This window comes from Athene noctua, chromosome Z (assembly GCF_965140245.1).
Source record: "Athene noctua chromosome Z, bAthNoc1.hap1.1, whole genome shotgun sequence".
NCBI lineage: Eukaryota > Metazoa > Chordata > Aves > Strigiformes > Strigidae > Athene > Athene noctua.
In genome coordinates, this window is record NC_134077.1 from 35,064,638 (window position 1) to 35,136,726 (window position 72,089).

Below are 72,089 nucleotides of genomic sequence, written 5' to 3' on the forward strand. Positions count from 1 at the left end.
TTCATATCTTCTCCATAGTCACATGGGCAATGCCACAGCTTCCCCAGTGGTGTGTACCAATTCTCTCAAGTAGAGAAACAATTGCTCCTAATAGCCGAAATTCTGGTCCATGCAGGTGGGGAGTAGGACATGTCCTCTTTAAATTGCTGGAATTCTTGAGATAATTGTTTCACAGCCGTGATGATGAGGGAAGAGACACTTTCTTCATATTGTCATAGTCGGTGAACCAGTTCATTCACTGTTGGTCCCTCTTTGTTTCTCCACTCCATTACTGCTAATGCACTGGCATATGATGAGGGTGTGCTCTGTACAGAAGTCCTCCACATGGGCCGGGTGCATCAGACTTCATCTGGATCTGTGGGTAGCTGTGCATTATCTGGTTCATAGTAAACTACCTTCCGCACAGCTAGCTCCCTCAAGTATTGAATGCCTCTCTCCATAGCGGTTCCCTTACTTGGTCGACATGTCAAGTCATCCTTGAAGGGATACCTCTCCCTCACACTTGACAGAAGTCACTTCCAGAGACTAAGATTCTGTGTCTCCTTTCTAATGGCTTTGTCAATGCCCCTTTCCTTAGACAGGGATCCCAGCTGCCTCGCCTCCCTGACCTCTAGTTCCATGCCATTGGCCCCGCTATCCCAACACCGCAGCAGCCAGGTACTGAGTTGCTCAGCTGGCTGGTGGCTGAAATCTTTTCTTATGTCTCGCAATTCACGCAAGGACAAGCATTGGGTGACTATCACTGGCTCTGCCTCCTCCTGTTCTTGTGATGGGCCTGGTTCATCATCTCTCTGTACACTGTGAGGGGATTTTCTTGTGTATTTCTTCTTCTGTATGGGAGCAACTGATACTGTCATGGTTTGGTTCTCTGGTTCAGCTGGAGCTCCTGTGGTCAGGGTTGTAGTGGCTGCAGTTTCTGTACTTGGTTACAAGATCCAGAGCCCTTCTCTTGCTATTGAGGGTGCTGAACAGAGTTTAATTGCACTCGGTAGGCATGGGCTATACCCCAGCATATTGCAGTGAGCTGTGCCTCTCTGGAATTACCCAGGTGACAACATACTTTTTTCAAATATTTTACTAGTTCTTCAAGATTCTGCACCTGTGCAGAAGTGAAGTTCCAATACACTGGAGGTGCCCACTGTTCTAGGTATTTGCCCATGCTAATACACTCCCTCAGCCACTCATCATTCTCCAACCTTGGAGTAGGTTTCCAGGTGGTACTCTTAAATAGTTGCTTAACCCTGAACAAAACCTGAACCACATTCAGGTACACACTAGCTCCTAGCAATAAGATGACCATGTTAATGTCAACATTCCAAAGATATCTGAAATTCCTGAATTTCATAAACACAATTGTAAATAGCCCCAGGGCCAATGACTGCACCCTATCATAGATGACCATCACATAGTACTGCAAAAACAAAATCTTAACCCAACTCTCACAGACTCACAGCAACAGAATGGGAAATACATATTTCAAATGAGGTGATAAAATCTTAAGGAGCCAAGCAATCAATATTATTACCCCTTCTGTCCTTATCTCAAACCTCAGGCCCCAGGTTGGGTGCCAAAAACTTGTGGTTTGAACTCAGCTAGTAGCCAATCACCACATGGTCAGCTGTTTACTTCCCCACCCCATCCCACCCCACCCCACCCCCCTCCCCGGTGAAATAGGTGAGGAACAAAAGAAGAAATGTATAGGTTGAATAAAAATATTTAGTAATAAAAACAACAGTAACAGTAGTAAGTCCAAAATGCAGCAGTGGCTTACTGAGCACGGTGACAGGTACACAGCCCGTCCCCAGCAGTGATCCAACTGCACCAGAAAATCCCATCACACCCATCCAGAAAAACAAAATGAGGCATGAGGTAGCACATGTCCACCTATATACTGAGCATGACATCACATAATACGGGATACTCCAATGACGGATCTGGACCTGGCCCTCTAGCTGTGCTCCCTCTCAGCCCAAGAAAAGTTAATTCTGTCCTGGCCAAAACCAGGACATTGGAAAAAACAGAGAAAGTATTTCAGAGGAAGTATCAGGTATGCTTGCTCTGTTTCACTTTTCCTTGGCATCTGTTTTTTCCACTTCTGTCAGATCTAACAGAGCCATTACTATTGTTACATAAAAGTCTCACATTTGTTAGCATAAAGCAAAACTTAGACAGCAAGTCAGATAGAAATATGATCTTACTGAAGTGATTTTTCTATAGGTTATTTTCCTAAATAACTTTTCATCACAACAGAGGAAACCTTTGGCCAAGAAAATCTGTGCGCACTTCTGAAGACTGATGGGTTTGATTCATAACACAGGTGTTTGCACAGTTAATTAGGTAGTTAGTAATTGTTTATGTATATATCCTGAAGCTCACCAAGTTTGGAACTCCATATGGTCTCAGTATGGCCTAAGTCTTGCAAAGAACTCTGACATGGATTTTCTGATGCCATGCAGGACATTTGTGATTGAAGTTATATGCAACTAAAACCAGAAACTTAGGGGAAATGTTAGGCCATTTTAATAATGGATCAAAGTACTAGATCCACATATCATGAATATCATGAAAACTAAGCACACTAGAAAGTCAGGCATATGAAAAAAAGTTTATTGCCTTTTTGTTGCTCCTCCATGTACCTTTACAAACTTTCATTATATGAACTTCAGGGATATAATTTTTGGGCTCTAAAGCAAATAGCCATGGCCCCATAGAACAGGAAGGGAAGTAAATGCATAGCTGCACTTCATCTTCAGCTCTTTGTCCCCATTGTTTAAATGTAACCAGGGTCTCCACTCACATCAAAACCATCGCCAGAAAGAACGTGGCGACCCAGACGGCGCTGCCACGCAAACATGCAGCGGCCCAGGTCCCGGGTGCAGGGAGTGCCTGGGCCTGTCGGTCCTGCCGGAGGGCAGCAGGGACAGCACCCGTGTGTGCTGTGATCAGCTGGGTGACCTGCTCACATGGTGCAGGGACTCAAAGGAGAGGTCACAAGATTAAGAAGTGTTAGCGAGAGTGAAAGGGAGATTGATTGGTGGAGTGGCACCTTGGCACCCCTGAAGCAACAGGAGCAAATGGAGGCTCCAAAAGAGCCAGGCGATCCCTCACCCTCTTGCTACCAGGCAGAAGGAGGGGACTTAAGAGGTGGGGGAGACTGGAAACAGGTCCCTGCTCAGGGAGGCAGCAAAATCCTCTCCTCACCTCCCTCACCCTCCATGGTGCCCGTTCACAATAGATTCGATGCCCTGGAACTTTTGAATGAAGAAGAGAAGGAGGAAGAAAATGAGACAAATGAGAAAGACCAAGGTCCACCAAGGCCGAGTCATTCCAGACCAGGTATTAAAACCAGCTCTGAAAAGAACCCCAGAAGACTCATTTGTGGGTGACTCCATTCTGAGGGGTGTTGAAGGGGCCCCATATGCAGACCGGACCCATTTCATAGGGAAGTCTGCTGCCTCCCTGGGGCACAGGTCAAGGACCTCACGGCAAAACTCCCCAGTCTAGTGAGACCCAAGGACTACTACCCACTCCTGGTTTTTCAGGTAGGTAGTGATGACATCACCAGGTGAAGGCCTAAATCAGTGAAGACAGATTTCAGGTCCTTGGGAAAACTGATTAAGGGGTTGGCGGCACAAACTGTGTTCTCCTCCATCGCTTCAGTTGGAGGGAATGGATGAGGAAGATTACAGGAGAATTCAGCAGATGAACGGGTGGCTCCAAGACTGGTGTTACCATCAGGGCTTTGGATTCTTCAACCAAGGGTTGGTATACAGGGCACCTGATCTTTTGACATTAGACGGGATGCACCTGTCCCGGAGAGGGAAGGGGATTTTGGGGCAGGAGTTAGCTGGGCTCATAGACAGAGCTTTAAACTAGATTTGAAGGGGGAAGGGGGAAAAACATCGGCCCATCTGAAGTGCATGTATACCAATGCACACAGCATGGGTAACAAACAGGAGGGGCTTGTAGCCGTATTGAAATAGGAAAATTATGATGTAGTGGCTATTACAGAAACATGGTGGGATGTCTCCCATGACTGCAGTGTGCCAACTGATGGCTACAAGCTCTTTAGGAGGGACAGACAGGGAAGGAGAGGTGGTGGGGTGGTGCTGTATCTTACGGATTGTTGTGATGACTTGGAACACAAGTGTAGTGATGACAGGGTTGAGTGTCTTTGCATTAGAATCAGGGAGAAGGCCAACAGGGCAGATGTTGTAGTAGGAGTCTACTTACAGGCCACCTAACCAGGACAGAGAGGTGGATGAGATATTTTATAGGCATTTAGATGAAATCTCATGATCACTTGCCCTTGTTCTTGTGGGAGACTTTAAATTCCCAGACATCTGCTGGAAATACAACACAGCAAAGAGAGGTCAGACCCGGAGATTCCTGGAATGTGTGGGAGATAACTTCCTGACACAGCTGGTGAGTGAACCAACAAGAGAAGGTGCCCTGCTGGATCTCCTCTTTGTGAACAGAGAAGATCTGGTGGAAGATGTGGTGGTTGGAGGCTGACTAGGGCACAGCCATCATGAAATAGGAGACTTCTCTATTCTTAGAGAGGCCAGGAGGAGCTAAGCAGGACTGACATCCTGGACTTCAGAAGGGCTGACTTTGTCTTCTTTAGGCACCTGCTTGAAAGGATCCCCTGGGAGACTCTCCTGAAGGGTATAGGGGCCCAGGAAGGCTGGGCACTCTCTAAGAAGGAAGTGTTAATGGCTCAGGAGCAGGCGGCCCCCAGGTGCTCTACGAGAAGCCAGCAACAGAGAAGACCACCCTGGCTAAACAGGGAGCTTTGGCTGTAACTCAGGGAGAAAAGGAGAGTTTACAGCCTTTGGAAGAAGGGGCTAGACACTCACAATTATTACAAAGATCCTTTGAGGCTATGCGGAGTGGAAATCAGGAGGTCTAAAGCCCAACTGGAAATTAATTTGGCCTCAGCAGTCAAGGACAACAAGAAATGTTTCTATGAGTATGTCAATAGCAAAAGAAAGTCCAGGGAGAGTCTCCATCCCCTGCTAGAGACAGGAGGAAACATGGCAACAAGTGATGAGGAGAATGCTGAGGTGCTTAATGCCTTCTTTGCCTCAGTCTTTAATAGCAAGACTAGTTGTACTGAAGGAATCCAGCTTCCTCAGCCAGATGACAGAGACTGGCAGAACGACCTCCCCACAGTCAGTGACCGGCTGCATCACACAGACACACACAAGTCTATGGGACCAGACGGGATACACCCGAGGGTGCTGAAGGAGCTGGCTGGGGTGCTCGCCAGGCAACTTTCTATCATTTACCAGCAGTCCTGGCTGACTGTGGAGGTCCCAACAGACTGGAAATTGGCCAATGTGATGCCCATATATAAGAAGGGCCAGAAGGATGATCCGGGAAATTACAGGCCTGTCAGCTTGACTTCAGTGCCCAGGAAGCTGATGGAGCAGCTCATCCTGAGTACCATCACACGACACATGCAGGACAACCAGATGCTCAGGCCCAGTCAGCATGGGTTTATGAAAGGCAGGTCCTGCTTGACAAACCTGATCTCCTTCTGTGACAGAGCAACCTGCTTATTGGATGAGGGAAAGGCTGTGGATGTAATTTACCTGGACTTTAGCAAGGATTTTGACACCATTTCCCAAAGCATTCTCCTGGCAAAAATGGCTGCTCGAGGCTTGGATGGGCACACACTTCGCTGGGTAAAAACCTGTCTGGATGGCCGGGCCCAAAGAGTTGTGGTGAACGGAGTTAAATCCAGTTGGCGGCCGGTCACGAGTGGTGTCCCCCAGGGCTCGGTTTTGGGGCCACTCCTGTTTAACATCTTTATTGATGATCTGGACAAGGGGATTGAGTGCACCCTCAGTCAGTTTGCAGATGACCCCAAGTTGGGTGGGAGTGTTGATGTGCTCGAGGGTAGGGAGGCTCTGCAGAGAGACCTGGACAGGCTGGAGCCATGGGCTGAGGCCAACTGGAGGAGTTTCCATAAGGCCAAATGCCGGGGGCTGCCCTTGGGCCACAACAACCCCCAGCAGCGCTACAGGCTTGGGGAGGAGTGGCTGGAGAGCTGCCAGTCAGAGAGGGACCTGGGGCTGTTGATTGACAGCCGGCTGAACAGGAGCCAGCAGTGTGCCCAGGGGGCCAAGAAGGCCAATGGCATCCTGGCTTGTGTCAGCAATAGCGTGGCCAGCAGGGACAGGGAAGGGATCTGACCCCTGTACTCGGCACTGCTGAGGCCGCACCTCGATTCCTGTGTTCAGTTTTGGGCCCCTCACTACACAAAGGACATTGAATGACTCGAGCGTGTCCAGAGAAGGGCAACGGAGCTGGTGCAGGGTCTGGAGCACAGGTCGTACGAGGAGCAGCTGAGGGAAATGGGGGTGTTTAGTCTGGAGAAGAGGAGGCTGAGGAGAGACCTCATCGCCCTCTACAGCTCCCTGAAAGGAGGGTGCAGAGAGCTGGGGATACTCATGGGGAGTATGGGGATACTAACCAAGTAGTAAGCGACAGGACAAGAGGGAATGGCCTCAAGTTGCACCAGGGAAGGTTTAGACTGGGTATTAGGAAACATTTCTTTCCAGAAGGGGTTGTTAGGTGTTGGAATGTGCTGCCCAGGAAGGTGGTGGATTCCCCATCCCTGGAGGTGTTTAAGAGTCGGGTTGACATAGCGCTGAGGGATATGGTGTGGTTGGGAACTGTCAGTGCTTGGTGAATGGTTGGACTAGATGATCTTTAAGGTCCTTTCCAACTTAGATGATTCTGTAAACTTCCTTTCATGATATGTAGAAAGAGTGAAATGGCTGAGGGACAGCAACACATTCTTTACTATCACTTTGGCTATCCATATGGTAGTCTTCATAGGGGGAAATGAGAAAGAGAGGACAGTTTTTGTAATAACATTATGACATGACTACCTTTTTCAGCACTCACATGACAACACCATGACTCACATGAAATGGTTTGAATTCACTGAGCAATTCCTCATTCTTTGCATTTCTGGATAGAATGAAAACCAGAGGTTGCTGTCTATTCCTCTATGAATATGAACTGGTCTTACTAGGAGTCAGACTTGACCATTTAATAATCTTGCTAGAAAGAAATTGGCTTGAGTTGAAGTAGTATAAGGCTGTAAGCATTTGACTGGGTAGGTAACTTATTTTGCATAATGGTGACATATCACTCTATTTTCCCTATAAACCTAGAAGTGCTGTTTGGAGTTAATACAGGCAAGCACTGCATGATGAATAAAGCAAGAGATAGCAAGCTAGCACCAAACTAGGCCTGGAAGCCACAACTGGGAAGCCAACCTCTAGATAACAGTTCTGCATGACAACATACAGGTATTTCTACATGGTGCTGTGCTACATGGTCCATTTCCCTACACGTCACACAGTTCTGATAACACCTATATTCATGGGTTGCTGTCAAGCTAAATTTATTCAAGCCAAGCACTTTAAGTCTTTGGATGAAAAGACCTCCCACTGAGCAAGCGGAAATTACTACCAACATTGTAAAATGGCAGGTGCTGCTTATGCTGAGAATTACCTCTTCAGAACGTGGTTGCTAATGAAATAACAATGGGAAAAGAAGCATTTGCCTTTCAAGTTAGTTTCTAACAGGAATAGAAGCAGATTGTAACAAAGGGTAATTGTTACAGTTTGAATACTAGAGTAGAAATTAAAGAGATTAATGGAACAAATAAGCTTTTTCCTTTATCTTAGTACAATCTGAGGAACAATACTGTCATTTTAGTAAGACATGCTCCCTTTTGGTTACAGGAGAAAAGCATAAGCAATGTAGAGTCTTGTTTACAAATATGGAACATAAATGAGAAAATGCTGAATTGACCAGATGTGTCCACAATGTTTTACTCAGCTATTGAAATTTCTGTAGATGATACATGGAAGCAGTGGGGTGAATACTGCAAGGACAATTTCACAGAAACGGAGAGGTGATTGACAGAAAAAATAGGGAAGGTCATCCAGTAATGCTAGTAAACCTTTGCTTTTCTGATTTGGGGAGGATGATATAGCTAAGAAGATCTTTAGTTTCTTTTGGGCTAAAAAGTAAAAGCTGATTGGAAAAGGAAGAAAATGATACAATTCTCAAGCACAGTTTTATATCCTATTAGATTTATAATCTGTTTTCATTTGTCTGTTGTTATCTATACATATTTCCAATAACTAGTTAGATTAATATTTGTGAGAGGCATTTTTGCCTCTCACATTTTGCCACATGCCTGTGGCCATGTAGATTTCATTTCAACAGAACAACAGGGATTGGAATATAATTCAAAACTGTCAGTTGTCCTATTTAAAAGCAATGGATTATTACACTTAATATTCTCCAATGCACATATAACAGTTACTTAGCTTTTCTGATTGTGGTTCTCAGTCCTGACTAATTAAGATTCAAGGGCTTTATTTAGTAATCTTGTCTTCATAAGCTTTGCAAAACTCTCTCTTATTTAATGCTTTTAGCCCAATCCCTTTAAAATTAACATACTATTATGGAAAGACAGTAGAAAATTCATTTATGACTTATTATAATTCTTTTTTTTGTGTTACTACAGCAGGCTACCTAATAGCATGGAAGCCTGTTTCTTGTCAGTGGCTAGAGATTCATTGTAGGTATCTCTGATCAACAGGAATTTGTCCTTTTAATTGACAGTTCACTTAGGGCTGTCAGTAAGTGGAGTTGGGGTGATAAATGTTTAAGATTATGGGTAACATCTGTAATGATATGGGGCTCCAGGATTTCCTCCTTCAACATATCAAGATGATAAATAAGCTGAGGAATGAGTATCTGAGCTGTACTATGTTCTGCTTGAAAAAATTTACGAGATCTTTCAAAGCCTCTCCTTTCAGCGTGAAAGGAAATTGCATGTGCCAGAAGAACAGCACCACCTCAGTCATGCTGAAATAGTCTGTTTTATACATGTATACTATAACCAAGATTTATTCTTTAACTGCCAGGCACTAGGCTTAAGAAATATTCTCATAGGCATGGACCAGAGAATTTAACGCTGTCAAACTTTGATTAGCACGTACTGTTTTCAGTATCATTATACCTTAGGATTAAAGTTTACTTCATTATTTTACATCTAGTATTTCACATTTTTTCTTTCATTTTGACAATTTCAGTATTTTCTTTCTTTACAAAGTAGATTAATTCTTTGAAAGTAGGTTACCAAATTTTCCAAACACAGAAATAGATATTTTCATGAAAAAAATACATCTTACCTTAACCTCCTACTTTGTAAAGACAAATCTGTTCAGGTCTTGATGACCCTTAGAAACATTCAGTATTACCTCACTAATAGGTTTCTGTCGGAAAAAAATCAGTACATTTCCACATAATTTTATCAAGGAAATGCTTTGGCAATACCTCTGTATTTGCCCACTACATCATTTCTTTCTATTGCCCTTTAGGATCTTGACATTGGCAATGACAATACACAGGCACGAATTCAATTTATATAGAAAACTAGCTACAGTTCTCTGAGAGGATAAATTCCAGCTTTAGTTCTTCTGTTCATGAGGAAATCATTGCTGTCTGGTACCCCGAAGAAGGCAGCAGACATCTTGCAACTTGGGTACTATCACACATATGATATCCTCAATGTTTATTAGCCACTTTTGGACTTGGTGACCCTATCTAAATAGAATTGCCCATAGGCACTCTGTAAGGCATAAAGGCAAGATCCAGCAGTCATCTTGCTGTAAAGGAAAAGAGGGCTTCTACAGCATGGCCACAATGCTCCCACTGCTAGGCAGGGAAGAGAAGGAACATGTGGATGCCCATCTCTACCCACTATGGGCTCTTCTCAGCAATGAGATCCTTATTTCCCTGCAGGATCACTGCTACCTACTTCACCGCTCTCCCATTTCTCCTTCTGTAAAAAGAGGCTCTCTGTTCCTCTCTTTCAAGCATTTTTTTGTTGCAACTCCTGCTCTGGTATTTGCATATCCGCTCTGATATCTTCATTATTGAGGGAGATGCTGCAGAGGACAGCATCACCAGAGACACATCCTCTTCTGGGCCCAGTACTGCTGTACTGGGGTCCATACACTTCCTACGGACTGACAATCTTTCATACTTCTGACTGCACAGGTTCTTTACACCACCTCGGGCGCTCTCCTTGCTGAAGTGAGATTTAATTGCAGTAAGTCTCTAGCTCCAGTAAAGATACATCCCAGTCTACTATTTTGAGATTCCTACTGTCTCCAAGCTTAAGCAGCAGTCTTTGCTCCATAAATACACTTCTAGACGCTACTTTTGCCCTAAGAGAACAGCAATTTGTGTCTCTTTCTCAGCTGACTACATGCTCTTATTCTCTCTTAACAGTGTTTCTTGAACCTCTCACCATTCCCAGGCTAAGAGCCTTGTTGTACCCTAGAAAGACGGTCTTCGCTCAAGCACAAATTGTGTTACCAAATATTTATAAAAGTCAGGCTATAGAAACTATTATAAAAAGAATAATATATCTATAGTTGCAGCAGGGGACATAAATGATGGTGACAAACGAGAACGAAACCTCCACGGACAAAAGGCAAGAACTTGTAAAACAGTCAAATGTGTTGTGGCAGCCATCAATTTTCAAATAATTTTTCTCATCAGACATTCACTTGAAATACTTTCAACTCATTTGGCAGTCTAATTCTTCTACGCCTCATTGCCAATCTCTCAAATGCCAGTAGCATAATTCAACATTGTGGCAGCTAATTTATTAAGCTTCTTTGCTATGGGATATTTAACAAAATAATAATGTATTAGGCATAATTAGAATGTGACTAAATTAATTTCTGTAATGCCAATTATACTGGATTACTGCAAAAGTAATTCACACCTCTACACTATAGACCCTGTATCACAGTATAAAAGGTACATGGCACACAGAATGCAATGAACAAGCACCAAAATGTGCAAAATCTTAACTGACAGCATGTTGACTTTAATGGTAGCAATTTTCAATTTTAATAACAGACTATTAAATAATTCCATACTGTTATACTTGCATCAAATTTTATCCTTTGTCCACCTAATTAGTCATTGCATCCTAGAAGGCCAACCAGCTTGGTCACACACGATTTACCCTTATGACTCTCTGCTGTTTGTTCATCATCTTGCCCTTTGTGTACTGGAATATGGATTCCAAAAGCACATGCAGAACATGCTCCATGGTTGTTTTGGAGACTGAGGTAAGTTTGATAAACCAATAGTTCCCTGGATACTCCACTTCACTTTTAAAAATGGGCACAACAGTCTCAATCCAGTTGTCAGGGACCTCCTCAATCACAATGCTTTCTGACAGATAGGCAATGCTATTACATTGAACAGCATTTGTGCAGTCCCATGGTTATAAGGTGACTGCAAAAGCACTGCACTCTAAACCATTGCTCCCCAGTTGTTTGCAGTTCCTCTCCTTCAGAAAGCATGCTGGTACACACAGAAAATGGAAGCAGGCTTTGCCTGTGAAGTCTGAAGGAAAAAACCGGCATCAAGTTCACATGAAGTGCATTTCATTTGCAGCAGTAGGAGGTCATCTTCAGTCATAAACATGAAGGGCGCTGCAGGGATTTCTGTACAGCTGATACTGTTTATTCTAGCACAATGGATAAACCAGCCCAAATAGGCAGGTGCAAACCCTGCTGAAATAATTTACATTTATCCTGATTTTGTTGAAATGGAAATCTTCAGAGAGAATTAGGCAGTCATCCCTCACCCTTTCATCGACCCCAAACAATGAACAAATACAAAGGTTAATCTCAAACATGAACAACAACCAACAGCACAACCCTGTGCGATCACACCTTATGTTCAATACAAAATGTGACCTGGTACACTCTGGGAACACATTTACTTGGGCTTTAAACCTTGCCCTGCCTGACAGGAAGAGACGTGTTGCATTACAACAGGCTGATGACTTTTCAGTTCCAGCCATGCCAAAGAGATGTTAACATTTCCAAAGCAGTAAGTAGCGGACATCACTGGTTTTAGGAGAAGAATGTCCTAGCACTTTTTTAGTGGGATAAGTTTACAGGTTTCTAAGTTTACAAAATCCTTTTGAGACATGTAAGTCTGAACAACTCTCAAGGAGTTTGGGGTGCTAATGGATGGGACAAATTGCTAAATTCATGTCTTACACTGAGACCAACATCAGGAAACTCAAGAGACAGAAAGTGCTAGACCTTCAGCTAGGTATCTGGTAAGGCAACTAGAAACTTGGCTAACAGGATGAATCCTCTGGACCTAATTTAAGGAGGCAAGTTTCTTTCTATTTCCATAGCCTTTACAAACATAGCAACTGAGGTTTCTATAAACACATTCTTTTATTCTCCCTTATTCTGATTTATTCTATGGGTAATTTCAGGTAACTGCCAATCACCAAAGTCACCCTTCAGGGGGATGACCCTTAACACTGGCATACTCTAAAACTCACAGAGCCACCACACCTCAGTCATTTTAACGCACAGTGAAGCATGATGAAAGATGATGAGATGTGCTTGAAAAAGGATCACTTCATATATGACCTTTTCGTTAGACCCCTTGCATCTGTTTCTTGCTCCACCTGAATACAGGACCCTAGGCTTGACAGAACCTTACTCTGATCCAAGAGGAAAGTTCTTTATCCACTGTGTTCCTTCTTACTGAGGCAGGTCTGTAACGACTTACTAATCTTTTAATATTCTAATGTCTTGGTCCAAAAAATGATTCTTTGAAATCTTCTAACTTAGGTTTTACTGTATCTGTAAGATCAGAGGTTTATTATATATTACATTGAAGTTTGAGGGATTTGGGAGTGCTTCAGATCCATTCAAGAAAGTAGGAGTAATGGGTTCTTGAGAACTGTATCCCCAGAAGATACTCATTCTATGGTACAAAGGATTTTCTTAAATCTCAGTAGTGAACTTCATAAAAAAACCTCAGGTGTATATATCATTCCCATGGACTCCACATTCTCAATCCTAATTTGCTAGAATACCAGACTGTAAACTGTCGTAGTACCTGCTCTCTTCAAGATTTAACATGAGCCAGTTACGGATAAAGAACAGTCAGAACAACAGAGAAGCTGTAAAAGGTGACTTCCCATCACCTCTGCACTCCTTTGATAACCCTGATGACTTTTATTGCAGATTTGAGCAGCCAACAGGATGCTGATCACATGATGCATGTGGAATTGTTGCTTGTTTCAGGCAGTATTCCATACTCTACACTCCATGTACATGTTTGCAGATAATCTGTCCCAGGATACACAACTAAAAAGAGTTGCATAAATAATGGGATTTTAAAAAGTATCACATGCATCGAACAATAAACTCACGTTACCATTCCAGTCTTCTGCCAAATGCAACGAACCCATCTTTCAGGTTTTCTCACCAAAATTGCATACATTTGTATTAGTTACTCTGTTAGACTGTGTCTGTAGCTGGAGCATGTGAAATGGAGCAAAGACCTTGTTCAGAAGATTCTTCTACTGTGTGAGGCAGTACTCTCAAGCAGCAAAGTTTAAGTTTCAAGGTAATCCGATTCAAGAGTTCCCAAACTGTCCAAACCTTACTATTTGAAACCTAAATATCAATTCATAAAAATAACACCTGATTCAATTAAAAATTCCCCACAACTCAAAGCTTTTATTCTGGTAACCTTTATTTCCTTCAGAAAATAGTATCAATTTTTGTAAGAAATTGAGACTCCAAAATTAGAGCAAGAAAGCTTGTTATAAAAAATGCATGGGGTTTTTTTGGTTTAAGTTTTTTTTTCGAGCTCCATAATTTGTAATGCAGCTAGAAATCTTTACCTTCAGAAATAGGTGCCTGAGGCAAAATAGTGAACACAGCTTGCCAAAGTGAGAAGAAAACTTTGTAAGAAAAGCATTCTGAATGCAAAGGAACGCAATTTCTAAATTCATCTGCACACTTTTTTATTTTTGCTTCAACAATAACTATTTATTAAGCATAATATAAGTTTTGGTCTTCTGCACAGAAATTACATTTTCACTTTTTTTTCCCCCCAAGTAATTTCTTCATTCTGATTTACATTTTCAGTCAGGAAAGTATAAGGTAACTAATTAGCTACATTACCTATAGCCATTCTACTGTTTGTTCACCAACAACACAAACTAAAACAACATGAATATTTAAGCTGCACATATTAATTTTTGCTCCAACTGAACACTCAGTTATGCACATTCTAAAATACTTTGCCATACACAGATGTATAAAATACAGCACCAGAAGTCCCAGTATAATTCTTGGAATCCAGTATTTTTAGTAATAAATTGTACTATTATTCCAAGCGAATTTTATGCAGACAAGACCCTTTTTTACAGCAAAGCACTTTTCACATATGTTAACACACAGAGACTCTGATTGAAGAGAGTCTGCAAATGAATCCAAGTTTCCTCGAGTTGCACTGACAATCTGGATACTTCTTCCAATAGGTTTGGCTCTGACGAGAGAACCTTAAGATGTAACTGAAAATGAAAATAGTTAGTGAAATAAATACAAATAACGAAAAAATTTTAAAAATTGGTTTCCTCATTCAATTCCAATGCTTTGCTTTCAGAAATGTCCCAAGTAAAGGAAGGACTCTTTTCCTTCAATTAATTCCCTCCATTTAATGCTGCCTCTTTTTGCTGATCTTTTACAAGTCATTTTACTCCCACTTATATATTAGATGGAATAAGGTGGCAAAATGTCTTAAATATGTTATTGCTTTACTACATCATCTTCTGCCACTGCTGCTGAATCCATCCTAATCAGGCACTTCTCTAGAGGGTACCTTTCTTCTCTTTCCAACCTGCCTCACAAATTCCCCTTTAGGTTAGAAAGGCTTAACAGATGCCCTGAGGTCAATCAGGACTATTATTTTAATTATCCATGTTACATAAAGCAAGAATAATGATGCCAGGACACTCTATACTGATACAGGGAGATTATGTCTCTTATATGTAATAAACAGTAACAGTGGTAATGCATAAAGAAAAGAAATCTCTCAATCTTGTAGAGAAGAAAAACATTATTCTCACTTAGTGGATGTAATGGTTATTTTCCTGACTACAACTTAAATCTACAAGTCTTGCTAACCTCAGAGCTGTTTTACCCATAACCTACAAAAAATGGTATCAGTGTTCATGTGTCACAGGGTGAGCTTGTATTATTCTGCTGTAGTTCAGATCAGGAGTACATTTCTCAGGCAATCACCTAGCTGTCCCTAATCTGCTCTGCAAGAGCTACATTTCTTTTGTATGAAGCTAAGCAGAGAGATGAATTCTAACATCTAACATTGCAACTATTAATCATACCATGGGACCAGACTGATAAAACCCAGACTAATAATAAAGACATGATAAAAAGCCACTGGAGAATGAAGATCAAGACCTCAATCCTAAGTGTTTCACTCTACAGATCTACTCCTATTCATTTGCACTACTTGTTCTGATGGAAGCTGCCCCATGATTATATTTAACACTAACAAAAGCAAAAGAGCAAGTCATATTTGTTCAGCATTACACTTTATCTTTAAAACCAATTCCTGCAATATTGCTATTAAGAAATATGCAGTTAAATAAACAGTGTTACATGTGTCTGAATGTTTATAACAACTTTTTCGTAGTCAACTGTAATTAGTTGCTTTCCCACAGTTTCATAAACCAGAGTATCCCGACACCAATTTGTACATCAGAAGGGCTTCAATCTTCTGCAGAACCACCTTCTCTCCCAGAGTAACTGTATTTTATCACAGTAACTTTCTAACTTCCACACATCTGGGAATAATTTCACTATCTCTGTGATGCCTAACAGGTAACACAATAAATAAAGCCAACTAAGATGGAAAGTGTATGTCAGGCTTGCAATGTCTAGTCTTAGTCCAACAAAATGCCTATTTTACTTGCCCAAACACTGCACAATGAATTCTTTTCTTACATAAGACACAGTGTATCTTCACTTAGCAATTAACAACCAGTAAGAAGTCAGGCGTGTTACAAAAAATAAACAGTTCTAAGTAATGAATACTAGAAGTAAAACCGGTCTGGCATGGTCCTCCTCACAATATGTGGGTTTTGTGTTTTTCTTGACTGTGACCATATGAGTTGTCAAATTATCCAATATATTTAGTCATTTAAAACCACCACCCCCCAAAAAAATAAGATAATTCTTTTGAGCACATAATTTACATCTTTTATGGACAACCATCATTTTAAACAGGACTAACATAAAATTCCATAAGAAAATTGTTACCTTTAAAAATAGTGCAAGGTATGCTTGAGCAAGTTCGAAGTTGTACTTCTTGTTCAGCATCATCTCAATCATTCTCAAAAAGCTTAGCATCACCTCCATTGATCCACCACCTTCAGGGGCTAAACCCCTTAGTTCTATCTCAATATTAGATGGTCCCAAACTTTTCAGTAACCTCAGTGGAGCTGTATCTGTGTTAAAGCATTGACAGATACATTATTAGTAACATTTGCAGAAAATCTTACAAATCCTTCATGTGGACAGATTCATTCCAAAATTCATAAGCAGTGATTGTATGTTTCCTTACTTTTTTGTTTTCCATGAAATGCCACCCTGCCTTTAACTTACTGTCCCATCACATACTACAGAGAAGTACATCTCTAATAAGACAGTTGTATTTTATTTGTAAGTTCACCTTGAAAAATACAATTAACATTTTTGTATTTCTATCATTTTTTCTCCATTTCTGTCTTTTAAGCTGAACAAAATTTCTTATTAATCACATAACGTGATTTTATATCTCTGGGTAGAAAGAACATATATACCTGGGACTTCCAAAATATATTTCCAGTAACAGTTTGAAGACACAGGGTACTACTTTTACTAGAAATCTTTACCATATTTGTTCTTGTTGACATTAAGCTAAATAGAGGATCATATGGTGCCTTTAAGGTAATTATTACTTTTGTTAAGTGAATTCCTCCTGCTTTTCCTGGGATCTCAGGGGTGGTAAGCTGGGGGAAATACATGCAATTTACCAACTCTTTCCTCCTCCTTATAAATGTCCTTCCTCAGGATTTCTACAATCCTACCTGATCTTTGAGAATTCCAAGCACTCATTTTAAAAATGCAGAAATAAAAATACATACGGTTATAAACACAGCTGCTGATAAGAACTGTTTTAAAATGACTTCTAATTAACATTGCTTCTGTTAAGAAGAGCAACTCTTATAACATGGTAACTAATGGTATCAGGCATTAGCAAATACACCCTAAGTGGTATAAATCTGTTTCCATCTGTATTTGATTCTCTAATCTCAGTATTTGATGAAAATCATGAGCTAGTTTTAAACGTAATTGTGATACTAACAGTACTAAACAGATGCAATCACTCATTTTTCTTCTGTGATGTTAAAAAACCAAGCACTGAACATACTATGAAGTTGGTACACATACAATACAGAGAAGGTGCCCAGCTCAATCTTTGTTTGACAGTCCTGATCTGAGGTACAAAACTCTGTCTCCATCCCAGTGGTAAGCCAGGATGGCTTCTAGTATACTACTATTTCTTTGCATAGCCTACTCACCTTTACAAGAGATGCTTGTAAAATAGGAAGCACCGAGCCATGTTACACATCAGCAGTGTCCTGAGACAGGATCAAAAGGCTGCCTGGATTGGATCACAGCACAGATCCTGAAGTACACCTGCCTTACAGCAGAGGTGGCCTGAGGGAGGCCCACAGGACTGCAACTGCAATACATCAAGGAGTGTACTTGCTCCCAGTATAGCCAGCTTCTAGGTTTCTAAATATTTACCTGCTGTTTCACTCTTCTCTGAGCAGCTCTGGAGCAGCTTAACAGAATTGACAAGAAGCTCAACATGAACCAGCAACATGTGCTTGCAGCCCAGAAAGCCAACTATACCCTGGGTTGCATCAAGAGAATTGTGGCCAGCAGGTCGAAGGAGGTCATTCTCCCCTTCTACTCTGATCTCATGAGATCCCACCGACAGTACAGTGTCCAGCTCTGGGGCCCCCAACACAAGGACATGGACCTGCTTGAGCAGGTCCAGAGGAGGCCACAAAGATGATCAGGGGCTGGAGCACCTCCCTTATGAGGACAGACTGAGTGAGGTGGGTTTGTCCGGCCTGGAGAAGAGAAGGCTTCAGGGAGACCTTGTAGGAGCCTTCCAGTACTTAAAGGGGGCCTACAGGAAACTTTGGGAGGTACTCTTTTATCAGGGAGTGTAGCAAGAGGACAAGGGCTAACAGTTTTAAACTGGAAGAGGGTAGATTTAGATTAGCTGTGAGGAAGAAATTTTTTACTGTGAGGGTGGTGAGACACTGGAACAGGTTGCCCAGAGAAGTTGTGGACGCCCCCTTCCTGGAAGTGTTGAAGGCCAGGTTGGACGGGGCTTTGAGCAACCTGATCTAGTGGAAGGTGTCCCTGCCTGTGGAAGGGGGGTTGGAACTACATGATATTTCAGATTACTTCCAACCAAACCATTCTATCATTCTATGAATACTATCAATTGAAATACTAAAAACACACCATAAAAAACACACCTTCGTTGTGATAAAGTTCTGTGCACAAAATGTTTTAAGTGCAGTTGAGTAAGCTGGTCCTATCTCAGAAGAGTTTAAGAAGGGGTAGAAAAAGTTCCCAGAAGAACTGCTTTGTGGACAAGGTACCAGTGATACTCCATTTACATTTCCAAGCCAGTTATATTAGCAATCATTTCCAAAAATCTAAATTTCAATGATTCTGTAGTAGCACAAGTTGAACAGGGAAAACAGCAGGCGAATTCCACAGGCAATTTAACTGAATAAATTTCAAAATTAATTGAATGTTAAAAAAACCCCAACAGCTTATTTTTACATCAATTATTTATTCTTAGGCTTTAAATTATAAAGCAATGAATTAAAGCTCTAAGTTTGCTGAATGCTTAGTGAAGTAGCCCTTGAAAACAGAATTTGCTAGACAAATTATGATTTTAATGTTTCAATGACTCACCAGACTATTTCTTAAAAGATCATTCCTTTCCTACCTTAGCATCTTTTCTGGGTGAGATCATCACAATCTCCAAAAAAGCCTAATAATCTTAAGAACATTACCTTCTCTCTATGGGTTTTAGCCAGAACTGATCTCCATGCTGTAGGTAAGGATCTTTGATCTAGATGGGCTATCTATATCTCAGACAGCTTTATATGTAACAGGTCATTTTCTTTGCCTTTGCTACTGTACTATGCATATTTTTTTCCTTGCACATGTTACAATTCTGGTATTAGAAATCACATGTATATATAAAAATATTATTAGCATCTACATTTTCGGTGAAATGTCTTGTTAACTTACATTCATTAGTGCTCAGGGCTTCTTCAAGATGAATGTAGAAATCAGACTTCTGCGCCAGTACTCCAAGGTTTACTACCTTTGACTAGACCATGAAAGTATAAGAGAGTGTACATGAATATAGAAACATATTTTTACATCTCAATTAGATTTTTTTTCCTTCTGACAGAATAAAAGACTTCAAGAAAGAAAGTATTAATATGTTAGAACTGGTACTTTAAAGTCTTTAGCAAGATTTCACTCAGCACTAAAAAGCATTTAAGAATTTTCTTTTAAAATACACAAAATAAACACTGTTATATTGATTCTTGTTTTTACCTGTGTAACATTTCCTTCCTCTGGAGCAATGTATCGGGGTATAAGACCAGGAACTGTTGGGATGAAGAAAGGGGCTGACTTGGGAACTTTTGGTGGCTCTCTTGGTTTGTTTCTTTTCTGTTATTTAGATATTTGAATTAAAATCATCATCATATTAATAACATGTGGAAATTTTTGTCCAGAATTTTATTTTTAAAATACTATGAAAACTGTAAGGACCAACTGATAACTAAAAACATAGGTAAAATGTTTTACCACTAAATATGAAGCTACTATTTAGAAGAAAAACAGCCCCTCTCCCAAATATCAGAAATTGTGAAAAGCACCATATAGCTGTCTACTGCTAAAACTTGAAAAATTATCAAATTTTGTGATTAGGTGAATGCAGCTCATAGAATAAAGGCAAATATATCTGGCTGTATACTAACATTTTTTGCGCATTCCCTCTTTTTGCAGTTATGGGAATGTCCAACAGTGACTTGGAGGCAGAACCTACAAGAGCTTTAAAGACACTTACTATCTGCATTGATATGGAAATATCTGCCTTCAGACAGCTATTCTGCACATTGCAGAAATAGTCATGGCAACAGTTATGAAAAAGTTCCTCCTTCTCAAGAATTCTTGAGCATCCAAGAGAATAGTTAAGATATCTGTCTGTTTTACATTACAGGAGGAACAGCCCTCATTTTACCTCCTTCTTAAAAAATACAGTCCAAATACTACAGTAGTTAAGAAATGGTGTGCCTATTATCATTACCTTGATAATATCAAGACTGAGAAGATTTTTCCACCTTGATTCTGGTAATGAGGAGAGGGTCACCAGCTGCTCTCCCAATTGCTCCGGTGAGACATATTCTATCATTTCATCCCATGTTTCTTCATCTCCTGCGACATCCACATCTTTCAAGAACACATATATTTTATGTACATACGTCACACTTATTTTTTTAAAAATCAAAACAACATGATTATTTCTTTTTTAATTTATGAAAAACATACTTAACAGCTGTATATAGGGGTGCTGAAAAGCTACTGAAGCAATCCTTATTAACCCTATGAAATATTAAATTTAAATTGTGAACAATCCAGAATTGGATTTTAGCAAGATTTTGAAGATTTAACCACTTAGGCAGATGATATAAAAGCAATTTATAGAAGTCCTAAAAGAATAACAATGGATTATTTTAAAAAAAATTATTAACTGTTTTAAAATATATACACAGCAATTTTAGTTCTAAGTTATAAATGTGTAAAATCTTTGCAACCTGTTCATAGGTATGACTGAAGTGGCACATGAAGATAATATCAACATTAAAGGACAGCATCACACAACAAAAGCTATGCAGTCTGTCATTAGTTTTCGCTAGATATCCTATGTGGTCTTGACCAAACACCTCTACTTCCTCTTCCTTTTTGCAAAATACTACATAGCTGAAACCATGAATGTGATAGAAATGCCTAAAACAACAAGGAAATGCAAACCATTAAACGCTCTAAATATCTAAACAGGAACTTTGCATTTGCTGAAGACAGAAAGTGAATTTAAATGTTCAGACAGAATTCGTTTATAGGATTAAGACATTCAAACTTTTGGGATTAAATCCTGTCTCCCTAAAAATAATTATGTGTCTAATAAAGCCATCATCAAGTATGTGCCTTCCTCTGTTACGTGGTCAATAGCTAGGTGTGTTTCTCCTCCAGATGGAGATCTAAATGCAGGCACTGATAAACTTGAGTAGACAAGACCTCCATCTAGAGGCCTTGAGAAGAACAACTACTTCTATCAAACGTATCAAAAATGCTATTTAGGCCTTTCTAGCACAGGTACATCGCAGGTCAGCTGAACCCAATTCTCTTGCCAACAAGACAATACACAACAGTGAAACTACCATGGCATACAGGCAGACAAAAAAGTTAGAGGAAAGTGGAACAAAGAACAATCCCCTTCCCTCCACCAAACAGTAACATTAGTTTCAAACTGGCCTCACAGGTGTCAAAACAGAAGGTATTATAAAAGTCTGGGATTAAATAAAGTCAGCAAACAGCACAGATGTTTTTATTACCTACAAAATCTCATTGAAGATGTGGAGAACACAGAAATGTAATTCTTTAGATCATAACATAGAAACATGACTAGATTATAGTAAGTAATATTAACATACGAGTAAGTATGCCAAAAATGGTAGAAACAACAGTTCAGACAAAGAATGCTAAAACCCAATGAGTTTTTACCAAGGAAGCAAACCATATTCTATTTGAAATATAATACCAAACTGAAAATAATACTCTTTCATCTGAAGATTACCTTGCACCGGGCAAGTGCTAGGGCGTGTCACCACAGATGGTTCATAATCTGCTGGAAGGGGCCGTAAAGAGACAACTGAATATAGAGAACGATTTGACCTGAAAAATAAGAACAGGCATTTTAAACACAATTTTCAGGTGACTGGAAACAAGATTTTAGACTTAATTTTCACTCCAGTCTAATGCTACTACACTATGGCAATTCACCAGGTTCTATTCCAGATTAATTTCCCTAATCTAGCAGATAAACAAGAAACGGAACATAGTGATACACATAAGCTGAAAGTCTGAAATATAAAAGCTATGCCCAAGTATTATTGCCAAGAATATTTAATACACACATATAAGAACATTTAACACATACAGCAGTATGATTACTTCAATCATTATCAGTTACTGTAAATTGTCTATCTAAAAAGCTTGCTTTGTACTAAATATGTACGATACATTATGCAAATATAAATGATTCATCCTGCTTTCACAGAATTTCAGAGTAGCACTATTAGCAAATTTTCTTCAGGTTTGGAACATACATACAATTTTTTCTGTCAATATAAACCAGGTCTAGGTAAACACACGTCATTATTCACAATGAAGCACTTTTACTTAAGCATAGAAAGGTCTAACAATTGAACACCCCTTGGACAAAACTACAGGCGACAAATGTAACCTGAAAGGTATAAAAAGATGTAAAAATCAGGAGGAAACAGAACTGAAACTTCTTACATCTTTGCTGATCTATCATTAATAAACAGAAATAATTGCAGCTTCCAAATTCTACTCAGAAGTCTCAGAGAACATTGTATAGAAAAAACCTTCAGAAAGTAACACTACATGAGCACTGAAATGTCAAAAGTGGTAAAAATTAGTAATACTAAGAGTTAAAGAAAACCTAAAAATTATAGAACATGATTTTTTTTAGAAACATTCAGAGAAGAGAGATAATTTAATTACCAGAATATGTATCTTAACTGCAAGAGATGTAAAGATCTACAAACCACAATATAAAATACCTGTTTTAACTAGAACCAGAGAAGACAAAACCATGGAGACAATACTTTGCAGAACCATTTTCTATTTGCAATAAAGGTCATTAAAAGAATTCTTGCTCATCTGAAATTCTGTGTAGAAATAGATATATTACATACTTACCACAAATAAATTCCAAGATCATCCACATGTGTTGAAGCTAGAAAATCTCCTGTAGGAGACATAGTAAGGCTCACAGCTGCTGAGTCTACCAAAAAACAATCTATGAGGCTAAGGTGAGAAAACACAACAGAGAAATTCTCAGCAAGATGAACTTGTTTATCTATGTGTATCTGAATTACAGCACAAATATGATTGAATGCAAGCAAGACACTGAAATTATGCATACATATTAGCGTATTAGAAGTATTCAAATACGACACACAAGCTTAGCCAATGAACAGCACTGTGTAATAAACCACTCACCTCTATAAAAGTCTCTAAAATCAGCTAAAGGTCATACATTTATGCTCCCTTCTTAGACACCTACATTCTGTAGAAAATATGATGAACCATTCATCCACATTCAACTCCTTATGCCTAAACACTAACCTTCTTAGTGGCCATAAATTTCATACCTCCAATCAGGCTTGTGCTGCTCTGACCTCATCTTTTAATGCTCTGACATTAATTGTCAACTCCCTCTCTCAAGATACTTCATAAACCTGGTTAACATTAGGACCTAATGTTCCTAAAGAATGAATGGTACACTGCAAAATTTGATTATCTGCCACAGTTTGACATTACCAGATCTTCAGTCTGATATACCATGCCTTGATTATTCCTTTCACTATTGCAGAAAACTGAAAAAATGCTACATAAAAAGAAAGTTAAAATATTCAGTAGTATGTGACTATTTTAACAATAAACCACTTTTCACTTCTGGATGATGCTGCAGATCCTGCATGATGCACACCCTAGTAGTTTTCCACTCAAGCCTGTATTCACAGCACTGCTTGTCACTTGTTGAGGTATAAATTTCAGTTACTTCCAACTGTAAGAAGCAGTTGAGTTTGACAACTAACAGTTCACTGAGAGAAAAAAAAAAACCACCAGAAGTAGAGCTTTGTTCTTGTTTAGAGTGCAAAATAAAAAGCAAAGTGAGAAGTGGTAAGAGCAGCCAGGTTCCACACCCCTGTTCTGTTCATTAAGCACAGAGAAAATATTGATGTAACACAGCAGTTTAAAATATAGAATCTTGTAGGCATGTGTTTTCTTGGGTACTGAGCACTGCTGTGATGATCTGACAAACCATGTTAAAAATAAAAGCCATTTTTTAACTTCAACAGAACGTTTCATTCTTTTTGCGTGCTCTTAGACCACATTACAAGTAAGAAGTAATCAGGCAAGAGCCACATCATTCACAGAATCACAGAATCATCTAGGTTGGAAAAGACCTTTCAACATAAAATATAACATGTACAATAATTATACATTAGCCTTTCAACATAAAATATAACCTGCTTTCAACATAAAATATACAAACACTAAATCCATAAATGCCAGAACATGTAACAGTTACACTAATATATTTTGCACACACTGCATAATAACTAGAAAATTTACCATAAATACTGTTTTTAGTTCAAATCCATCTTTTTACCACTATCTTTATCAGTAACTGAGAAATAAAGCAACTGTAAGGAACAACTGCAAAACAAAGTTAACATTAAATTAAATTTTTCTACTCACAGAATTTAAATCACAACTAAAATTACAGATTTGGGGCAGGGGGAGATCAATCCAGTATAGGAGAATGAGAGACATGCTTGTAATTTTTACACAAAATGTACAGTAATTGCCAAATGAATCCTACTGAGGTACTGAAGGCATTCACCTTTACACTTCCTACCTAACTACAAAAGTGGGACAATTGGCAGTATAAAACTGCTGAGCTCACAATATCAGTATATTTCTTACACAATTCTGTCTCAAGTACTCCATCCAAACTATAAAGAGTCAGCTGGTAACCTAATCTTGATTCCTTAATTTGTCTATGTAAGCTGTGCTGCAGAAAGAAAAATTTGCATAATGCCAAGGCTCCTGCTTGTAATTTTCTCAACACAAATTGGTAATTTTTTTCCCCAATTGTCAAAAAAGCCCTACATAAAAAACTTGCACTAGGAATACTTACTTTATGTAAGAATAGTTAAGCAGCATTCCCAAGTAAAAAAAAAAAGTTGTTCAATAAGTAAATGATATGACATCTATTGAAAGTCACTCAGTAGTTTTTGTAACCTAAGATTTAGTAATCTAAAAACATGTTTCCTATCCTTTTATAAGGACAATATCAAAGCTGAGTCTTTAGAATGTACAGTTTATAATCTGGTTCTATTTATAAGCAAACATACCACAGTAGAAATAAACCAAACATCTAGCTTTTTATTAAATATTATTCTTTTTAATACACTCCTCTGCCTACAGTTATGGGAAAACTTTTCCTTTAAATTCTGGAAGAACAATTTCACCTAACTACTTTCAAAAACAGGGTTTGTCATGTACCTGTCTAGATTTCAGCTTGACCAGAATTTCTTGTAGTTACTCAGAGAGAAGAGGCAAAATATTTACTTAGGTGTCACATGCAAACAGGAACTACTTTTAGATTACTTTAACACCCCCCCACTCCCACCCCCCGTATTAATGGATTCTTATTGCAAAGTGTTATGCTGTTAAAGAAATGAAAGATACAAGTAACATTTCTGAAGTTTTATAATTAATATCACAATTTTTTGTAGGCATATCATTTTGGAAAGGAAAGAGGGTTAGAAAGGTCAAACAGTGTTAATTTCCCTCCCATTTATACCGGAAAGAAGACAGTTACTGGCCATCTTGTCCCATTTTAGACTAGTGTCATTCATCATGCAAGAACGGGTCAATTGTTTGTTGAGATTGAACACACTTTTCACAGTAAAATGAAAACTTTTACAGTGTACAAGATTATTTACCAAATCACTCAAAAGAAGTAATCAATCCAAATGAAACCATTCAGTCTCAGGTATGACCAGAGCTGCACACTGCATAACACTACTTTAAATTACTAAAAATCTATCTGACATAACGCTAAAAGAATACACTGGCAGAATTCAGTTACTTTACAGCCTGTTTTTTTCTAGGCTCCTCCTGAGCTTCTTATGTATACTTGTGTACTTCTTGGCCGAATTTCGTTCTGGGAGAATATTAATCACAGTGGATCATAAAAGAGTATTTTTGGCAATTGCAAGCATGCACAAATGAAAATTATAAATGAAGTAAATCTTTAGTGTGTTGCTAAAACAAATGGAACTGAGAACAGGCTTCTATTTACAAAACAACTGGAGTACTGCATCCAACTCTGGGTGTCCCAGCACAAGACAGACATGAAGTTAGAAAAGATCCAGGAAAACAATCAGAAGGCTGAAACACGTTTCCTATGCAGAAAGGCTGGGACAATTATGGTTGCCCACCCTGGAGAACAGAAGGTTCCAAGGAGACCTTCTTGTGGCCTTTCAATACTGAAAGGGGGCTTTATAAGAAAGACTAAGAGAGACATTTTAGCAGGGCCTGTAGTGACAATACAAGAAGCACTGTTTTTGAACTGAAAGAAGGTAGGTTTAGACTGATATAAGGAAGAATTTTTCTATGATGAGGGTGCTGAGACACTGGAACAGGTCACCCAGAGAACATGTGGATGCCCCCTCTCTGGAAGCATTCAAGATCAGGTTGAATGAGGCACTTTGAGCAAACTGCTCTAGTGAAAGACATCCCTCACCAACTCCAGGGGAGTTGGACTAGACCTCTGAAGGTTGTGTCTAACTCAAACCATTCTATGACTCTATGAAAATCTCAGCATATCACAAAACAATCTACCTTAAGCAATCTCTTGCCATTTAGATTACAGTGCTGCTTCCAGACAAAGAAAAAATTCACACTCATTTACACTACATGAAAACTCTACGTTTCAACATTAGATCTTCAGGACAGTTTTCTTCTGTATACACAGTAAAAGGCACATATTGGTAGCATGACACGCAACTAAAATACTGGGTACTGAGTTGATACTCTATGGACAACTTTGAAGATCAGTCAGTACAGACTGGTGACAGATATTGTAGCCAGGAGGCTTTTTGCCACAACAGACAGAAGAGGGATTATAATAAATTTCTGCTCCATGTTTAGCTGACTCACCATCCAGAGGGAAGGTCCCAAGTCTTAATGGTACAGTCCATTGATGAAGTTACTAGCCAACGACCATCAGGACTGAAAGTCTAAAATAAAATAGTCAATTTAATGGCACAACTGTCAAGTCAGGAGGTCCTGTTTTACACAATTCAAGATTAGACTGCAACGTAACAGCAGGATGAAATGGTCTGTCCATAAAACGTAACTGACATCACCATACTGAAAACAAGACAAGGACAGAAATGGAAATTATTTCAGAGCAGGTTTAAATACATGACACAGGATACATCTGGCTGTTAATAAAAGCATTTTGGTCATCACTTTTACATTAAATGATGAAAACCACTGATCATAAAACTAAAAAACTCAAATAAATACTTACTAGCATTTAGAATTAAATCAGAAGCTAAAATGAGCACTACAAAGCACTACTACACAAGATATAAAATAAGGAATTATCAGTGCATTGCACAATCACAGACCCATTTACGCATTTTATTTACCCGGCTCAGCTTTTCCACATATGCAGTTAAAACTGTTGCACAATTTTGCTCCTCAATACTCTTTTCATTACTCTTAATGCTTTATTTTCTTAAACCCAAAATTAGCTTGTTGCAAAGTGTCCTAGTTCAGCTAGGATAGGGTTAAGTTTCCCCAGCAGAGAGAGGGAAGGGATCTCCAACCTCAGGTCCAGGCATGGTAACACAGGAACTTTTTCCTTTGTGGCTTTGGTGGCGGGGAGCATCATGAGCGAGCTCTCTGTAACCACTGCGGTATTTCTCTGTATATTTATTGTCTTGTTTACTGTTATTGCTGTTTATTGTTGTTATCATTGTTACTGTTGTTGTTCAGATTGTTTATTACACTGTTGTATTAAATTTCTTCTTATTTTAACCCGGGGTTTGTGCCTCACTGCCAGCCTGAACGGCTGAGGGTGGGGGAGGGGCAACGGCAACGTGATCTCCGGTCCTGGCAGGGCCTAAACCAACACAGCCTTTTTGGCGCACCAACGTGGGGCACAAATTGGGTTGAAATAAGATTCAAAAACAGACAGACCCTGACCAGAGTGTGTTAGAGCAATCTGTTGGGTGTAATTTCTTTTTCTGTTTGTATTTGTTTGATAAGAAAATGTTTGCAATGCTGGCCCACTTGCTTGCGTGGTGGGGCTAGATTAACCCTTATATCCAGTGTATGATGCCAGTGCTGGCGTTTGTTATCGGTGGAAAATGTATAAAGGGTCTTATGCTGAGGTACTGGCTACTGACTGCTTATAATGCCTTTGTATCGCTGGGGAGGCGGGGGGAGGGCCGGCACCTGTTTGCTGCCTGGGCTTTTGTTAAGGGTCTCATCCCCTCTATGGATGAGCCAGGGGAAGAGACCCTCTCAGTTTCCAAGAGTTTCAGTTATCCTTGGAGCCTGCAGGCCAGTGTGATTGTGGCACAATGCTTTCTGAATGTCTGCCTGATTTTGGTGTTGGCCATGCGGCACTTCTCTAACAATAGAAGTGCCCGGAAACCTGCCCCGAGGTCAGATAACAGTGAGTGGCAAGGGGTGTGGGAAAAGATGGGCAAAGGCCTGAGACGGTGGGCACCCCCAATGCTTTGGAATTTCACTCCCGAACAAATGCAGAGCCCTGAGAAGCTGATGGAGTGCTTAGAAAGGGTGTGTTACCAAGGTGGCAAAACCCAGAAGACACAATTTGCTGCAATGTGTTCGGGACTTGCCCATGCCTACCGTGTCCTCTTTAATACCACTCACTGCCCTCAGGGGAAAGAAAAGGCTGCACAATGTGAGAGTGAAGTTACTGGTACAGTATCTAGGCCCGGGGAACAGGCAGAGCCAGTATCAGTCATCTCCACCAGCACAGCGACTGAGCCAGAGAGCCAGCCAGTGCCCGTGCCAGTTGCCCCGATACAGAAAACAAAATATACCAGAAAGTCAGCCACAAAGTAGGGGATGGGGATGAGCCACGCCCAGCACGGAACAGGAGGAAGGGCCAGAGGTGATCATCTGATCTCTATCCCTGACTGAGCTGCGAGATATGCGGAGAGATTTCGGCCGCCTGGGAGGCGAGCAGATTTGCACCTGGCTGCTCCGATGCTGGGACAATGGAGCCAGTGCTTTTGAGATGGAGGGGAGAGAGGCCAAGCAGCTGGGATCTTTGGCCAAGGAGGCTGGCATTGATAGGGAAATAGGGAAACAGACTCAAACCCTCAGCCTTTGGAAGCGACTCCTGCTCAGTGTAAGGGAGAGGCACCCCTACAAGGATGATATCCTATGTCAGCTAGGCAAATGGACCAGCACTGAGAAAGGCATCCAGAACCTCAGGGAACTGGCTGTGTTTGAGATGATCTATGGTGATCTGAATGATGAGCAGTCACCCATGGACCCAGATCAGGCCCCCTGCACACACCTGATGTGGCGAAAGTTCCTGAAGAGTGCACCAGAAGCACACTCGAAAGCATTGGCAATAGTGTCCTGGTGGACAGACACCCACACTCTGACAGTGGATGGAGTGGTTGGCAAGCTCCGGCAATAAGAGGGAAATCTCCCTTCATCTCAACATTCCTGGGTCTCAGCTGTGGAGGAACTGTCTCAGAGGGTCCAGAAAATGGAAGAGGACATGTCCCACATTCTACCTGCACGGGCTGATGTCTCAGCCATTAGAAGTAAACGTTTCCCCACCCAAGAGAAAGGCAGCAGAAGGTACACAACACGAGGCACCCTGTAGTTTTTTCTCCACGACCATGGAGAAAACGCGAGGAGGTGGGATGGACAGCCCACTGCCGCACCAGCTGCATGAGTAGAGCAGCTGAAAGGGAAGACCATAACGAAAAGGGGAGTCCTTCAAGAAAAGAGCAGCTCCAGTGTCCAGTCAGAAATCTCCCAGACAGAACAGAATGGCCAACGTTATGTCTGACCCTCTTGAGGGGACCAGTGAATCATTCTTGCAAGAAGGGAGTGATGATGAGCAGGATTAGAGGGGCCCTGCCTCCAGCCAGGTGGAGGAAAGGGATAATCGGATTTACTGGACAGTGTGGATCCGATGGCCTGGCACGTCAGACCCACAAGAGTATAAGGCTTTGGTGGACACTGGCGCACAGTGCACCCTGATGCCATCGAGCTACAGTGGGGATGAATACATTTGCATCTCCGGAGTGACAGGACATGCTGTCCTGACCCTACTGGAAGCTGAAGTGAGCCTGACTGGGAAGGACTGGCATAAGCACCCCGTTGTGACTGTCCCAGATGCCCCGTGCATCCTGGGCATAGACTATCTCAGGAGAGGGTACTTCAAAGACCCAAAGGGTACCGGTGGGCTTTTGGTGTGGCTGCCCTGGAGGAGGTTGAACATTGCTAACGCGTTCTTCTCCATTCCGATAGCGCCAGAGTGCAGGCCACAGTTTGCGTTCACTTGGAGAGGCATCCAGTACACCTGGAATCGATTGCCCCAGGGGTGGAACCACAGCTCCACCATTTGCCATGGACTGGTCCATACTGCACTGGAGAAATGTGGGGCTCCAGAACACCTGCAGTACATTGATGACATCATTGTATGGGGGGACACAGCCGAGGAATTCTTTGAGAAAGGGAAGAAGATAATTGAAATCCTCCTGAAGGCCGGCTTTGCCATTAAGCAAAAGAAAGTTAAGGGGCCTACAAGGGAAATTCAGTTCCTAGGAATAAAATGGCAAGATGGGCGTTGCCACATCCCAAGGGAGGTGATAAACAAGATAACAGCCATGGCCCCACCAACCTCTAAAAAGGAGACTCAGTCTTTCCTGGGCGCTGTGGGGTTCTGGAGGATGCACATCCCGAACTACAGCCTGATTGTGAGCCCTCTCTACCACGTAACCCGTAAGAAGAACGATTCTGAATGGGGCCCTGAGCAACAACAATCCTTTGAACAAATTAAGCGGGAGATTGCCCAAGCAGTAGCCCTTGGGCCAGTCCGGGAAGGGCAGGAGATTAAGAACATGCTCTACACCGCAGCCGGGGAGAATGGCCCTACCTGGAGCCTCTGGCAGAGAGCACCTGGGGAAACCCGAGGCCGACCTCTAGGCTTTTGGAGCCGGGGATACAAAGGCTCTGAAGCTAATTATACACCAACTGAGAAGGAGATCCTGGCAGCGTACGAAGGAGTTCGGGCTGCCTCAGAAGTGGTCGGCACTGAAACACAGCTCCTCCTGGCACCCCGACTGCCGGTGCTGGGGTGGATGTTCAAAGGAAAGGCCTCCTCCACACATCATGCAACAGATGCCACGTGGAGTAAATGGGTTGCATCGATAACACAACAGGCTCGAATAGGGAACCCCAGCTGCCCAGGGATACTAGAGGTGATTACGAACTGGTCAGAGAGCAAAGATTCCGGGATGTCACCAGAACAGGAGGTGACACATGCTAAGGAAGCCCCACCATATAACGAGCTGCCGGATGAGGAGAAGCGCTATGCCCTGTTCACTGATGGGTCTTGTCGCATTGTGGGAAAACATCGACGATGGAAGGCTGCTGTATGGAGTCCCACACGACGGGTCACTGAAGCTGCTGAGGGTGAATCGAGCCAGTTTGCAGAGGTGAAAGCCGTCCAGCTGTCTTTGGATATTGCTGAGCGGGAAAAGTGGCCAAGGCTCTACCTCTACACCGACTCGTGGGCGGTTGCGAATACCCTGTGGAAATGGCTGCAGCAATGGAAGCAGAACAACTGGCAACGTAAGGGTAAAACCGCCTGGGCTGCTGAAGTATGGCAGGACATTGCAGCCCGTGTGGAAAACCTCGTGGTGAAGGTGCTCCATGTGGATGCCCATGTACCCTAGAGTCGGGCCACTGATGAACATCGACACAACCAGCAGGCAGACCAAGCTGCTAAGATCAGAGTGGCTCAGGTGGACTTGGACTGGCAGCGCAAAGGTGAACTGTTCATAGCCCGGTGGGCCCACGAGACCTCGGGCCACCGAGGTAGAGATGCAACATACAGGTGGGGTCGAGATCGAGGGGTGGACCTCACCACTGACACCATTGCAGAGATCATCCACAGATGTGAGACGTGTGCTGCAATCAAACATGCCAAGCGGGTGAAGCCCCAGCGAAATGGAGAGCGATGGCTGAAATATAGATATGGAGAGGCCTGGCAGATCGACTACATCACACTGCCACAGACCCGCCACAGGAAGCGCCACGTGCTCACAATGGTGGAAGTAACCACTGGATGGCTGGAAGCTTACCCAGCGCCCCACGCCACTGCCCGGAACACCATCCTGGGCCTTGAAACCCAAGTCCTGTGGCCACACGGCACCCCAGAGAGAATTGAGTCAGACAACGGGACCCACTTCCGAAACAACCTCATAAATGCCTGGGCAGAAGAACACGGCATCGAGTGGGTCTACCATATCCCCTACCACGCACCAGCCCCTGGGAAGATCGAGCGCTACAATGGACTGTTAAAAACCACATTGAAAGCACTGGGAGGTGGGACCTTCAGAGACTGGGACATGCTTCTAGCAAAGGCCACCTGGCTAGTCAACACGAGAGGATCTGCCAGTCGAGCTGGCCCGGCTCAGTCAAAACCTCCACGTGCTGTAGATGGGGATAAAGTCCCTGTGGTGTGCATGAGGAATATACTGGGAAAAATGGTCTGGTTTAGTCCTGCGCCAGGCAAAGGTAAAGGCAAACCCATCCACGGGATTGCTTTTGCCCAAGGACCTGGGTGTACCTGGTGGGTGATGCAGGACAATGGAGAGGTCCGATGTGTACCACAGGGGGACTTGATTCTGGGTGAGAACATGCCGTGAATTATGCTGTGCCTTTGTAAATTGTTCTTTTGTTATTGTTAACTGCTAAATGGCAGCTGGACCTGACGCAGATGGTATAGAATAAAGGGGTGGATTATGTCCTGGTTCAGCTAGGATAGGGTTAAGTTTCCCCAGCAGAGAAGGGGGAGGGATCTCCAGCCGGGTTATTCATACCATGCTGAGGTCAGGTCTGGGCATGGGAGCGGGGGAACTTTTTCCTTTGTGGCTTTGGTGGCGGGGAGCATTGCGAGCAAGCTGTCTGTAACCATTTGCAGTATTTCTCTGTATATCTTCTGTCTTGTTTACTGTTATTACTGTTTATCACTGTTATCATTGCTACTGTTGTTGTTCAGATTGCTTATTACACTGTTGTATTAAATTTCTTCTTATTTTAACCCGGGGTTTGTGCCTCACTTCCAGCCTGAACGTCTGAGTGTGGGGGAGGGGCAACGGCAACGTGGTCTCCGGTCCTGTCAGGGCTTAAACCACCACACAAAGTTACAGTAAAATCCCAAAGCACACTGAAAATACATGGCCATTTGAACATTATACATTTTCACTTGAAAGCTAACATGGCCAAAACTACTGTAGAACTACAACTTTACTATTCACAGCTGAACATAATGCTCAGTAAATTACACAGAGAAATTCGCCATCGTTAAAATGAATTAGGTATTTGTCTATGTCATCTGTTACAGAAAATGAGTTAACAATTACCATGTCATTAATCCGTCCATGGTGTCCTGTGAATGTCCTGACAATCTTCCTGGTTTCTATATCCAAAACCTTAATACTGAAGTCATCCAAGGCAATTCCCAGAATACCACTGCCAAGAATCATTAACATGTATGATAATGATTAGAGACAAGAAATAAAACCAACACTCTAACGTTGCTCCAAAAATCTTTTATCCCGAGATAATCTCAGATAAACAGCATTACATTCCTTCAGTCTAATGAAATGTCTGGTAGTCGTTTTGTCAACTAGAAGTCAGTTGTATTTCAAAGCATCAGAAATTTACATTTTATTAGAATATCTGGTTGCCATCCTAGACTTACATACTTCCAGCAAAACAACATGCACATGAAATAGCTTCAGTTTCTTACCTGTCTCTGTGAAGCAGGAGTTCACTTGGAGAAGAAGAAAGCTCAGTGGAGTAAACAAGATGTTTAGTTTTGAATTTCCAAAATTTAATTAATCCTTCACTACCAGCTGTGATTACCAGCTGGTTTAATCCATCCACTGCTACCCCCCTAATGGCCCCCTCATGTGCTGCAAATCAAGGGAAAAGAAAGTTGTGTTTCAGAACTTAAACATAGCATAGAAATCAGCAGAATGTCAAGCACTATTCTCTATGTATTTGCCTAACTATACTAAATGAGAAGTAAGCATGTGACAAAATTCTAAAGCCACCTGACAAGACTGCTCAAATATTAGAAGTTTCTTGAACAGTACAGAAACCAAATTGTTTTGAAGTAAGCACCTATAATACAATAAAGAGCTATGAGTAACTGAAGCAAATACTAGCTTTTATTTCTGTTTTCAGTTTGGGGGGATTTTTCTAAATGTGAGATTTGAGGGACTTTTTGAAATCACTTACGGAATTCCTCCAGGGGGCCTGACCACTCCAAACAAAATTTAAAGCTTCAGTTCTGGCATGATGTCTGGGAGTTTCCTATGTTACTTTACATTGCAATCTAAAGATAAGGCATAGCTCCTCTGGTTTTGGATCAATTTTATTTCTTAACCTACACCTAGGGCTACTGGCCAGTAACCAAACTTAAAAAATTCATCCCACTATCAAGCAATTATGTTATTAGGGGACCTTGTGGCTTTTAAAAGCCCAGTAAGATTTAAGGATTCATGTGGACTCTCTCCTTGTTTCTACAACAAAAAAAATTCAGATCGCAAGGGTATTAAAAATTGCAGACTTACAAAGCAGCAGCAAACACACGTGACAAAACATGACACGAAATATGTATGCATTTACTGTCACTTACATTAAGTACTAAGTTTGCAGCTGGGTAATCGAAAATAATAGCATATGCAAAGAACTACGCTTGCTTATGATTTCCATTTCCCAGGCATGTAAAGTATTATTTCATTATTAAGCAGGGAGCACAAAACAGATGGTAAAATTTATCTCAGACATAGAACCCTGTAACAAGAAGCCAAGTACTACAAATGTGATTATTTCAAAAGGAGCTGAGACCAGAGGATCTCATTTTAGTGCTAAACATTTTGGTTACTGACAGTTTTGTGTTAATTAAAACAAACATATGCTAACATCAGAGCTGTTAAAACTAGTAGGGATCCTGTTCTTCACAGTAGGTTTAAGATTATTTCTGATTACAGTGCAAGATAAGACAATTAGAGTAATTAGAAAAACTTTAAAAATTCCCAAATTCTATGTTGAATTTCCTAGATGACAGAACACCAGGTAGTTACTGCTCTGTTAAGAGTTAGTATTTTAAAAGTGTAGCAATTCTTACCTCTTTCTTTGCCGTAAAGACCTCTGTGAATGCCAGACTGCATGTTATACACATCTACCCGTCCAGTTGACAGCCCAATTACAGCAAAGTTCCCACATGAGGTCATGTCAACTGCCTTTCAAGGGGGGAAAAAAAAAAAACAAAACCAAAACCTATGAAAACAACTTTTAAGTGTATATCTAATTAGCAAAGTTCTTAGCAGATATGTAACGTGAATACAAAAAACTAATATGTTTTTATTAGATTTCTTCACAGAAAACCGCACAGAACAAACAACAGAATATCTCAAAAAAGTAGAAGGGAGCTTTTAAAATAAGCAAATAGTCAACAAGTAACAATACGGCAGTGCATGCTTATGAAGGGTAAGGAAATACACTTAGTGACATCCATCATAAGTTGTATCTAATAATATCAATACTGTAACCTAAAAGACTAACCTATACAATCAAAACATCCACAAATTCCATCTCTAAGATAAAGTCCAAGCATGACAAATTAAAGCAAGAGTTTAAATAGCAAGAAACAAAGAAACAATGGTCTAGATGTCACTGTAAAGATACAGTCCTAAGAATCTACTAGTTAAAAGAAAACCAGAGATTTTTAACTCCACTGACCTCAGTCTACCACTAAGCATAAGGTCTGAAAACAATTTATCACAAGGTACAGCAGCAGTATGAATGCCTAGCACATGAAGTATGCTACAGTAATTACTTGTCTTGAAAGTCTGTAAGCCTCAATAAACATTTATATCTCTTTTATTGAGTGTTTGACTTTCATTGCATCCAGCTCAAGTTGTAAAACATTTTAGAGGGAATATCCTGCCTGCAATTTGGAAATACATTTTTCCATATTGCCCAAAAATAAAGTATCTTCAGCAATTTGTATTCACAGAGTTAAGTTTATCATCACAGGCATATAGTCAACTCTACATCACTATGACAGATTACAGGCAAACACCAACTATCTGAATCATAAAATAAAATCTGCACTTAACCTAGGTGTTTAAGGAAAAAAATGAATGTGGCATTTTTCTTAAAACCATATGCATTACAAAACAGATAGTAGGACACACTGAGCTGGCAGAAAGCCTTTTCAAAGCAACTAAAACTCATCTAAATAATGTAGTAGCATATACTGTAATGTTGAAAAAGCATTATCCAAAATAAACTTACTGTTGCATATATATCAATAGGTTTGTGCTTGCTAAATTCTTCTGGCCTCAGTTTATGAGCACCCATGGAAGTTTTCTGATAGTTCCAGGTTGTACAGGTTATGTACCCTTGATGGCAGGCAACAATATTATCCCAGTCACTCTGATGTGCCACCTCTGCAATGTAACACTTGCATTTTAGAAACAATAATTCTAAAGTCAAGTAACTTCTGATATCACAAGAAAGAGTACTTTGAAATACCTTTAGGCAGAACTGTTCATAGTTAGCGTTCTTGTTGGAGAGTCAAAAGGCTACTATTCAGAAAAAAACACACAGCAAACCCTTGTGCACACGCTAGTGTAACTAAAATGCTAACAAAACCACAAACATTTTTTGGGTGTATTTCATGTCTTTGTATATTTGAGTCTATGCAGTTTGAAAAGCGTATTTATAGCTGAATAGCTTAAATTTCTCAACCTGTATACATTTCCAGCTAACTCTCTAAACTGTTTCTTCAGCTGCTGAAACAGCAGAAGTCACTAGATTAACAATTTAAATAAGTGTTGAAGAGTTAAATCTGCTTCACATAATAAAAGACTTCTGCATTTGCAGGAAAATCATTCTTCAAAAGCTCAGTATCCAAACTTTGTAGTCAAATATGGTATGTGAGGATGTAAATAATGAGTAGGTTTGAGTTCTTTTCTGGAATTAATACATTAAAAAAGATTGAGAGCTTGAAACTGAAATTAAAAAACAGTCAGGTACAAACTGGTTCACTTCACCAAAGACAATTTACCTACCACACACACCCCAACCCACCCCCAATTAAATAAACTGTACTTAAATAAATGTTTTCTTACGTTTCTAAACACATTTAAGGTAGTTCTACCTTAAATCAACCAGGAAGGTCTAATATTAATTTTAAAAGTGCACATATACACACACACACACATATTTGCAACATGTACAGATAGTCTGTATCACTGAAATCTGCTATATAAATGCCACGCTGCCAAACAGCTACAAATGTTTCAACATATGAAACAATTAACCATCCTCAGAAGACAAAGCAATAGCTACATTTACAACAAAACAGACTTCAAGTCTGAAAAGGACGTCATTGATTTAAAGAAACACATTTTGATGAAGTAAAGGTAACTGCAATTCTGCTTCAAAAAGTTAGGCTCACTATCTGCTCACTACATTACAAATGAACAGAGTAACTGAAATTTGACTTTGAACAGTGACTCAAATAAAAGAACTAAGGAACCAAAATCAAGAAGTGTAACTACGATTTCCTCGGGTGACAAAGATTTTCATCTCACTCTTTAATTCCTGGTTCTCCAGCCTGGAATATGTACACGAGAAGACTCTGGCTCCCATGCTGGAGATTTTCAGGCCAAGAGGCCATTATACAGAAATACATATGAAATAAAATGCTCTCTTTTGAAATAATACAAAAGTTTAAGAAGTCATTTGAAACTGTCACTCAACAGCTCATGAAGGGCCACAGAATCTCAATAGTCTGATCCTGATACAGCATGGGCTTTCAAAACAGTACTGTCTTGAGGGTTAAAAGACACAATAAAAACATGATGAGCTCTGTAAAGTATCTCAAAGACTACTTACCTGAAGCAAAGACTGTAATTGGTGGAAGAACCATCGTATCAAGCTTAAGACCTTTCTTTTTTGATTTCTTTTTGTTAATTGAACCTTAAAAAAAAAAAGTGTTTCAGTCTCATGGCTAGATCTGAGAATAATGGTTTAAAAAGGATTGTTTACTACATGTAAAGTTCCTATTAAACTTTTAAAAAATTGGCTTACGTTAGCACTGTCATTACCTAGGATTTGAAGGGCTAAGAACGATAGAGTCCCTATCAAAATTCATGTGATGCTGAGCAAATCACTAGCCTACTACATTCACTGATACACTAGTTAACCCATTTGTTCCAGGATCTTGTGCTGACATCCTGGGGCAGAGATCTCCTCATCACAGCTAAAACCATGGTCATACGGACATGAGTATATAAAGCAATATGACACCCTGCCCTTTCAATAACCAAAGAATCAGGAATTTCAAATTTATGCCCAAAGGATATATATAATCAATTAATCTACGTCTGTCTAGTCAAACCTATCTAAATACATGTATACTAATATATATATAGATATTTAAAACTAAGAATTATTTTAGTCTTTCTGAGCCTTGTTCTCTTGAACTGTACAAGTGCCCCTTAACCATGGCACTGTGTGGAAGGTATGTTTAAATTAAACCACATTAAATCAAAGGAACTACAGTCAAGAAATATGAACTAACTAATAATTTAGTCAATTGAATAGAAGCAGAATGAGGTAAAAGGTTGTAATTATGCACGCTGAAATGTCAGCTACTGCTTCACACATTTTTAATACAAAAGTCATGCCCAAAATTTCTCATGGGGAAATAACATACACTGCCAGACTACAGAAATTACTTAAGTACAAACAAATCTGAGAGTACACTTTATACACAGCAAGAAGGACTGAGTCTGCAGAACAACTACAGCAAATAGCTTTCATACAACAGTTACAGTGAAAATAAGGCCTACCTAATGTTTTAGCTCCTGTTTACATAAATACTTTTCAGGGCTTTTTTCACCAGTACTTGTATTTTCACTGAAACACTTACCACGTCCTAAACTTTTATTGAACTTTTCATGAACTGTTGAAAAAGACTGCAGTGTCCCATCTTGACCTGACAAAATATTAGCAGAGAGAAGAACAAAAATCAACTTTCTGTTTACTCACAAGCTATCTGAACAAGAAAAGCAGAAAATAAGCAGTAAGAAACCTCAAATACCATAACCAATTCTTTACTAAAGGTTTTGGTTCAAGAAAAATTACAGACACACTATAAGCAGCAGAACTAATGGAGCCTAATTTTCTATGGCCTATATTCCATTCCTACTATTTTGCCCCACACATCATCAGAATGACACCTCCTTTATGGACATCTTCTCCATGCTCAATTCCTCTGTCCCCTCTCCTTTTTTCACCACAATATCCAGCTGTTCACAGCTTTCCATGATTAAAACCTTAAATAAACTGTTACATTCTCAGGTACCTCCATAATACTTCCAAAGTTTTCCAATGACCTTATATACTCCCTCACCAACTATAATAATTCCTTTCTTTATCCTTTGTCTAATCAACACACCCTGTGGCTGTTTAAGAACTACATCTAGATAGGCCAGTAAACTAACACAAACAAGAATGACAAAGGCTGAATTGTCCATCTTTCCTGTAAACCAGGACACTAATGAGTCTTCCCTCCTCTACCCAGTGAGCAATATTCACAGAACTGATAGGAATTTAGTTTAATGGATGGAGAGAAAGCTCAAATTTGAAACTAGTAAAACTTTGTGGGGGACATGGACAAGGCAGAACCAGAAACGAACAGAAAATTAATTGCACAATGCAAGTAAAATTAAAGGCACTGAGATGATTTTTAAAAATCAGAAGAATCACAAAACATTTTTACTAGGCCAAGCAAGTAAGGAAGCAGAAAATTAGTCGAAGCAAACTTAAAGAATCTGAAAGACATTGGAACAATTTTAGTATTCAAGCAACCTTTACATGCTGCTATGATACAGAAGTAAGGATGTATATACTGGGAACTGGGAGAAATGTTAAGCAGGATGAAAGCCAGTGACATTAGTGAAATTTTACGAAGTTAATATGTGGAGATGCCTGTTTCTGCCTCTGTACCCTCTCCATATGTTTTAGTACAGTTAACAAAGCAGTAAACCGCAAAAGCAAATGTGAGAATTTGTTAAGCTGTCCTCGATTGTTACTGTGGTTCATCTGGTGTGAGCTGAATTACTGTCAAGTAACTAGTTACTTGAATCCAAGTTACAAGTTGGACAACCAGCAAGAGATCTTACTTAGCCCAGGTGGTTTTAGTGCAGTGTATCACTGTGCCATATTAAGTGTAACATTCTTCAAACTGTGGTGTAATGTTTCCAAATGTTGTCTGTGTAGACGGTTTCATTACTTCAGAGCAGTTAAAGATTAGGTGAAGAGTCTTTATCATTCCAGTACTGAAGTGTTCTGGGCCACAGAACAGTCTGACCCCTTCACTTCCTAAGGGGTCTATTTATCGATTTTTAAATTTGCTAGTTCCTAATGAAGAGTACTCATTTATGCATTTTTACACTTTTAGATGAGTATCTTGGTAACAAGCAACCTTGGGAATATGTATTACAGACACCATTAAGCTGTAACAAATTACAAAGACACTGCAAAGCCTGTTCAAACCAGTGGGAAAAGCAGAGTGGATGATTTTTTTCCCCTCTCACAACAGGATTTCCCTAGTTGTCAGAGGTTTTCATTTTGATCAGCTCATAGTTCCTTAGCAAATAATGAAATAAATTTTATTCATCATGCATATAAATGCGGGTGACAAAAACAGCTCCTAAGCTTTTCTGCTTGTAACTACTTTTCAGCTTACCTGCTGATATATGTACCTCTGGAAACTACGAAACAATTTGATACAGTAACGATACTGTCTACACTAATCACTTACTCTGTTTAATAAATATACATACCTAACACATGAAATATAATCTATTGTATTAATAAAGCAAAACCACTTAGCCCTGCATGTTGTCTTTATCACAGCAGGAAATTAGACTGAAGAGTAAGAATGAGAATTCATACCTGCACTAAGAATTTGCTCTCCATTTTGCCCATGGTATCTGATTTTTGTTGGTGGTGCACTATGTCCCATTCGGCTTCTCAGTATACGTCCTGTACCACCAGGTCCATCAAAAATCCACACCTGCCTCCCCGAAAAGAGCAGAAAAACAAAGCTGATAAAACATGTGCTCTGTCAGTAATTACATCTCTTGACAGTGGAAAAGGCTTAGCTGGGCGCTGGTGCAGCAAACTTCACACACTGGCTTTCATCCCCACTCCTAAAACTGTGAAGTTTCCACCACAGCAGTTGATTGTTTCCCACTGTTCATTCTGCCCCTTCAACTGACATCAGAGGACAAGCAGCACAAGGGACTTTCATCAGCAGTAACTGCCCATGACCCAGAACATTCTAGAAACAGATCAAGATTTAAGATAGTGCACCAGGATCTAGAAAAGTGGATCTGAAACTTTGTTCTTCACGGCTATCAGGAAGCAATATATGAAGCAATGACATCCTGGTATTAAACCCTTAAACTGCCCCACTACAGATCAACCGAGAGTTCAAATTCAGTAAACTGAGTTTTGTTGTATTTGTTTCATTTGAGAACTGCTACTTCAATCCAAACTAAACATTTATACTTTGGAGGTCAAGAGAAAAAAAACATAACAACAGATAGCAGCAATTATTGTAACTCACCCGTATAGCATTATCAGCACCATTAGTAATAAGAAGTGGCTCTCCAGGGACAAATGACATACCAGCTATTGCTGTGGAATGGGCATCTTGCATTTGACACATGAGCTTCTTCTCTTCTAAATCCCACAAAGCAATATGCCCAACTGGGCTACCAGCTGCCATTACGGGGTGTCCATCTGCTCAAAACAAAAAAGTTTAAAAGGTTTGTTTACCGATATTCAGCTCATCCCTGTTGACTTCTCACATCTTAAAACCGATGCAAGAAAAGGCTACAATTCTCAAGCTGATTCTGAAAATAGGATATGTTTTAACTGAAATATTCTAGTATTTCAAAATAGAAAAGAAACAAAGCTCACTGATAATAAAACCAGTATTTTTTTTTCCTATCTGGTAATATATCTAAATCCAGCAGCCGATGTCAGAGGTTTTGCTTGAAAGCACAGGATATATTGTACCTGTATCATTTTCAAAAGTTACTCTATACATCAGATTCTACCCCAAACTTATTAGCCTTCACACTTCAGGATGAGAGCTGCTGTATTACCACTCTAGAGGTTATCAGTCCTTTTTTAAAATCCTCTCAAGTTTTTGGCTTGCAACAGCTTACAAAAAATAAATTCCAGAAGTTGATTACATTTTATCTTATCATTCTAAGAAATAATTACAATTCAGAGAATTCCTGATTTTGTTCTATTTGCTCTACCCTGTCTAATATCAAGGAGATAAACACATCATACTAACTTCTAAAAACATACAATTATTCAAGTAAGTTTTAAAACTCATCATATCAAAATAACATTCCAAATATCTTGCATAATTGGTAACTAATCTTTTTGCTCCAATAAGAGAAAAAGACAGTTTCCAATTTGTAATTACACACACCATAGACAACTAAAACCAGACAGGTGTAGGGTTTTATTTTTCAGTACAGCTTCACACATACGAAAAGTTGCTAAGTTCATTCTAATTTAAATAAAGAGCAGTATACTCAGACTAAAATACATGAGTTCAAAACAACCGTTGTTATATTTACACCAAACTTCCTAACTATAAAGACAGGAATACAGAGACATTAGAGAACATCTTAAAGCCACACATTCAAGCAGTCAGTGGAAGCTATTTAACTTTATTGAGTTAAATGGCTAACACAAAAAGGGCACACTTTCCACTTCTCCCAAGTCTCCCCACAAGTCTCTCCAGTGGCATTCTTCCTCAACAGGGTCTGCATCAATCTATACTATGTTAAGATTCATAAATTTGTCTCTTCAAATGAGCGATTAGATTCAGTATCAAAAGCTCTGTAGGCATCATCAACATTAAAGAACTAGCTTTCATCATCAGTACATTCTTGTTAGGCAAAAAAACCCAAAACCTGTGAATATAAACGGTGTTCCCCCAGTACCATCCAATCAGTACTCACCCAACTATTATCATTCTAACTTTGTTTTGGAGGGGAAAGATGCTACTGAGAAGTAGGTTTGGATACTAATTTACAATGTACTGACTACTCTGCACTAACTCTGATAATTCTGAACTGCATTAGCTCCTGGCACATTGTAAACATAAACTCTTATTTTTCCTTGAAAAAGAAGTATTGTATGTCACAATTCCTGTGCACTGAGTCAGTACACAAGAAGATGCTATAAAACAGCCAGTATGATGAAGATGCATAATCTCCCTTAGTTACTGGTAACTTTTCTGTATTACCTGCAGCATTTGAAAACTAAATCTCAACTCAAGTTTTGATTCCAAAATGCTTTATCAAAACATTTTTTCCTATCTTCCACTTCGTTTTAGTGATCTTATACATATCTTCACTAACAATGCTAAGATTTACCTGTACGAAAAGATATTGCTGTGATGGGACCCCAGTCTTGATGAAATTTCATCAGAGTTTCATCAAACTTAATATTATGTACAATGATATGACCAGATACAAGACCAACTGCAACAACATCCACTGCTGGAGCCTGCAAAAAAAAGGAAAAGCTTGCTACACTACTAATACCAATACATACAAAACAATGTATCTAAGCCCAGAATAAATAGTAAGTAAGTCATCTCACACAAAATCTATCTGTATTACCTTAAATGCACAACTGAACATCCGATAAATCTAAACAAAAAATGAGATGCAAGATTCTGTGCTTAGTCTTCCTTGGATGAAACAACTCTGTTTCCAGCAAAACACCTCACTTTAGATGTTCAGTAGTTGTGATAGGCCATTATACATCCTACCACACTCCCCCATATTTACAAGTTTTATCCAGGACAGCTGCAGACCATTTTCAATGCTGTTATCAATGCTACCAATAAGTTTTAATTAATTTTTATATCTACAAAAATGCAGCAAATACAATTACAAAATCTTTTCTTTAATAAGCAAAATCTACATTTTATTAATCTCCAAAGCAAAATAAATTTAGCAAAAAGCTACTAGTGTAAGATACATGATACGCATGCATCTTGCAAACAAACTCTTTCTGTGAATTCATTACATCACTCAGTGAATAAATACTATGGACATGACGAACACAGAACACCTAAGACACTAAATACAACAGAACTAGGACTGTGGAAGGGCAGATTATAAGCCTTCAAGTCTACCTCTTTTCAATGTCTAAAATGGTCAAGAGAGGATTATTAAAACTACCTGAGAGAATACAAGTCATCCTTATTGCTGAAATTTTAAACAACAATATTTTGCCTGCTATTCGTGACGAGTTATATAAGAAAATAAGATAAAAATACTAACTTGTTCAAGAGTTGTGACTGCAAAGTGCCATCCTGGAAATGAGTATAACAGTTTGCTGAAAAACAAACAAAAAACCCCATAAATCAATTAACTCTTGGGAACTTTCTACAACAAAATGGATGCTTTATATGCACTTAGACAGAAAAGTACATCAGCTCTCTGGCCCTATAAATCAGTTAAAAGAAAAACAAAGCTGTGATACCAATAAAGTTAAGAATAAGACATGGTTAATTTTTACTGAAAAAGATAGCGTCATGCATTAATAACTCAAAAGTGACATAATTACATCACATGAACAGGGATGAAGACTCCTTCTGTGCCAGCTTCTCCCCATGCATTTCTGCTCTGAACACATCTCTTCAGAATTCTCTAACACCAACAGAAAAGCCAGTTTTTGTCCAACTGCCAATTAAGAACAAATCCTTCATTTGCAGAGTAAATGAAAACACTAACACATATTACAAGCACACCCCATCTTGTTTCTTTCAGAAATGGTAACAGCCAAAATGTGAGGCAGGACAAGGCAGTCACACAGTACTTATTAAAGGTGAAATTATTAAGACAGTATTTAAGAACAGACATGATTAAAAATTATTCCGTCATCACAGCTGTAAGTTGTCATTTGTAAAAGACTGCTTGCAGCCATGTGTTACCACCTCTCACTTTGCTTTCTTGTCAGAGACCATCAAATTTTCCCCTCAGTTCTTCCAATTTAGTTTTTGTCTAATTGTGCCAATACATATCTACAAAATATTCCATGTAGGGAACAATCAAAAATGAAAATTGCTTAACTCAGCAACACTGCTAAAAGAGCAGTAACAGCCCCACCAGTTTTTACACAATGAAAAGACAAAATAAAAGACTAAATCATCTAAGAACTGTTTGTCACCTAGGATGCACTGCATCTCTGTTGCTGAGACAGGCATTGAAGAGACGTCAAGAGTACTCTAAGTAGAGACATTCACTTTTTTGTATTTTTAGGTTATTCCTATTTCCCGATTTATATGGTGTATACAGTATCTCCAAAAGAATGCAATATGAAACAAAAAAATTAGCAGTGATATCGCTGAAAGTATACAGTAGTTATGAGAATAAAACACTGAACTATGCAAGCTGAGTTAAAATGTATTTGAAGTATGTACATTAACATGTAGGGAAGTTCATGTAGCTGTAACTTTCATGAGTTAGAAAAGTAGCTGATCATGGTAGGCATGAAATACTGCCATTGCATACAGTGCTCTACTGGGACATGCTCAGAGACAGCTATATGTTTACACATCTCTTATTTGAGTATAAGGATTAAATGCTAGTATCTACCTTCACACTACCTGCCAGAACTTCCTTGGACCCACAACAACTAAAAAATTAAGCTTGGAAGAAGGGAGGCAGAAGGCCTGAACATGCATTTACTATTATTTTAATTATTTTCATAGGAAAGCTATGTGATTCCAAGAAATTTAAAAAAAACCCTAAACAAATGCGTTATTAAAAAAAAAAATCCTGAACAATCTCTGCCATTTTGCAAGGAGAGTAAACAACACGCAACTTGAAAGGCATCAGCATACAGGGAGCAGCAGCATTCTTTCTTCCTGGAGATAGACCAACTGAAAACTTGTGCCAAAGGATTCAGTAAAAGATTCCATGTTCAAAACCTACTGTACTTAGAAGTATTATTAGTTGCATATGAAACTACTTGGAGCATGAAGTATATCCAAGTTATTAAGAATCTTACTTGGATCTTATATTCCATAGTTGCAAGCTCCCTTGTTCACTCCCAAGAAGAATTTTATTCAAATAGGTGCTGGGATGCAGAACTGCAGAAACTGCAAAAGTGGTCTTATCAAAATTCACTTGAAGATACTCCTCTGCAAAAAAGTAAGAAACAACATTAGGGTGGCTACCCCTACAAATCTGCAGGCTTGTCATTCCTTGGCAAATGTAAAGCTAGAACTGATGTTTACTCTGTACAAATCCCATAACTGGTGTTTCTTGCATTAAAGGATTACATTTAGCGTAACAGGACAGACCAAACTTGTTTACATTATAACATCTGTTGGCTTGAAGGTATATTTTTTCCCTATAAGCCTACCTAGCACAACAATGCTGGCAAAACTGCAGTGATTTATATCTTTCTGAAGGATTCTTGCTCCTGCCTGAGCAAAACACCTCATCTGATTAGCATGCCTTTTGTTTGTTATAGCAACTTCAAATCTCTAAAGCCTGCCTGTGGCCACTTTCGAGACCCAGCATCCAGGGTATGACACTAGTCACACCAATAAGAATGCTTTCTAAAGAAAAAACTTCAGTGCACTGAAGCAGGATTTCATTAGCCACTTTACACTATAGAGAAGATGCTGACACAATCAGAAGATTACTCATAAGAATTCAGTCTTACCCAGACTGATAAATATACCAAGGAACTACAGGATTTCAGGGATAGTGCCAAAGCTGCTGTACCATAGTTTCTACCAGAAAATGGAACACTAAAATGCAATTTCCATATAAGCGTATCTCTTTACACCTATGTGGAACCTTACTGGGTCACTGCATATGATGCAGGATCCAGTGATAAAAAATTACTGCAGGATCAGAACTCCAGATTACCATTTAAGTAGCAGTGCCATTTAAGCACTTTTTTCTTTTTTAAATATAAACTAATTCTGAACATGTGCATTAAAAAAAACCTTTTTAAAAAATTACTGAATGTTTAACAATGCTGTCTTATAAAGCAGTAACAAAAAAAAAAGTGTCTTACCTTCTGATTGGATATTCCAAACAATAAGAACGTTGTCAACATCCACCGAGATGACATGATCACCAAAAGGCTGCAGAAGGTGTATCCTTGCCTTGTGACCTCCATATGTATGAACCACCTATAATTTCAAAATAGAAATGTTCTCAATATAAGCAATTCAAATATCATATAATGTTAATGTAACACTTGAGGACAGCTACCACATCAGCAACAAGTTTAAATAAAATACATGGAAAGGCCACACAACTTTTAAGTGGAAGATACATCATTTTCTCTGATATTTAAAAGTGTTAGCAAAGATATTTTAAGTAAATATTTTTAATTATTTGGCTTAATTTTACTTCATTTAATTTATATGAATTAAATTTTTTCTCTTTAACTATTTAATTATTAATACATAAACCACAAGTCAGCCATTACAGAGTTTGCACTTATTCTCTTATTTTAAGCTTTTTATTCCTCCTTCTACATTTTTTTTTCTTTAAAAATGAAGGTACTAAACATCTACGGAAACAGACATTTTAGAAAATTAACAGTCTTGAAAACACAAACACTACACAAATGTTTTGTATTACTAAGCAATAAGTAAACTAATAAAAACCTCTTTGTTCCTGGCAAAAGCATGGAGAATATTGTCGTATGAAGCAAATATCAACATGCGATCTGCTGCCAAACATGTAATGTCTTGTGGCAAAGCATTACCTGTTAATCAAACAGAAGAAAAGTTCAACAACTTTCAAATTCATAACAAAAGAGAAAGCCTATTTATTTAGCATGGTGCCCCTCAAGAAGGCTCTCCTGTTGAACGTTCTGTTGAATTTCTTAGAGAAATGCACACATTTTATATGAATGCAAATATTAATATAAGTAACAGCGCACCAGTAACAGTAACGTAAGTAACATCAGATTAATAGACTACAAGGTGGTTCTTTTTGAAAAAACCTAATAATACATTATTGAATTATCACGGTAAGTTAAGGCACACACTAGCTTCATGAAGGCTTATAAAGAAGTTACCTCAACATAAGACTTCTGTAGATTGCCAGAGTCCCACAGCCCACTGGACAGGAAATGCAGATGATAAATGATGATAAATCAGTCTCAGTATTAGCAGTGCCTATTAGGTTAAGCCATTCTACAGATCTGGAAGCTAGTGACCCACTCCCGCACTCATTTCCTGATTACAGCTAAAGATACCAGGAATTTACCACTCTAAGAATACATCTCATTCCCCACCTTGTGACTGGGTCAGAGAGAGTATTTACTATTGTGACCTGCTACTTTACTAGCTCCAATTGTAAAAGAGTGAAAGGTCCAGACCACACTGAGAAGCTGCTGGTGTGGTCCCAAATGGCAGAAAACTAAAAAAGTACTTTAGGGAAAAATACTCTCAGCCTAGGGAAAAATAAAAATGCAAATCACAGCGCTTAATGGTACAGAGAAACATCAGATCAAAAATCAGTCACTGTGGGAGTGTGCCTACGATACAAACTTAAATGACCAGACAACAGCCTTCTCCACTACATTGCTTTGTGTTCTGAATTATCAGACACAAATAATCCTGTACTCTTTGCTGTACCACAAGGAACTAAGCTAAGAAATAAAAAAAGTCGCACTTCATGAGGTTTCATTTGTTTGTACCCATTAGACATCTTCCCATACCACCTCTGAAGTGACTTAGGCCTACAATCAGGTTACAGATACCTAGTACTCCACATGAGCTGTATGTGAGTCTGCTTTTAGGCCAGGACAGTTGTAGGCACACCACAATTAAAAAAGTTCAGAGCACCAAACGCATAACATCAATAAACCAGTGACACTGCACAGAGGCACATTGTTTACCTTTTTCAATCCCAACTTTGTATGTAAACACCCCAACAAAAAGCTTAAATTATTATGTCTGTAAGAAGATGTAGCTCACTGAAAAGGATTTCACAGAATATGCAATGTTTTTCAATTTTGTAAGCTGAAAACATGTTACATGGGTTTTTTTTACTGCACTGATGATCTTTGAAATCTAGTCCCATTTGTGTTGAGCTACTTATTCTTAGATTTGTAAGTGCTCTGTTAATGAGAAATATTTTGCTTAGGAAGTCTGTGTAAAAACTTTGCAGTATACAGAAGCAAAAAACCTACTTTTCAAGACAGTGTGCATCTCACTGCATCATCTAAATGCTGACCTTCGGAAATCACAGGATCAGAATGGTTTGGGTTGGAAGGGACTTTAAAGATCATCTAGTTCCAACCTCCCTCCTTAGGCAGGGACACCTTCCACTAGATCAGGTTGCTCAAAGCCCCGTCCAGCCTGGCCTTCAACACTTCCAGGGAGGGGGCATTCACAACCTCTCTCAGCAACCTGTGCCAGTGTGTCACCACCCTCACAATAAAGAATTTCTTCCTTATAGCTAATGTAAATCTACCCTCTTCCAGTTCAAAACCATGTCCTATCACTACGCTCCCTGATAGGGAGTCCCTCCCCATCTTTCCTGTAGGCCCCATTTAAGTACTGTAAGGCTGCTATAAGGTCTCCCCAGAGCCTCCTCTTCTCTAGGGTGAATATCCCAACTCTCTCAGTCTGTCCTCATAAGAGAGGTGCTCCAGCCCCCTGATCATCTTTGACCTACTTGAGCAGGTGTGTGTCCTTGTGTTGGGGGCCCCAGAGCTGGACACAGTACTGCAGGTGGGATCTCATGGGATCAGAGTAGAAGGGGATATTTACCTCCCTTGACCTGCTGGCCACACTTCTTTTGGTGCAGCCCAGGACACAGTTGGCTTTCTGAGCTACGAGCACACACTGCTGGCTCATAGTCAGTTTTCCATCCACTACTACTCCCAAGTCCATCTTCACAGGGCTGCTCTCAATCCACTCTGCACCCAGCCTGTATTTGTGCTTGGGATTGCCCCAACCCATGTGCAGGACCTTGCACTTCGCCTTGCTGATTTTTATGAGGTTTGCATGGACTCGGCTCTCAGGCTTGTCAAGGTCCCTCTGGATGACATCATTTAGTTCAGCCCCTCCACTCAGCAACTCCCAAAGGTGGAGTATCACCAGTACTAGATTGGGTTAACTGCAGCTATGCCCAGCTGAGTCTTATAAACTTCTGGGGAAGGAGATCACTCAATTTCTACACTGAACTACAATCTCCTCTTAGTCAGGGCCATCTTTCCTAACCTCCACTGTAACCCCTTCGTGCTGTAACCTGTGACTTTTTCCCCCTGTTACTCTTGTTTACCAATACCACCACAAATTCAGCTCTGCCATCTTTGTAACTGCCCTTCAGGTAACAGGCTGCCTCTAGATCGCCCTGTATTTTTCCCTTTGCAAGACCAAACAAATTCATTTACTTCAGTGTCTCTTCTCATACTGTGTGCTGTTGGCCCCTGATACTCTCCAGTTCCTTAGCATCCCTCCTGAAAGGGGAGCAGTGGAGCAGGGAGGGGAAGAACCACACTGAGTAGTATCACAGTCCAGGTATGACCTCATCAGCATGAAGTATGAGAGAATAACAGCCTTCCCTGATCCAATGGCCATGTTCCTAATGTGGCTCAGTACACAGCCTGTCTTATTCAGTTCCCGCATTGTTGGTCCATGTTCAACCTGGCACCAGCACAGCCCCGGCTCCTTTTCAGCAGGATGCTATGCAGTCAGTCAGTTCCCAGCTTGTTCTGTCCCAGGTGCAGGATTCTGAACTTGCCCTCACTGAACTTGGCAAGGTTCCTTTAGGCCCACACCTAGCATTTTGCAACACCTCCCTGGACTGAAGCTCTGCCATTCTGGGTGTCAGCAACTACTCCTAACACAGTATTGTCTGCAAATTTTTACTAAGAGTGCACACCGCCTCATCACCCAAGCTGTTGGTGAAGATGCTGAACAACATTGGCCTTGCTGTCAACACCTAGGGTGCTACACTTTGTTACCAACTGCCAACTGGATGTCAAGCCTCCGATTCATATCCAGCAGTCCAGCCAATTTTTGAAGACTTTTAGTCCCATCCACAACTGCTCTATCCCTGTAATGACTTTCCTTCTACAATACAGTCTTCTAGTAATCACAAAAACAACAAAAAGAGGGATCTGGAATTAACAGCTGTATTCACTGCTCAATCCTTAAGGCCTAGTGATGTTCTTGGAAAAACATGACGACAAAGATAGAAGGTTCACAAGGTATATCCCTAAGAGAACTACATTACAGCTGCAACAGCACTCTTATTTCCAAATCGATATCCCATGTTTCTGAGGCTCCTTTCAACATATTGCGGTATACAGATCAGTACATAAAATTAATTTTCCATTTCTGAGTCAAGAAGCAAGTGCCAATGTCAGATGTGGTAAAAACCAAACAACCGGGAATGAACAATCTGTGCATACTTACTCACAGCAACAATACCAAGCTTCTTCACCTGCAATGAAAATGTTAAAAAGGCATTTTTAGTGATTGGTTGCAATAAATTTGCTATAAAGAGAAATTCAAAATTCTAGGAACCAACCTGGATGAGATAATGGATTTGCATGCCTCACAAGACAGAAAGATGTTGTAAACTATGATGAATAATCATTTACAGGAAAACCCACAGACAGCAGGTCAAAAGGAATGGGACAATGCATTTGCCAAAAGACAGCCATTCAGCAACAGTAAGCTGTGCTTCTTGATATACTTTACCCTAATTCACAGGAAACTGAGCACACGTTTAAACACCTTGCAGAGCTTCAGCAAATTTGTTTTCACATTATCTCTGCTTCTACTTTCTTTCCACTGCAACCACACTATGTTATTATCTACCCTTCCTCACACAGAATTTGCTTCACTTACAGTCATCTTTGCCCAGTGATGATTGTAACTAGTTTGGTTCGAAGTCTGTGCGGAAGACTGGCAAAAGTGAACGCTAAAAGACGACCATAAAGGCACTGGAAGATCTATGCTGTCTGCACTCTGCAGTTCACTATAAACACGCTATTCAGATCTGGTTTGTTACTGTTTCTGTATGCTGAAAATGCTTGCATCATACAGTAAGAAGGACTCAATACCACAGGCTTTCATCTTGCACAACTGAATTATGCTCACCTGTTTCCATGAGCCTAACGGATTGCCCCCAGAAATTGTAGCCCTCAAACGTTAAACTGCAGCTATCCAAACTGTAGGTGAGCTTTGCTTTATCTAGCAACAAAGGAAAAGCTTCAGCAGGTGGCCGCTCCGCCACTCGATAGATGGACTCTACAGCACCCGCGAGGGCATACCGATACCCATCAGGGCTGCCCACACGGCTAAACAAGCCCGCCCCGGCCTGTTTGACCAGCAGTCTCCCTCCCTCCCTCCCTCCTCGCCCGCCAGCGAGCAGCCCCTGCTATCGGGGCGCCACGGCCCTCCTCGCACGTCCCGCCTCATGACAACGAGGCCGGGGCTTGGGGGGCGGGAAGGCAAGTGGCGGCGGCCCGGCCCTGCCTCTCGCCCGCACGGGTGCCCCCACGGTGCCCCGGCCTTCCCCGGGCCCTACGCCAGGCAGCGGCGAGGCGGCCCGGCCTCCCAGCGCGGGAAGGAGGCCGAGGAAAGGAGAAGGGGGCCAGGGGCCGCGTACTCACGTTGTACGTGTGGACGCTGCGCCCAACGGCGGCAGCCAGGTAGAACTCGCGGTGGCGGCCGTGGTAGCGCAGGACGTGCGGAACGTGGCCGCTGAAACGGCCGAGCACGCGGAACCCGGCGAAGAGCCCGCCACCCTCACGCGCCATCTCCCCACATGCGCCCGCCGGAAACCGCCGCTGCCGCTTCCGGCCGGTCCTCCCGGCACTCCCCGCGGCGGCCCCAGTTCCGGTACCGGGGCGGGCGCGCGCTCCGCCGGCGGGGCGCTGTCCGCAGCCGCGCTCCGGTCGCGACTTTGCCCGGCCAGGCGCAGAGGAAAGAGTCAGCGCCGCCAACCTGCGGGCCCCGCAGCGGACCGTCACCCGCGAACGCCCCTACAAATACTACCCACAGCCACCACTGCTCGTTTTTTTCCTTTTATTCTTCTTTCCCCCACCCCGCTTTCCCCTCCCAAAGCACCAGGCCGGGCTTCGGCTCGGGTGTGGAGCAGCCCCGCCTGTGCTTGGCGAGGCAGCAGAGAGCTGGACGAACCGGCCTCCCGCGGTGCATCCCGGCGGGCGGTGGGACCACGGGGCGTGCTGGCCACTCGCGCGAACAACCTCTGTACTTCTGATGGTGTTTGTTTGGTTTGTTTTTTTAATAAATTATATATATTTTTTAAATATCCCGCAGGATGTTTTCGTTGCGATGGCTACGCGGCGGACAATAAATATTCAGCAAAGTCCGGCGGTGTGAGGAAAAAAAACATGCCATCCGCCAAAAGCCACCTATCCCAAATTCATGTAGCTTCTCCACACCGCCATCAGCTCCCGAGCCTTGCTCTCGTCGCACGGGCCTGGGCTCGCCTCCCCGGCAGCGGCCAGCCACCGCACACGCGTCAGCGTCCCGCCGCCGGCCGCGGCGGAGCTCCTGGCGCTGCCCCCGGGGCTCTGCGCGGCAGGGCTGCCCCGACGCCCCGGCCTCGGTCCCGCACCTACCTGTGGCGGCCGGTAGCCGGGGCAGTGCCGCTGCAGGACGGAGAGGGTGCTGCGCCACAGAGGTGGCCGCTGGCCGCAGCCCCACGCTCTCTCCAGGACGCACTCCAGCAGCCGGCCCGCCCGCGCCGCCCGCCGGGAGCCCTGCGGGCAGACGGCCGGTCACGGCCCCGCTGGAGCTGTCAGCCCTCAACCCTCTTTCCCTTCTGCGCGCCCCCGCGCATCCTTGATTACACATCCACCCCTTCTGCCGCACTCCCCATCCCCGCTCCCTTCTCCCCGCTGTCCCCCCTTTTTCCCCGTTTCTTCCCACCTTTTTCCCTCTTCCTCCCCTCTTCCCTTGTTTCCCCCCTTTCTCCCCCCCCCCCCCCCCCCGGAAACGGAATGCCACCTAGCCGCCGGGGGATGCGTGCACCCGGGCGAACCTCAGACTGCTGCGGGCCCGCCGGCTGGGAGGGCGCGTCCTCGCAGGTGTGAAAATCGAGTTGTAGCTCCTGGAGGGAAATAACAACAGGGGATGCTCATTAAAGCCATGGCCCCTGGCGTCGCCGGCTGCCAGGCTGCCTCGGACACCCCCTTATAGCTGCCTCCCGCCCCCCGGGCCCCCTTTCATCCCGGGGCCGCGCGGCTGCGGGACTCGGGGGGCGGCGGTGTGGGGCAGCCGGCTCTGCGCTGCTCCGCCCGAGAGAGCGGCAAGGCTGCTCGCACGCTGCGCCGCCCCGAAAGCCGCCGGCTGATCTTTCCGCTAAGCGTCGGCTGCGCGTGTGAACCATCCGCGTAGCTTCTGAACCACTTATCACCTTTGCAACCGTGACACCATCTTCAGCGCCGGTGAAGCATTACACAAAGCGACTTTCAGTCCTACGGGTCTGCAAGGCGCCGGGAAGAGTCGGGTAGCGCTCTGGCAGCAGCCGCCCGGGCTCCTGCTCTCCGTCCCTGCCAGTCCCAGCTTCAGCGAAGCACATTTTAGGAAGGTTTCCGGAGGAGAGTAGGACATAACTTCCCCGTCCTGTTTCACAGGCACTGGTTCCTAAACTAGCCAACTCCCGGCTTGCTAATGGAGATTTTCAGAAAGTAGCTGCCGGCAGTCAAGGGTAAAATCGTGGAGGCAGTGCCGTCCCGACAGTTCCCCTCCGATGTCACCAGAGAAACCACCAACCTCTTGTTTAACGGTCATGTTTGGATCCAAAACGTTTAGGAGATCCTCTTGTATCTCGTCGTGGTTACAGAGGCTGAAATTGTAGGTGAATCCCCGCGGTAAGTTGGCGATCTGAAGAAAGATGATCAAGCCACAAAAGACTGTGTAAGAAAAAGCCAAAGGTTAATTCTCCTGCATCGCAACGTGACCCGACAAGGTACGGAAGACAGATCTGAAGAGAGGGATGCCGGTGCTTCGGGAGCACTAGAAAAAATGGTTGGTTACCCTTGTGATTATTCATGGTCTCGTTACACGTTGTTTTTCTTCTGCTGGGCTTCAGATCGTTGCTGGCTTCATATATGTACCTGTACGCCTACGGAAATGAAGGTTTCCAATTCCATAACCGGGGCTCATTTGGACGTCTCATGAACCTCTTTCCAGAACTGTAAATAATTATTATTCAGACTTGAAGTTATGTCACTGATTCGAAAAGAAAACCGGAATAATGAATAATAATCAAACTCAGCATCCACACCCAAGACAAAAGAAAACAAAAAACTCCACACAGCCAATCTTACATGAAACAAGTGTGAATAGCCCTCCCCATAAGTGCGTGGGATCCACCTCCACCGTGGGTTATTGCAGTAACACACAATTTTCTTTCAAAGGCGAGACAAAAAGCTTGAGGGCACCTACAGATGGACTGCCCAGAGACGGACGCTCACACGCTCCCTACCGAGATCGCAGGGGCATCTCCAGCGCATCGTTTTAACGCGCTAGCGCGGGATCGGGTAGAGAGCACTGGTAATTGCCCTGTGCCGCCTACAACTTTATCTCAGAAATGAACGTAAAACCTTACAAACGTCCCCGAACACCTTCACTTTCACAGGCTACAGGGAGTGCAGACGAGGGGCACTTGCTCTGCCATGGGGACAGTCTAGCTGAGAGGGCAGCCGGCTGTCCCGGACACTGGGGACCGGGATGCTCAAGACGTCGGAAGCCAGGCTTCCCCTGGTACTGGCGAGCGGGATGCGGTGGAAGCTGGCGAGAGGCAGCATGACCCCGCTGTCTCCCTCGCCCCAAGGAGCCTCCAGAGCCCTTTCTCGGAAGGCGGCCGGCATTGACGCCTCTGCCGCCCTCCCCACCGGGTATTCCCTGGTCCCGCGAAAGTTGTTCACGGAAAGTGCCCTGGGACCCGCTTGCAGAAACCCCCCGGCCGGGGCGGCGCGGCCCTCGGGACGTGACGGGTCAGGTTGCACGGGGCTCGCACTGCTGAGCCGAGCCCAGCTGAGCCGCACCTAGCCGTGCCTCTCGTCCTGCTGTGGAAACGGCTGCGGACGCTTTAAGCCCAGCCTCAGCTCAGTTTCAGAGAAAGTTCCCGTCCGTTTTCGGGGAACCCTTCTCCGGCATGAGTCATTAGGGAAACCCAGGAGGACTACCACCGTCGCGAAAGAAAGGGCTTTTTTGGCCAGCTGAGCGGGGGACGAGCCAAAGCAGATTAGTCAATACTGCGTGCCTGTCCGCTTAAGCGGGTTCTCCCCTCTCAGATTTCCCTTCTCTCTCTTTGTCTTCCTGTCCTTCACCTCGCAGCCTCGCCGGGTGCTGCCAAGCCGCCCGGCCCGGGGCTCGGAGCGGGACGGTGGAAGGTGCCCGGCTCCGGTCCGGCCCCGCCCAGGGAGGTGCAGAACGCGGCGGGATGCTCCTTAGGCTTCGCCGCTGGCAGCTCTCGGCCGCTGGTTCAAACTGGAGCATCAGTCCTTTGACCCTGTCTGTGTGTGGATATAAATCTAACTCTAGTCAAACCCGGCGTTTTAAAATCGGTTCCTTAAAAGCTATTGCACTAATTGAGGTGCAGATGCAAAGCAGGTGCGCTGAGCTTTAGCAGAGCTCGGGCAGCCCTTAGCACTCTAGAGGGTCTTATCAGGGTGCTTCCCTTCATCACTCTCACAGTGTTGCCAAACAACCAACACAATCCTAATTTCCTAAAGGATGTCTTGTTCTCATATTCCAGAAACTCTTGAGGATTTCTTAACTTGCAAAGCCGTGTGTCTTCTTCTTTCTCCGGATATTTTTTGTCTGAAATTGTTAATGGGCTTCATAAAAGTTAGCAAGTTAATAAAAATACAATTCTTCCAAATACCTTTCAGTTTCTGGTTTTACTGCTGCATAAACAGACGTGCACGATAGCATAAAGGAAGTCACTCCAGGTGAGTTTCTTTGTATTCCTGAAAAAGAGCAGCATAACAGACGAAAAACCTGTTCCTGCCATGAATTCAGTGTAACACAGGAGCAGGAACACGTTATTTTTTACTTTCCATTGTTCATTTGTCTTTACTGAACAGGACACAACCACCCTGTGAATAGTTAAATAAAGGTGTTTATTTGTCCTTGATAAACAGAACATAGTAATCCTGTGTATAGATAGGTAAAGGCTACAACTTGTTTTAACCCAGATAACACTAGGTTGAAATTCTTTTCCATCACTGTTAATATGTACATGCTTTTATTTCTGAAGTTGTATCTGAAGTTAGCAGTAGGACAAAGTGGCAGCAGACACTGGAGATAGATGAGCGAATGAAGCAGGTGTTTTTTAAAGGAAGCAGAAATGCATATGGCTGTAAAAGACAATTTGACATTGAAATCATGGTTGCAAGTAAGTTCAAATGAAAGACTATTCGGAAAAAAAGAATTAACTTTTTTTTTTTAATCACTTTTTTTTTTTTTTTTTTTTTTTTTGTGTGTGTGTGTGTGTATGAAAAGTTCTGTGAATTTGTATCTGTCAACAATTTTGGTAGTCTCTAATTTCTACCCAGCAGTAACCTCAGAAATGTCAAATTATAATGAATAATTTTTAAGGTTTGTTTTCTACTTTAACTTCTCCAGAGGTACAGGCTCAATTATTGACATATGTACCAGAAAGTCGGGGTGGGGTTGGGGGGTGGGGTGTTGGGAGGGGGGAGGAATTTTGAAAAATCTGTCTATTTTTATAGCTATAGCAATTCAAAACTTTTCTTATTTGCTGCAGCTATAAGAATGCTGTGGCCTCACTCCTGACAGTAGCTTTTGAACCTGATCTATTGGCTAGATTTGAGGGATTTGGAAGTAGTTTCCATTAAGAGAAATAACTTGTGACAAGAGGCATTTTTTCTGATGGAGCTTTATACTTCCAGCACTTTACTTTTTTCTCTAATTCCTGCTTTCTTCTTGTCTTGAAGACCTCATATTTATGACCAGGTTTGAGCAACAGAAAGATGGGATTGAGAAATAGCTGTTGCTATTTTGCTGCAGGTTGAGATGATATCTGTGTGGATGGGACTGCTGCCAGCCCTCAGTGGGAGAGGAAGAGTTTGAAGCCAAGAAGTCACCGTCTTTGGTAGACATTTCTATTCAATATTATTATATTACTGGCATTATAATTTCTTAGTTTGACTTGTATTTGTTGAGCCGATTTTTTCCTGTTACACCCTGGTACATGCAGCTGAAAGGCAAGCCTTATGTTTTTTTCAGTACACATGAGCAATATATTACTTCCTAAAATACCTCCCTGCTATGGAAATTATGTCATATCCAGGCTGTTTAACATAATTATATGTCAGATGTGTAGGATTTGGGAATTTCTTAAATTATGAAATTATGTACTTGAAAATGAGAGGTGGGGGGAGACAGTGATTACCTGAAGCAAGCTGGGGAAGTGGGAAGGAAGTGAATCCGTGGTTGAGGACATGCATGGTGTATGTCACAGCCTCAGTGCCCAGCACAGGGTGCCCTGGGGCAAGGCAGATGCACACAGCCTGTCTGTGACATGCCCACCCTTCTCAGCAGCCACATACGCAAGAGATCCTCCATCTGGCTGGGCAAACACTGCTCAGGTTTCTATTTTCATGGATCAGGCTGTAGCTGAAGAGTTCCTTTCTGGCCACTCCGTAGGTGCAGAAGGTACTGCACACATCCATTGTGCCCATCACCATCTAACTGCTGGTGACAAGCTAGCTAAGCTAGCACCAAGCTAGCTAAGCAAAAATGCCCTGTGCTACCATCAAGAAACTCCCACAAGGGAGCATGGGGGTAAAAGTACAAAGACCTCACATTTTTTATATGTTTTTTTAAAACCAGTTTTATTTCAGAAAATGATGTAAATTTTTTTTTGAAGCATCATAATTTCAACATAATGGAAATTCAATGTGTTGGCCACATTTTTTTCCACATTCCCATCTGATGTCTGGACACTTTCTCTTCCTGATCCCAGACACACAAGCCTGACTAGTTATCTCTGCGTGTGTTTAGATTACCTTCTTGAACACAAGTAGCAGCTGAATGCTGGTGATGACCTCCACATGCCACTTGGAAGAAGTGTGTGTATTGCTGTCAGGAGCGCCTGAGGTTGGCTGGTGACTGGCAACTTACAAAACAGCTCTGAGAGAGTGTAGCATTTGTTGCCTTTGATACTTCTCAGCTTCCCCCAGAGATCAAAAGACCTGTTGGCAAAGCATAGGAGTATGTCCGCATTATTGGAAAAAAAGATCTAATCCTTTTGATCGGATAGGCCTTGATGATGGTATTAATTTGTGTAGCTGCTGACTAGACATCCCCTGTTGTCTTGCCATCTCCATTTCATCGTATAAGCATCTCCTGCTTTCTCCAATATCAGACCCTGAGCCTTTTACCCTCCTATTCTTATCGATTTCCAACCATTTCCAAATTCACACTTAAATGCTTATTTGTAAGCTTTATCTTTCCTAGCTAGAGAAGAGTCTACCTGATGTCAGATGCCTCCCTTGCTTTCTCCTACTCCTCATCTTTCGAGATCCCATGAGATGTTATAAACAAATGTCTTAAGACATCATTTACATCTACTCTGGTCCACAAATGCTAAAATACCAGAATTGTAACCATGTTATGATTTTGGGGATTCTGAGCTTATCTGAGTTAAGGTCGTTCAGATACTTTAGTCTTGCCTGTTTGTACCTTATTAACATGTTTAACTTTCTTTAGAGTGTAGGTTGCATTTCCCGAGTTAATGAATGGTCATTATAACAGTGCTTTTTTTACTTCATTATTTCAGTAGTGCTCCAGTTTAACTCTGCTATTCTTCACTCTCAAATTTAGTATACTGTTACTTACTGTCCCTACACTTTGAAATGTAGTGTTTGAGGAAAAATTGAAGAGAAGCATGTGGAAGTACTTCAGTCAAGTTCAGTGTGTATGCAAAATCTGAACAAATGGAAGACATCACTTCAATAACTCATGGCATGCTGCTGCAGTAAATGAACCTGCCTGTAGTGGTTTGAGCCCAGAGGACAACTGAGCACCATGCAGCTGCTCACTCACCCATTCCCCCCTCAGGAATGGGAAGGAGAAATAAAGCAAAAGGCTCAGAAATCGAGATAAGGACAAGGAGGAGTGGCTCACCCATTACAGTCATGAGCAAAATACAGACTCATTAGGGGAAGAAAAAGAACATCAATTTAATTCAGACACTAACAACAACATTTAATAGACAGAATAGGCCAGTTAGAAGCATTAACACATCTTAAAAACACATCCCCTTACCCCTCCCTTCTTCCCAGGCTTAGTTAGTTTTGCTCCTGATTTCACTGCCTGCTCAACTCCCAGTGGTGCAGGTGGCAGGGAGTGGGGGGTGCAGTCAATCCCACTGTCTATTCCTCCTCAGCAGGAGGACTCCTCACATTCTTCCCCTGCTCCAGCATGATGTTCCTCTCACAGGAGACAGTCCTCCGTGAATTTTCTTTGGCATGAGTTCTTCACATGGACTGCAGTTTTTCATGAGGTGCTCCAACATGGGTTCCCCCCACATGCTGCAATCCTCCCAGTGCTGAACTACAACACTGGGGGGCTTCTTCTCATAGACTCCAAGCCTCCTTCAGGCACAATCACCTGCTCCAGCATGGGAATGTCCACAGGCTGCTTGTCAGCATTTGCTCCACTGTGGACCTCCATGGGTGGCAAGGGAGGTGGCACTGCCATCACACCATGGGCTGTAAGGGAGTCTCTGCAAAGCCACATCTCCCCAGCTTCCTCCTCCTTTTCTTCCACTGACCTCGGTTTTGCATAGGTGTCCTCCTCAAAACTCCTCCTCAAAACTCCACCTCCTCCTCCCAGATTCCCCTTCTTAAATACATTATCGCAGAGGCACGGCCACTATTGCTAATTGTCTCGGCCTTGGCCAGAGGTGGCTCTAACTTGGAACTGGGGGAGCTTCAAGAAGCTTCTCACAGGGGCCACTGCTGTAGTCCCCTGCCCCACTAAGGGGAAAATGGGGAAAAACTCCTGCCACACAGACAAACCCAGCACACTGCCTTGCATCAGAATTGGTTATCCACTGGCTGTCATTACGACTGGATATGCCTGATCATATCAGAAAAACTTTTTTAAATCACCAAAGCAGAGTTAGGAAACTCAACTGACCTTTTACTCCTCAGACATTTTTCCTTCAAACTCTAGCTTTGAATACACCACATTTAGCTAGATTGTTCAAAGATTTTCCAGCTAGCAAAGATCAGGAAACATCATTCCTTATGTTTGAAATATTTTACCATATCTGATGTTTGTCTCATCCAAGAATTATTTCAGTAGAAACCCAGTTGGATTATTCACATGGTTTATCAAGGGAGAAACCCTGAGACCCTTATTCAGCAAGGTTAATTAAAAACTCTGAATTCTTGAGAAAGTCAGTGTCACCACTGTTGAAAGCAGTGAAACTGAAAGGACATCCTTGTCCTTGATCAGTCACTGAATCCACAACTTCTGGAGAAGCTGAAAAATGATATCTATCCAACTGGAAACTTTGATTGCTAAATAACATTTCATTTTTCTGATACACAACTGATATCTTTAAAAAAACAACAGCAGCCTGTTCCTTCTCCTGTATTTCCTCTTCCATGCACTTTGTGGCTTGGTTTAACTTTATGCAATGACAAATGCTTCTGAACATTTCAGTTGCACACTGTTTAACAGGAATATAACCAGACAAACACTGCTATGAATTTAACATTATCGGTGTAATTAAAGGGTACTCTAAAGAAAAAAAAAATTATTACGATTTTTTTTTTTCTCACAAGTATTAGTAAAGTATGTAATTGATTTAAATCACATGTGACTGAATGAGAAGCTCTAAATTAAGCAGTAATAATACTGAGATATCATGCTCACAATTAGGAGGAACATAACCTTAATGTTACAAACAGCTTCAGAGAATCACAGAATCATCTAGGTTGGAAAGGACCCTGGAGATCATCTAGTCCAACCGTTCTCCTAGCATAGTTCCCACCTACAGCGTATCCTTAAGCTCCAAATCGACCCTACTCTTGAACATCTCCAGGGATGGGGACTCCACCACCTCCCTAGGCAGTCCATTCCAATGCCTAACAAGCCCTTCTGGAAAGAAATGCTTCCTAATATCCAGCCTAAACTTTCCCTGGCACAACTTGAGGCCATTGCCTCTTGTCCTGTCACTTTCTACTAGGCTAAAGAGACTCATCCCCAGCTCTCTGCACCCTCCTTTCAGGTAGTTGTAGAGGGTGATAAGGTCTCCCCTCAGCCTCCTTTTCTCCAGACTAAACACCCCCAGTTCCCTCAGCCGCTCCCCGTACGACCTGTGCTCCAGACCCTGCACCAGCTTCATTGCCCTTCTCTGGACACGCTCGAGTCATTCAATGTCCTTTTTGTAGTGAGGGGCCCAAAACTGAACACAGGAATCGAGGTGCGGCCTCAGCAGTGCCGAGTACAGGGGTCAGATCCCTTCCCTGTCCCTGCTGGCCACGCTATTGCTGACACAAGCCAGGATGCCATTGGCCTTCTTGGCCACCTGGGCACACTGCTGGCTCCTGTTCAGCCGGCTGTCAATCAGCACCCCCAGGTCCCTCTCTGACTGGCAGCTCTCCAGCCACTCCTCCCCAAGCCTGTAGCGCTGCTGGGGGTTGTTGTGGCCCAAGGGCAGCCCCCGGCATTTGGCCTTATGGAAACTCCTCCAGTTGGCCTCAGCCCATGGCTCCAGCCTGTCCAGGTCTCTCTGCAGAGCCTCCCTACCCTCGAGCACATCAACACTCCCACCCAACTGGGTGTCATCTGCAAACTGACTAAGGGTGCACTCGATCCCCTCGTCTAGATCATCAATAAAGATGTTAAACAGGAGTGGCCCCAAAACCGAGCCCTGGGGGACACCACTCGTGACCGGCCGCCAACTGGATTTAACTCCGTTCACCACAACTCTTTGGGCCCGGCCATCCAGACAGGTTTTTACCCAGTGCAGTGTGCGATTGTCCAAACCTTGAGCAGCCAATTTTGCCAGGAGAATGCTTTGGGAAACGGTGTCAAAAGCCTTGCTAAAGTCCAGGTAAATTACATCCACAGCCTTTCCCTCATCCAACAAGCAGGTTGCTCTGTCACAGAAGGAGATCAGGTTTGTCAAGCAGGACCTGCCTTTCATAAACCCATGCTGACTGGGCCTGACCATCTGGTTGTCCCGCATGTGTTGTGTGATGGTATTTAGGATGAGCTGCTCCATCAGCTTCCGGGGCACTGAAGTCAAGCTGACAGGCTTGTAATTTCCCAGATCATCCTTCTGACCCTTCTTATATATGGGCGTCACACTGGCCAATTTCCAATCTGTCGGGACCTCCCGGTCAGCCAGGACTGCTGGTAAATGATGGAAAGCGCCTTGGCGAGCACCCCAGCCAGCTCCTTCAGCACCCTCGGGTGTATCCCGTCTGGTCCCATAGACTTGTGTGTGTCTGTGTGATGCAGCCGGTCACTGACTGTGGGGAGGTCGTTCTGCCAGTCTCTGTCTTCTGGCTGAGGAAGCTGGATTCCCTCAGTACAACTAATCTTGCTATTAAAGACTGAGGCAAAGAAGGCATTAAGCACCTCAGCATTCTCCTCATCACTTGTTGCCATGTTTCCTCCTGTCTCTAGCAGGGGATGGAGACTCTCCCTGGACTTTCTTTTGCTATTGACATACTCATAGAAACATTTCTTGTTGTCCTTGACTGCTGAGGCCAAATTAATTTCCAGTTGGGCTTTAGACCTCCTGATTTCCACTCCGCATAGCCTCAAAGGATCTTTGTAATAATTGTGAGTGTCTAGCCCCTTCTTCCAAAGGCTGTAAACTCTCCTTTTCTCCCTGAGTTACAGCCAAAGCTCCCTGTTTAGCCAGGGTGGTCTTCTCTGTTGCTGGCTTCTCGTAGAGCACCTGGGGACCGCCTGCTCCTGAGCCATTAACACTTCCTTCTTAGAGAGTGCCCAGCCTTCCTGGGCCCCTATACCCTTCAGGAGAGTCTCCCAGGGGATCCTTTCAAGCAGGTGCCTAAAGAAGACAAAGTCAGCCCTTCTGAAGTCCAGGATGTCAGACCTGCTTAGCTCTCTCCTGATCTCTCTAAGAATAGAGAACTCTATTATTTCATGTTCGCTGTGCCCTAGTCCTCCTCCAACCTCCACGTCGTCCACCAGCCCTTCTCTGTTCACAAAGAGGAGATCCAGCAGGGCACCTTCTTTGGTTGGTTCACTTACCAGCTGTGTCAGGAAGTTGTCTCCCACACTTTCTAGGAATCTCTGGGACTGGTCTCATTCTGCCATGTTGTATTTCCAGCAGATGTCTGGGAAGTTAAAGTCGCCCACAAGAACAAGGGCAAGCGATCGTGAGATGTCACCTAAGTGCCTATAAAATATCTCATCCATCTCTCTGTCCTGGTTGGGTGGCCTATAGTAGAATCCTACTACAACATCTGCCCTGTTGGCCTTCTCCCTGATTCTTACGCAAGAACACTCAACCCTGTCATCACTACACTTGTGCTCGAAGCAATCATAACAGTTCTTAATGTACAGAGCCACCCCACCACCTCTCCTTCCCTGTCTGTCCCTTCTAAAGAGCTTGTAGCCATCAGCTGGCGCACTGCAGTCATGGGAGACATCCCACCATGTTTCTGTAATAGCCACTACATCATAATTTTCCTGTTTCATCACGGCTACAAGCTCCTCCTGTTTGTTACCCATGCTGTGTACATTGGTATACATGCACTTCAGATGGGCTGATGTTTTGCCCCCCTCCCCCTTCAAACCTAGTTTAAAGATCTGTCAATGACCCGAGATAACTCCTGCCTCAAAATCCCCTTCCCTCTCCGGGACAGGTGCATCCCGTCTAATGTCAAAAGATCAGATGCCCTCTATACCAACCCATGATTGAAGAATCCAAAGCTTGCTACAAAACATCTTCTTGTCTTGGTGTTTCTGACTAAAGTGCAGTGTTGACAAGCTTGTGCCTTTGTGCTGATTCAGTAAAAATTTGAAACAGAAATAGCTAGTACTGGAAGGTTCAGATGAAAACAGGATTAATCTGTTGTATTTCTAGGGCTGCAGAAATGATCAAAATTAAGCTTCTTCATAATTGCCTTATCAGTTTCATATCCAACTACAATATGCTTTATTTTTTATTAAAGGAACCTGGCATTTAGCTGAATTTTCTCTCCCCCTACACTCAAAAAGAACATTGTGCCAGAAATCTCATTTATGTAAATAATATTGAGTTATATTTTTCCAGGAAAGATTGTCAAGTAGAGTAAGGGACAGAAGTAGTACAGCCCCATGGAAAACAAATGGGAATTCCTGCTAACTAGAACCAAGGGGATGTCTAACTCTCACTTTACCCCTGGTTTAAAGTATCTTCACCCAGAACTGCAACCCTCAGTGTGGCTGTTCAGTCGTTGCATATCCCAGGCATTCTCACTTCATATAGGAAGCCTCCACCCAGAAGCCTTCCTTAATAACATCTGAAATAATGTCAAGGACTCCTTGCATCTCATGGCCTTGGATTTGCATCTGGTGCTGCAAATGACCCCTGGTCTCAAAACAGCCCAGGAAAGCTACAACAGATGTCAGCACCTCACAGGACACTATTTTGGGACAGGACACTGCTCTACTTGTCATCCTGAGAGAGCTGGAGGAATACCTGCACTGAAGGCATATCAGTTCCTTTATTCATTGTTGCATTCATAGCTCCTTCCCTCCCTCACCAGCCCAACAGCAGAGAGAGGCATGCTGCTTGTCCTGCACCTGAGGAGGGCAGCAGCATTTCCCACCCACCCTGGAGCGCGGGGCAATGATGCAACGAGCTGCTGTTTCCCCTTCAGACATGATGGCTTCTTTGGAATCACTCCTGGGGGAGATGGAGCCTGGAAATTGAGCTTTTGCCTCCTGCCAGACACCCCCCCACACCCCCCCCACCCCCCGCTCCTCCCCCTGCTGGTACTTCCTTCACTAGTTGACCTGGTAGTGTGCTCCAAGATATATCTATCCCAAAAGGCACCAGAATATTACATTGGATCAGGTAACTTGTAGCTTGTGTAAGGCTGACAAACTTGGAGTCCAGGTGAAATGTGCATATATCCCTTTCATGTTTTTCACATATTACATCCTGTTTGAAGTTTCATGTCCCTGTTGATCCCTGGGCATGCACCACATCTCCATGCAGTACCTGCCTCATGGCCCCAAGCTACTCCCCAAGTCCCAGCCTGGCCACAGGCAGCCATGCTCTCTCTCAGCCCTGCTGCAACCCCTTCTTGCTTCCTCTAACAGCCTGCTTTCAGATAATCTGAATGTCTTCTATCTCTCTATCTTTAATGTTCCTCTTACTTTTCTGCTCATGCTATCTGTTAACACAGGTCAGGCTGGGCAAAGGACAGAGGGCTAGTGCTAACAGATGGCATGAGCAGAAAAAGTAAGGGCTTTCACACCCATTCCCAAGCTGGAAGCACCAGTTCAGACCTGCTGCTGGTGTGGGCCAGTTGCAGTCATGGCTTGACTGAAGCAAAACACTTCTCACAGGAGTTCTGTGTGATTAGGAAACATAGCATGTGGGAAAGGCATCCAAACAGAGCTTGAATGCAAGACGAGTTTAATTTGGCAGAGGGGGTGAACACTGAGCTCAGGCAAAGAAAAGCTGAGGTCTGTGCATAGTCTTGAGAGCTGCAGGGCAGAGGTGCCCAGCATTCAAATCAGGGTGTGAAGTGGGATGGACAGGAAAATGAGACCTCTGAATTTAGATCTGTGCTTAAGCAGGATAGGAGGGAGGTTCTTCCCTTCAGGAGGCAGAAACCTCATCCCATGGGAAGCAGGACAGGACCCAAATGACAGCACAGTATTGACTGACTGAAATGCAGCCTGAGGGATAGCCATGTAACAAAAACCACTAAGTAACAAACTGCTGAGTAAACCTGCATTCTCTGCTGTCACAGAGAGGGTGCTGTTTTACTTAGAATGAAGCGGGTAAGAGGGAGGTCGTAGGTGGAGGAAAGAAAAATCATGGGGATTTTTTCTGTCTCCTTCCCTATGGCACAGGAGATGTGGGATGCTTTACTGGGAATTGCTCTTTGGTGGTAGGGCCCTGACCTTCAGGGAATTAAAAACCAAATATTTGTTTGACTGCAGCTGCTCTGTGACAGCTCATGGGCAGTGGAGACTAAGAGAAAATTGGGACCCAGTCCCTGCTGCAGATGGCAATAGGGTCTGATAGGTTAAACTAAACTGGGAGACATTTTTCTTACAGCCTCGATGAGCAGGTTTTGAAAGGTTGCTGCTGGAAATGCCTGCTTACTCATTTAAGTGTATGTCTGTTTAATGTCTTGACAAAAATTATGAGCAACTGGGACCAACTCACTTTGGCATTTTAAAGCTATAACTATTTGTAAATTGTCAACCAATTTCTTAGTCACACTTTTAAGGGTGATTCTGAACAGAATGTGTAGCCCTCTGACATTGACATTGGTGTAAACCCAGATATTTCTGTGGCTTATGATATGAAAGATTGGGCTAACCTTTTTCCTGGTCTTGTGAGTCTTGAGTCACTGTGTGTTACGTAGCATGAAATAAATCAAAGCTGCTGCTTTCAACTCCAGCATTGTTTTAAAAGAGCTGCACTCTGATTTTTCCAGTTGTGGGAAGAAGATGAAGAAACAGAAAAGCCATGATTTGTGGAATTGGAAGGGAGTCTGCTGTCTGAGAATCCACATCAAGCAGGTACTTAACATGCTGTGTGCCAGCCTTCAGTGTGCACCACACAACCATACACACAAGAATAGCTTGGTCAGAGATTGATTGACAACAGGTCTTTTGGTTTTTTTTCAGCTCAAAATATACTTTTAGTATTAAAAAAAAAAAAAAAAGAAAGAAAAAAACCCCCCCTGAAATTCACACCTGATCCTGTTATATTCTATATGCACGCATGGTCTCAAAATAGATAGCTACTGAAAACCAGGCAGAAATATTCATGGCAATAGCCTTTGGAAAGATTAATGCATAAGATGAATTTATATAATGTGTATGTATAGGTGTATGTATATAATAAGGTAATGTATAAGGTGAAATAGCACAAAGGAAACATTAATAAATAGAAGTACAGCATATAGATTTAATAGCTTAACTTAAAAGCAAAAGATACTACAAAGAGTAACAAATGTTGTCCAGAAAGTAACATATTTTACTGGGAAAAATAGACTACAGAGTACAAATTTAAGTACACATTTCTAGTAAAATATGGTAATATATATAACTTCAAGAATAAAAAACTAGGAAGCATTAGGGAATTTAGCTGTGGTAAGTTTTTCAGACAGACACACTCTTTAAAAAGTTAAGTTTTTTGAAGGATGAGCCATCATTATCTATGAGTATTTTCTAATTTCTCAGTTTACAAGGTACTATCTTTGTGCTGAAGCTGAACAGTATATAACTTCTATTTAGATGAAAACATTTGGATGTTAATTGCCCAGAAAGATTTAAAACAGATATTTTGCGTATTGAAATGTAATATTTCTCATGTATATAATAGCAACTGCCTGAATGGTAATATTTGTTTCCCTTAGGAGAAGAAACTGATGGCATGAAAAAATTATTCCTTTTGTGCAGTTCTATCTAGTTCCAAGGAATGTATGTACAATCCCATTTTCCTGGAGGCTGTGGAAAGAAGGTGTGGAAAGAAATAAAGAAGAGCTGGTGCTTCTGTTCTTATCTCATAATAGGTGTCAGAGCAGGACCTTGAACCCATTAGGGTTCCAGCTGTCTCAGAACTTCCTTTTTCTTCTCTAGAACCTTAGAGAAAGGTGCTCAGGCAGGTCTCCCTACTGGATTTGCACTAAGAACTACCTCTGTAGCAGAAATGGCTATAGAGTCATTGTAATATCATACCTTATACCAACTCTATCCATCCTTCTTTCTGTTAAAATATAATGCTGACATGCCAGGTGTTTGTAGATCTGAAATTTCTTGAAAACATAACCGTGTGCAGATTTAGATTTTAATCCTTCTACCAACTTGAAACTTTGAAAATAATTTCATCCTGCTCAATTTCCTTTAGAAATTCAAGTATTAATCTAAGGGTAATTAAGAAGACTATTTTTAGGTTTTGAAATTATAAAATCAGAAGTAGTTTTGAGCCATTAAAGCAGCTATTGAGACCCTGTGCAAAGCTTTTGCAGCAGGAGCAAACATTATGAATGGGCTCCTGTAAAAATTCTATTTCAGAGTGCATGGAAAGCCAAGTTGTACATAGCTTCAATCCTCTTTTTATTAATAGACATACATCCTCTCTTCAGTACTTGCACAGCAGATTTTATTTTGGAACCATTCTTGTAGATATTGAAATCTCTTGTTAGTCCTTCTCTCCTTTGTTATCCTTCCTTATAGAACATTTTATGATCTTTTTTTCCTCCTTAATATTTTCAAATTGCCAGAAAAACTCAGAAAACTAATGACAATCTGGTTCAAGTACACAAGAATGTTGATAGCTAAAGTTCCCCAAAACAGTTGTTAAGTGGGTTTTAAATACTTCATCCCTCTCCCTGCTGAGTGCTGATGATATCATATTTTGTCTTCAGCATTAGAGCAATTTTCTCAGTGTGAATCAGCTTCTAAACTATTTCATTCACTTATGATTGGAGAGAAAAGAGCCGTATACTTAATTTATAAAAAAACCTTTACTGGTATTTAATACATTATCTATTAACTGTATTTAAGCCCAGACAATTATTAGCTCAAGTAGCATAAACTCTGGCATTTTATACAAATTCCAGAGGGCCAGGTTTTGCACACAACTTTCCCGTTATGAACAGATACAAATGTGCAGTCATGGGGAATATTTCATAAGAGCTGTTGGGAGGTCATTTTCAAAAACCTGATTTTCAAACCATTTAAAATCTTTTCCAAACCATTTTGCTGGTTTGATATTCCTAGTTTAGAGTGCTTTTTTACGTCTTCTTCTCAAGTTTGCTCATCTTTTCGTGTGGCCTTTTTGGGCCAGCACTGCATTTATCTAAACTACTCTTCCTATATCTGCATCAGACTCCCAAACCACATCTAATCTTTCTGAAGCTCCAGCAGAGCCATGAACAAGAACAAAATTTCCCTTTTATGACTAAGTTTTGAATATAAACCTGGATTCTTAGAGTTCAGACCAGTCATCTTCCATCACATGCATTGGAAAGTACTTCTTTCTCTTCCTGGCTGATAGGAGGAAAAGCTTTATGTTCCATGACAGGTTGTATAGCCCTCCAAAAGGATTTTGTCCCTGATCTTTCTCAGCATCTCAGCATCATACTTTGCAAGGGACAGTTTTCTCTGAAATATTTAATGAAATCTGGAAAAAACAGAAACACAGGTTTCCTTATACCCTCAGCTATGATATGTAATTAGATTTATCTTCATTCTCCAGATAGCCCTTGAAGAAGTCAGATGGCTCATGGATCCCAAGACATTTCTCATATTCTTAACATAAGTGTCACTGTTAATCTTGCTAAAGTTTTGGCAGTTCATTAACATGTAGCTTTATTGTCTGGACATCTCCAGTGTTTTAATAACTCCTTCATGTGGGCTTTCTTGAAGTTCTGAAGGAAGTATGAAATACCTGCCTGGTTTGTTTCTAGGACACAAACTGAACAAAGCATTAACATGTTAGTGAAACATGTCAAACACTCTCTTCCACAAATGTGACCTTGTAGCAAAGGCAGAAAATAATATCCTGTTGTATGTTAGAACGAATGTTGCTAGCAGGTCAGGGGAGGTGGTCATTCTCCTCTTCTTAGCACTGTTGAGGTCACACCTGGAGTACTGTGTCGAGTGCTAAGATCCCCAGTACAAGACAGATATGGACTCAAGAGAGTTCAGTGGAAAGCCATGAAGGTGATGAAGGGACTGGAGCATCTCTCCTAGGAGGACAGGTTGTGTGAGCTGGGACTGTTCAGCCTGGACAATAGAAGGCTCAGGAGTATCTCATCAACATATATAAATGCCTGAAGGGAGGGTGAAAAGAGGACAGAGCCAGGATCTTTTCAGTCATGCCCAGTGACAGGACCAGAGGTCCCCTCTGAACATCTGGAGAGAATTTTTCACTGTGAGGATGATTGAGCACTGACACAGAATGCCCAGAGAGCTTGTGGAGTTTCTATACTTAGAATCATAGCATCATTTACGTTGGAAAAAACCCTTAAGATCATTGACTCCAACTGTAAACCTAACACTGACTAACACCAGTATACCATGTCTTGCAACACCATGTCTATATGTCTTTTAAATACCTCCAGGGATGGTGACTCAGCCACCTCCCTTGGCAGCCTGTTCCAATGCTTGGTAACCCTTTTGATGAAGAATTTTTTCCTAATATCCAATCTAACCCTCTTCTGGTGCAACTTGAGGAGATTTTCTGTTGTCCTGTCACTTGCTACCTGGGAGAAGAGACTGACGCCCACGTCACTATAATCCCCTTCCACATAGTTGTAGAGGGCAATAAAGTCACCTCTTGAGCCTCCTTTTCTCCAGATGAAACAACCCCAGTTCCCTCAGCTGCCTCACATAAGACATGTTCTCCAGACTCTTCATCAGCTTCATTGCCCTTCTTTGGACACGCTACAGCGCCTCAATGTCTTTCTTACAGTGAAGGGCCCAAAACTGAACACAGTAATTAAGGTGCGGCCTCACCA

General features: G+C 41.9%; 1 protein-coding gene across 2 annotated transcripts; it reads right to left on the reverse strand.

Moving 5' to 3' along the window:
* Window positions 1–13,635: 13,635 nt before the first annotated feature.
* On the reverse strand, window positions 13,636–54,673 carry WDR36 (WD repeat domain 36). 2 transcript variants are annotated; one of them, XM_074932229.1, is made up of 24 exons: window positions 54,367–54,673; window positions 53,979–54,119; window positions 51,799–51,826; window positions 48,028–48,128; window positions 47,427–47,544; window positions 46,404–46,536; window positions 44,672–44,726; window positions 43,754–43,886; window positions 41,917–42,092; window positions 41,241–41,361; window positions 39,211–39,276; window positions 38,172–38,255; window positions 36,564–36,718; window positions 35,392–35,506; window positions 34,006–34,171; window positions 33,617–33,725; window positions 27,117–27,196; window positions 23,076–23,183; window positions 21,925–22,022; window positions 20,377–20,519; window positions 19,620–19,736; window positions 19,305–19,386; window positions 16,233–16,420; window positions 13,637–14,464 (listed from the first exon to the last, which is right to left on the reverse strand). In XM_074932229.1, the coding sequence occupies exons 4-24, from the start codon at window positions 48,082–48,084 to the stop codon at window positions 14,315–14,317; spliced, it is 2,454 nt and encodes an 817-aa protein (XP_074788330.1). In that variant the 5' UTR covers window positions 48,085–48,128; window positions 51,799–51,826; window positions 53,979–54,119; window positions 54,367–54,673; the 3' UTR covers window positions 13,637–14,314. The 2 variants fall into 2 exon arrangements, with proteins under 2 accessions (XP_074788329.1, XP_074788330.1); XM_074932228.1 differs by lacking the exons at window positions 53,979–54,119; window positions 54,367–54,673 and adding an exon at window positions 53,004–53,165 and having other exon boundaries at window positions 13,636–14,464.
* Between the last annotated feature and the right edge of the window lie 17,416 nt (window positions 54,674–72,089).

Bases quoted from the DNA above. Each gene is read 5' to 3' on its own strand.
- WDR36 (XM_074932228.1), bottom strand. From the start codon at position 53,150: ATGGCGCGTGAGGGTGGCGGGCTCTTCGCCGGGTTCCGCGTGCTCGGC. The intron at 33,726-34,005 runs GTAAGAAACTGA...GATTCTTGGCAG, and splicing joins CTCCTGCTTCACAGAGACAG to TGGTATTCTGGGAATTGCCT. The intron at 19,387-19,619 runs GTAAAAACAAGA...TTCATGGTCTAG, and splicing joins AGGAAGGAAATGTTACACAG to TCAAAGGTAGTAAACCTTGG.